The 72,089-nt window shown below is 37.2% G+C and overlaps 1 protein-coding gene across 1 annotated transcript; it reads left to right on the top strand.

Moving 5' to 3' along the window:
* Nucleotides 1-49,398: 49,398 nt before the first annotated feature.
* Nucleotides 49,399-53,807, top strand: LOC136231263 (transcription activator GLK1-like). The gene is made up of 6 exons (XM_066020588.1): nucleotides 49,399-50,179; nucleotides 51,392-51,532; nucleotides 51,643-51,987; nucleotides 52,086-52,145; nucleotides 53,222-53,329; nucleotides 53,441-53,807. The coding sequence occupies exons 1-6, from the start codon at nucleotides 49,724-49,726 to the stop codon at nucleotides 53,588-53,590; spliced, it is 1,260 nt and encodes a 419-aa protein (XP_065876660.1). The 5' UTR covers nucleotides 49,399-49,723; the 3' UTR covers nucleotides 53,591-53,807.
* The last annotated feature ends 18,282 nt before the right edge of the window (nucleotides 53,808-72,089 follow it).

Raw genomic sequence — 72,089 nt, 5'->3', positions numbered from 1 at the left:
CTTAAGGTCATCTTCTGACCACTTAGCCTCGCTTTTGACAGTTTTTACACCATCAATGATTTCATAGGGAACATAAGGGCCTTGGACTATAGCTAGCCATGCACTCATATTTGTTGCTTGAATCAAGTTTTTTATCCCGTTTTTCCAAAATGTATAATTAGATCCAAAGAACAGAGGAGACCGACTAATAGATAATCCCTCAGGGAGTATCTGAGTTGTTTGATTTCCTGGAAGGAAACAAGTGCTATTCTCAGCCATTACGGGGATCAGCTCAAGAGTTTTATCTTTGAATATCGAGCTACTGAGCTCTGATACCACTTGTTGCTCCCATGTAACATAATAGGATTAGTTCCAAAGGGGGGGTTAGGAACTAATATAACTTTTCGCTTAATAATGCTGACTTAATTGAATGTTTGATAGTTTAACTCAGTTTTGGGTCAGCAAGGCTGAGTGTGATGTGAGAAAGCTTTAATCAGATACTGACTAGAGCTGTTTCAGTTGTGAGTTGGGAAGTAACACTTAAGTCAATTTCCAACTCAGCACTCAGATTACTCAGCTTCAGCTTGTATAGATTATTTACTGAGTAATTTTAAGCAAGCAACACACACACACACACACACACACACACACACACACACACACACACACACACACACACACACATATATATATATATATATATATATATATATATATATATATATCAAGAGAAATGGTTAGAGTTTACTCAGCAGACTTATCCTGGTTCGGCCTCTCCGCCTACGTCCAGTCCCCAGAATCCTTCCGAGCTTTTTCAATCCTCTACTGAGCTCTTTAAAGGTAGAGCACTGTTGGTGTGCCCTAGTTCATAGGCATTGGTTCTTATAAAATATATTTGTGTCACATTAATAAAGACATTAATCTAGTTCATTTATATCTTGTGCTATAATATGAATAGAGAATCCATTGATTGATAATCGTAAAACCATATCCCAAGTCTATTCTATTATGGGAATGATTAGGACCACAGACTTGTATATTCGACGGCTGTATGGTAGTAATTGATACTAGCCATATCACTTGATAAGTCAGTTGTGAATATGGGTACATGTTGTATACATGTGATTGGATCGATCCGCTCGAGAAAAATACATGGTGGTTGTGTCATTAGTTTTCTTAAGTAGGTCTCTAACAGTCTTCAGACCAGATTTCATTATAATATCAATGTGGGATCCGGTTCACTTTGACATACGCCCAACAGGTCTGTAACAGGATGCCAAATACGGGTATGATTGGGTGAACAGGTGAACACATTGGTATTGATAGTGAAGTGATGGAATTACCACTCACATAACAGTGAGATGATATCACATGCCACTTGATAAGTGAGATTGATAAGTGTGTGGCCACACCCTGATAAGTAGTTTACTTATCTGATTCATTAATCTACTTAAGATCAAGAAATATCATAAACAACAAAGAGGATGACAGCCACCATGCCTCTAGTTTATCATATCGATATCAAATGGTAAAAGACGTTAAGAGATAACTACAGGGTCTCTGCATCTTTAGACTGCTGAAACTCTGTCTTAGTTAGGGGCAGTAATGGTTTGCTAGAACCCACTTACTGTCTGTGAGCCATAAGCCCACTGCTAGCTAAGGACAGTCCCATAGGATCGTGCACATCGAACATCTGAGTTAGAACTTATAGAACGGTACATAGGAGAACTAGAATTAATTAATTAATTGACAGTAAAATGTCAAGGTAATTAATTGGTGGTTAATTAATTGATTAATTGATACTTTGTATCAAGGTAATTGATTAATGGTCTTAAGTGTTGAGTATTTAATTGATTAATTAGTTTACGGGATGTAATTAATTAATTTGTAAATTAATGAAATTGCATTTGGTGAATAATTAATTAGATTAATACGTCAATTTATTAATTAGTGTTATTCATTTAATTGGGGTAATTAAATTTAATCTAATCATAATTAATTGCATAGAATAAATATTATTGATATTTATTTATGTAATTAGATTAGGATTGGATTAGTTTTGTAATTAACCAATTAATCCTAAACCAATTAGGTTTAAGAATACACTATATCTAATGAAACACTTTAAACCTAATGAAGTGATGATCATATTCGGAAAACACCATTAATATTTCGGCCACCACTTGGAGAAAGTGGAGAAATCTTTTGGCAAATATCACAATCTCTCCTGTTCTTCGTTCGTTCTTCGGCTAGCACCGGTTCTGACTCGATAGCTGTTCGTGCACCTGACTACGGAGATCTTACTACTTTGTGGATTCTTCAGCCGTCTCTAGAAGAGACAGTCCGGGTAAGTTTTTATCCTTAAACGGATCCGAAAGGTTTTATTCGATCAATGGTTAATGGACAAAGATCAAGCTATAAGGGATTAGAAATAAATTTTAAACCGCAATTCCGCTGCGCTACAGTTGATTAACTGGCTTTAATCTCTAACAGTGGTATCAGAGCCATGATTTAGTCCGTTTTGATTGATAGAAAATTAATAAGATTTGGTTTTTATTATTTTTCCAAATCAGTTTTGAGAATTCCTATTAATTCCTCGTGTAGAAATTGTTCTAGGAAGTTTTCTATTTATTATTTCTGTATGTATTTTGTATTATTTGGTTCTAAAATTAATTTTGAAATAATTGAAAATTAAATAAAAAAAATATAGCAGCAATTTTTAAACAGTAAAAGAGAAAAAAAATAGTTTCGGACACGGAACAGTAGTCACGGGACTGCTGTCCGCGAACAGCAGCCCCGTGGCTGCTGTTGGGCGGACAGCAGCAGTACTGTTGTCCACGGACAGCAGCCCCGTCACTGTCCCGGGTCCGTCGAAAATTCAGGATTAGTCTAATTTTAGATTTAACGGGACTGATTTTAATCTTTAAATTTTTCATGGGTAATTTAATAAAATCAGGGCCCTAATACCGTTTAATTTATTAAACGTGTTTTGAATGAAAATTAATTGGTATTAAAACGTTTTTGATTGGCATGCATATTTAATTTTTGATCGAATTGATAATTTGTATAAAATTGAATATGGTTAATTTGTGAAATTGGCCCAATAGACCGTGACACCGGTTTAACTTGGGAGGGCTAAATTTTAGATATGTGACGACCCTAAAATTCAGTGGGAGCAAAATTATAATTTTGTATATAAATGGATATTATATTGGCGATTTCACCCTAAGTAACTCGGCTTAACTTTATTAGATGATTTTGGAATGCCATGATCATGCATTATATTTATATGTCTTACCGTGCAACAATGTGTTATAGAGTTCTATGGGCCCTAAATTAAAGTCGGTTTGTAATTTAATTTATTTTGGGAATTATGGCCTGCGTGCCATTCTTTCATTAATGTAATTTTAGAATACGTTCTATTCATAAAATTGTAATTGGTCATGAAGAAGCCCAGATGGTCCAAGCCCATGGTGGGAGCCCAAGGAGACTTGAAGCAAGCCCGTGAAGATTAGATAGTATATCTAGTTTCACTAGATGTATTATAAGGCCCATAGAGTCTCTATGTTTATTTTGATTATACAATTGCTTAGTATAACATGAAATATAAGTAGCAACGATCACCAGATCATCACCCGCGATAATTATATATTAAAGCCGTATCACTTAATTAATCATGATAATGAAATATTGAGTCGCTTAAAAGTGCTTTCCAGATTCACACCTCTTCCTCCCATGTAGTGCTACAGTATATGACGTGCCCTAGTAGGTATGCTGTAGTAATTAGTGGGCCGTCGAGGGTTAGGATACTTCGGTATGGCTAACACATGTATGGTGGTTGGACTCAACGTGGGTAGCATTAGCTCAGAGCGGGCCCTAAGCACAGATGGGCTAAGTGTCACAAAGCCCATCAAACCAAGAGTCCTTGCGGAGGATTGGATAGTTTATCCTACCAAATCGTCAATGGTCGACGGCGGAGCCCTAGCTCGGTCGATTGTTGATGGATTGTGGATCTTGGTCAAGATAGCCAAATAAATATCACCAATAACGAATTAAAATGGATTATTAATTTGATCTTTGGCTTAAGTCCTTTATTCTAACTCTAATGTAATTTTTCCACGTAGATAAAAATCACCAAGTTACATAAAAGAAATAATGACTGCAACAAGCAACAACTCACTCAAACCACTCCTGGAAAGGAAAAAATTTCAGGGACTGATTTCCTTGACTGTTCTATGGACTTGCAAAAGGTTTATAGAAATGAGTGGAAGGAATCTGTACTGACTGCTACCTTACCAGCCAACAAAGGGAACATTCCTAAGGGAAAGTCCAAGTCCAAGGCGAACGCCCAAAAGGCCAAGTCAAATAAGGAAGGCGGCAGCTCCTAAGGGTAGGTTGGCCTCGACATATGATATCTGTCACGAGTGTAATGAGAAGGGACACGGGAAGAACGTGTGTCCAAAGCTTAGGGAGAAACAGAAGGCTAAAGCTTCTGGTTCTGGCATTTATGTTGTTGAGATAAATCTGGCTATTTCTACATCTTGGGTTTTAGACACTGGATGTGGTACTCACATTTGTTCAAATGTGCAGGGACTGAGAAATAGGAGGTTGTTAGGATCTGGTGAAGTGGATCTTCGAGTCGGCAATGGTGCTCGTGTAGAGGCCTTGGAGATCGGAGACTACACTTTAGAGATGCCTACTGGTTTAGTTTTAGAACTTAGAGATTGCTACTTTGTACCTGCAATGCGCAGGAACATTATCTCAGTTTCTATGTTGGATATTTCCGGTTTTAATTTTAATATTGGACGTGGTAGGATTTCTATACATCGTGGCAATATTGTTTATGGAACCGCATTTCTAGAAAATGGTTTGTATATCCTTAATCTAAAACGTAGTGAATCAATCTATAACATAAACGCTAAAAGGATTAAGACTAATGAACTGAATCCTACATATATCTAGCATTGTCGTCTTGGCCACATAAATGAGAAACGCATAACTAGGCTTTACTCTAGTGGAGCGCTAGGGTCATTTGACATGCAGTCTTATGGCACGTGTGAATCTTGTTTAAGAGGGAAGATGACAAAGGCGCCTTTCACCAAAACTGGTGTAAGGGCCACAGAGCTATTGGAGCTGATACACTCAGATGTATACGGTCCAATGAGCACCAGTGCTAGATCTGGTTTTCTGTACTTTGTTACCTTCACAGATGACTATAGCCGATACGGGTATGTGTATCTGATGAAACATAAATCTGAAACTCTTCTGAGATTCAAAGATTTTAAAAATGAAGTAGAAAATCAACTTGGCAAGAAAGTAAAAGCGCTCCGGTCTGATAGAGGAGGCGAATACTTGAGCCAAGTGTTTGTCTCATTCTTGAGAGAGTGTGGGATTATATCCCAACTCACTCCTCCTGGTACACCCCAATGGAATGAAGTGTCAGAAAGGAGGAATAAGACCCTGCTCGACATGGTCCGCTCAATGATGAGTCAAGCTTCTCTCCCTATCTCCTTTTGGGGATTAGCTTTGGAAACTGCTGCTCATATAATTAACAATACACCGAGCAAGGCAGTTGAAGGAACACCATATGAATTATGGACGGGCCGAAAGCCCAACGTTTCCTTCATGAAGATTTGGGGCTGTGATGCACATGTCAAGAAATTGATAAGTGGCAAACTGGAGTCCAGATCTGTTAAATGCCAGTTCGTGGGTTACCCTAAGGAAACTAAGGGTTATTACTTCTACAACCCAACCGAGAATAAAACATTCGTGGCTAGGTTTGCAGATTTTTTGGTAAAGGAATTCCTTTCCAAAGTAGATAGTGGGAGCAATATTGATCTCGCTGAGATTCAAAACTCACCGACTCCTGCAGCAGATGTTGAGGATGCTCAGGTAACTAATTTAGGTCCTCAAGAAATTGAGGAGGCTGAACCAGTTCAACATGAACCTAGAAGGTCTGATAGGACACGTCATCAGCCCGAGAGGTACGGCTTTGTCGTGACTGATGATGGGGACATAATGGTCGATCACCAGGATGAGCCCAAGACTTATCAATAGGCTATTGAAATCCCACAATCAGATCAATGGCGTAAAGCTATGGAGGCTGAAATGCAATCTATGCGTGATAACCAAGTGTGGAACTTGGTGGATCCACCTCCGGGTGTTAAAACGATTGGCTGCAAGTGGTGTTCAAATTAAAAGCCGATAACACCTTCAAGGGGCGACTGGTGGCAAAAGGTTATAGACAAATCCAAGGAATTGACTATGATGAAACCTTTTCACCAGTTGTTATGTTCAAATCCATTAGGATAGTACTGGCCATAGCTGGATGGTATAACTATGAGATATGGCAGATGGATGTTAAAACCGCTTTCCTGAATGGGAAGTTACTCGAGGATGTCTATATGACACAACTAGAGGGTTTTATCGATCCGAAGTATCCTAACCGAGTATGTAAGCTTCAAAGATCTATTTATGGATTGAAGCAAGCATCTAGGTCTTGGAATCAGATATTCAATGAAGCCATGGCCGAATATGGTTTCGTGTAGAATCCTGATGAACCCTGTGTGTATATGAAATTCAGTGGGAGCATATCCACTTTCCTAATATTGTATGTCGATGACATACTACTCATTGGAGACTATATACCAACACTGCAAGACGTGAAGTAGTGGTTGAGTAAATGCTTCGCAATGAAAGACTTAAGAGAAGCCGAAATGATCTTAGGGATCAGGATCTACAGAGATAGATCTAATCGACTTCTAGGCTTGAGTCAGGCATCGTACATAAATAAGGATCCATCATGTACTCCATGTTATGTACAAGGTCAGATGTTGCGTGTTGCACCAAACATGACTAATCGGTGCCAGTCAGATCCTAATAAGGAACACTGGAAGACAGTCAAGACAATCCTGAAGTACCTTAACCGTACCAAGGGTGTTTTTTCTTAGTACTTGATGGGTAGGAGGAATGGCAATATCATGTTACATTGATCAAAGTTTTAAGGATGATAACCAGTCACATACCGGTTATGGATTTCTCCTGAATGGCGGTGCCATTAGTTGGAGATCCTTAAAGCAGCCAACCATTACCGATTCTATGATGGAAGCTGAGTACATCATTGCATGCGATGCTGCAGAGGAAGCAGTTTGGATCAAGAAGTTCATAACTGATTTAGGAGTAGGTCAAACTCTCCTAAGATTAGTTGATGTTTTCTGTGACAATAATGGGGCCATAGCACAAGCACTGGAGTCCATGTCACACAAGAGATCCAAACGCGTACTTAGATAATAACACCTTACCCGATGACATTACATTATAGAGGGTTGACACTGAGAACAATGTCATTGATCAATTTACCAATGCACTTGGTAGTACTAGTTCTCTAGTGTTTAGGGCAATACCTGCTTGGAACTAGTTCAAGTGGGAGACTGTTGGTGTGCCCTAGTTCATAGGCATTGGTTCTTATAAAATATATTTGTGTCACATTAATAAAGACATTAATCTAGTTCATTTATATCTTGTGCTATAATATGAATAGAGAATCCATTGATTGATAATCGTAAAACCATATCCCAAGTCTATTCTATCATGGGAATGATTAGGACCACAGACTTGTATATTCGACGGCTGTATGGTAGTAATTGATACTAGCCATATCACTTGATAAGTCAGTTGTGAATATGGGTACATGTTGTATACATGTGATTGGATCGATCCGCTCGAGAAAAATACATGGTGGTTGTGTCATTAGTTTTCTTAAGTAGGTCTCTAATAGTCTTCAGACCAGATTTCATTATAATATCAATGTGGGATCCGGTTCACTTTGACATACGCCCAACAGGTCTGTAACAGGATGCCAAATACGGGTATGATTGGGTGAACAGGTGAACACATTGGTATTGATAGTGAAGTGATGGAATTACCACTCACATAACAGTGAGATGATATCACAGGCCACTTGATAAGTGAGATTGATAAGTGTGTGGCCACACCCTGATAAGTAGTTTACTTATCTGATTCATTAATCTACTTAAGATCAAGAAATATCATAAACAACAAAGAGGATGACAGCCACCATGCCTCTAGTTTATCATATCGATATCAAATGGTAAAAGACGTTAAGAGATAACTACATGGTATCTGCATCTTTAGACTGCTGAAACTCTGTCTTAGTTAGGGGCAGTAATGGTTTGCTAGAACCCAGTTACTGTCTGTGAGCCATAAGCCCACTACTAGCTAAGGACAGTCCCATAGGATCGTGCACATCGAACATCTGAGTTAGAACTTATAGAACGGTACATATGAGAGAGAGAATTAATTAATTGATTGACAGTAAAATGTCAAGGTAATTAATTGGTGGTTAATTAATTGATTAATTGATACTTTGTATCAAGGTAATTGATTAATGGTCTTAAGTGTTGAGTATTTAATTGATTAATTAGTTTACGGGATGTAATTAATTAATTTGTAAATTAATGAAATTGCATTCGGTGAATAATTAATTAGATTAATACGTCAATTTATTAATTAGTGTTATTCATTTAATTGGGGTAATTAAATTTAATCTAATCATAATTAATTGCATAGAATAAATATTATTGGTATTTATTTATGTAATTAGATTAGGATTGAATTAGTTTTGTAATTAACCAATTAACCCTAAACCAATTAGGTTTAAGAATACACTATATATATATATATATATATATATATATATATATATATAAATTAAACACTTTAAACCTAATGAAGTGATGATCATATTCGAAAAACACCATTAATATTTCGGCCACCACTTGGAGAAAGTGGAGAAATCTTTTGGCAAATATCACAATCTCTCATGTTCTTCGTTCGTTCTTCGGCTAGCACCGGTTCTGACTCGATAGCTGTTCGTGCACCTGACTACGGAGATCTTACTACTTTATGGATTCTTCAGCCGTCTTTAGAAGAGACAGTCCGGGTAAGTTTTTATCCTTAAACGGATCCGAAAGGTTTTATTCGATCAATGGTTAACGGATAAAGATCAAGCTATAAGGGATTAGAAATAAATTTTAAACCGCAATTTCGCTGCGCTACAGTTGATTAACTGGCTTTAATCTCTAACAAGCACAACCCGTTTACAATAGCAACTGAGTATGCAAGATTACCGTCCTCTATTCGTCTACTAAATCCTATCTACCACTGAATACTATAACCGAGTACTCAGCTACTCTCTACCACTGAGTACTATAACCGAGTACTCAGCTTCACTCTTCTAACTTTTACAAATGATAAGAAATTGTTCTTAATACAACAAAGAACACTTTAGATGACAGAATCAATCTAGACTTTTACACAATGATTGGAATTTGGTGTAAGAGCTTGCTTTTTCTTTTCAGACATCTTCTATTTTGGATTATCACTTAGTGAAGATTTTGCTTGTCTATATGTATATCTCTTGTATGTGTAGGTTTATCCAAGTGATGATTTGGCCTATTTATAGCAATCTTTGGGGTGCCAATGATTTGAATTCTGACATAGCTGTTGTGGGAAGAACGGTCTTCTTCGTCATCACGTGGTCAGCTTCCAGAGCTGCAGGCCAATCCTGTCTTCTGTTTTTACCAGGAGCCAGGTTTGCCAGTTTCGTCTTCTTGCGCCAGGTTTGTCTTCTTGCGCCAGGGTTGTCTTCTAGCCAAAAGTCAGATGGTCTATGAGTCTCGAAAAGGTCCTTAAAATGGATTTTCAAGACTTCTGATTTGTGTCAAACCTTGTCTGCCAAGTTGACGGATCATTGACGCTGACTTGATTATTACTCAGCTTGACTCAGCGGCTTCGCTTTCAAGCTTTTCTGAAGAAGACATTTCTTTCGTAAAGCTGAGTTGCTTTCCACTCAGCTTCTGTTGTGTCTTGCTTATGCTGACTTTGTTCTTTCTTCCTTTTATAGACTTTCAGTTCCTGTTCTCGTTAGTTAACTTACTCAACATTGAACAAACACATTAGTATAATTAAATCAAAGCACTTAAATTTAATTATTTTAATCATGGGAATAATTTTGTCAAATCAAAATCATGTGCAAAGGTATTTCAACAAACATGTATATGAGACCTTGGAATGAGGTAAAGTTGGTGTTCTTTCCCATCTGTGTCAAGGGGATCATTGGGTATTAGGGGTCCTTTCCTTGATATGACGGTTATTCATCTATATGTACACGATAGTTGTATTGAGAATGACAGTGATGCGAACCTTTCTGAATTCTTAACTCAGCACATTTACATCCTTTCTAGGACCATTGCTAAATCCAGATATTGCCAACATAAAATGATATTAGACCCATCACTTAAAGTAGGCTTGAGGATACTCCACGACAAGTGACGACCTGGAATGACTGTAGGTTATGTGTCTGACTTTTCACTCAATATTTTTCTACTAGAAAGCCATTTACATTTAGCCCAAAGGAAGGAGTGTTTTTTTTATATATCGTATTGAGCTTGAGGTGTTTCATGAAAAACTATATCCAATATAAATTTTTGAATAAACAATGTAAATTTTTCAATATATATTGTAAAGTTTGATGTTGTTTGGTTTGATCTTGTTTGTATATGCAGGTTTGATGTTGTTTGTTTGATGAAATTCACCCTATGCAAATACCAATTTGCAGTTTAAAATACTACTTCGCAGTTAGTGTAACTGCAAGCATATTATATTTCACAAACCATATAACCGTGAGGCAAATATTGATCTATGAAGTATATGGCTTCGCAAATGAATTTCCAATTCGCAATTTACTCTTAATGCGAACCCGTCGTTGCACTAACTGTGAAGGATGCATATATGGTATTCAATGAAAAAAAACACAAAATGAAATATAGTTAAATGAAATATACAAAAACAACAATCAGAACTACTATCTCAGGAATTTTATTTGGATCTTATGCAGTTTGCATAGTCATATGTATGTCAAATAATGTCGAATCAATACGTACAGAAGTGTATACTCTCTCTTGTAAAATTTTGAAGTTGATTTTTGTTAAAAGCCAAAGCAACTTCGATTCATCCCCCTGAATGTCATGGCTTTTTTCATAGTTATCCATTGGCCATTCCACATGATCACACACAAGAAATGGTCGATCGTCATACTGCTACAGTTAAAAAAAAACACATCATCAAACAATATTAAAGACAATAGCTCAAAAGAAATGTGCTTTGCAGTTACGTGGACCGCGAAGCAAATTATATAACCGCGAAGTTGTAGTGCTTCGTGGTTTATGTGAACGTGAATCTTATGTTAAGTTTGGCTTCGTGGTTTAGGTGAACCGCAAACTCTTATTTTCTAATAATAGCTTCGCAGTTTACGATTCTGCAAAGCAAAATTGTAAACCGTGAAGCGATCGGGTAATATTAAAACTCTAAATATGAATCGTTTACGATTCTGCAAAGCAAAATTGTAAACCGTGAAGCAATCGGGTAATATCAAAACTCTAAATATGAATCGATATATGTGTAAACTAACTTCAAATACACAAAACTAACCAGTCCATAGAGATTTATGTATGTAAAATCAACATAATGCTTACATGAAGAGCTTGGATCTTGGATTGATGTATAAAATTAAAGGACTGCTAATGATTAGAAGAAGAAAGAAAGAAAGAAAGAAAGAAAGAAAAAAAGAAGAAAGAGGAAGAAATGACTAAGTTTGGAAAAGTCCATACTGAAATAGTCTAGATATGTATTAGATGGTGTAATGAGTCTAAATATGTAAATGGATTTTCCAATTGAGCCAGTTTTGTAATTTATCCTATAAAATGATGAGATGTAATTACCATTACGATGTTTATATTTACTTAGTTAAATTTAATCATAAAATTTTATTTACATAATTAAAATAAAAAAATGATAACTTTAAAACGTGAAATTAGTAAATAGTTTTTCACGTTTTCATAGTTTTGTTTTTTTTTTACATTTTTCTCATTTTTTCGTTTCCATTTCATCGTTTTTTCTATTCTCACTTTCTATCTTTTTTTTCCATTTTCCGTAGTTTGCATTTTTTCTCTTTTTTTCCATTTTCACGTTTTTTGATTTTTTTTTGCGTTTTTTACAATAATGAGAGGTGTGATTTGACAAATGAGAGGTGATAACTTGCCGGATTTGATTGAATGATCCTCGTCGTAGTTACCTGCAAAACAAAACCGGAGACAGGATCTCCGGGAAAACTCTCCGACGATCAAGTCAGTTTTGTGTGGAATTTAGTAGATCGATAATCGTATTTAGGGAAAAAAAATGTGAACCTCCCTCCCTTGGCTTTCTTATTTCTTTTATAAGTCTTTCTAGGTAACCGCCGAGGGCGGTTACCCTTTCTGTGCCACGTCCTCCACGTAGTCACAAACGTGGTCCCGTTTCTCTGAGTGGGTGGTTTAGTACCTTGTTGGGATTTCGGGGCGGTTAGCCCTTTCCCTTATTAGGAGCCCATTTAATCTTGAACCATGGGCTTAAGTTTGGGATGGGCCCGTGCTTATGATTCAGCTCAGTTGGTTTCACGAATCATCACATGCCTCCCCTCTAGTTTAGCAAGAGCCCTTTAGGGTCTTTTCATATGTCTTACACAACTCTCCATCTTCATCTGGGTATTCAAAATTCGAAAGTAGTTCGTTCGTTTTCTGTCATTTCCTCTCCGGCATCAACCCTTTTGCGTTCATTCTTCTCTGCATTCTTTCTCACATGTAAGTTTCCCTTTCTGTAACTCGTAACTCGTTCAACCATTTTTTCTTTTATTTCTGTTCGTTTCCTTCACCGATATGTCGAACCCTGAACTTGATTTCGCACCCTTCGATGAAAATTACGATCGCGAGGTGTCTCACGAGGTTGATGAGATGGTTGATGAAGCTTCAACTAGCTCTCCTAGGTCCGATTCTCATCCTGCCGATTTTCTTCATCTGGCGAATACGACTGATGAGGGCCTAGGTTTCGACCCCAAGAAGTTGATTCCACCACCTGTCCCCACTCCCCGTTTATTACCGAAGAAGGATAGGTCGGGAAGCCTAGTTTGCCGCGAGACGATTGACGACTTGCGGGAGCAATATCCTTGGTTTCAAGGCCTGGAAACAAGCATTCCTGGGGAAAATAGAGGACCCGGCGACTTCCCGAAGGGGTATTTTACCATTTTTGTCGCTCAAATTATCTGCGGTTTCACGTATCCGCTGGCAGATGAGATTGCTTCCATCCTTGGAGGTTATGGAATCACACCCGGGCAACTGCATCCCAATGGATGGGCCGACTTGACTCTGGACAAGTTTTTGGCGGATTGTCTGGAGGTTCCCTTCTCGCTCAAGATTTTCTCCAAGCTTCATCATTTCAAAAGTTCGGGGGAGTATTTTACTTTCATCTGACAGAGCGGTTACTACGGCTTTGATGAGAAGTCGAACAAAATCCGCGAGTGGGACATGTCTTATTTCTTCATCAAGTTCCACGAAGGGAATCCGAACTTTCTTCGTTGCTGGGGCCGACCTAATGTAAAGAGTTTGAACTTTGGTTATCCAAGCAAGGAAGAATCCGCTATTGTAAAATTCTTGAAGAGTACTCCTCCTTTTGTATGGACATATGATCAGGCATTCCATATGCTAAGGAGCCGAGTAGCGATTGCCTACCGCGAGGAAGATCGCGTCGTTTATATCCCTTATCGCGTTTTCGTACAAGGTACTATTAGCTTATTTCCTAGTTGATGATTTTTCTTAACCCTTTGCAGGGGTGACCCTTTATCCCAACTCGTTGCAGATCGGGAAGCGAAAGCCTTAGCGAGGAGGAAGAGGCGATTGGCGGGAACAACCTCTGTTGCAGGGGCGAATTCTCCTGTGGGGGCGACTCCTTCTGTTGAGGCGGCTTCCCCCACAATTGCTTCCGTTTCACAAGGCCCTGCTTCTACTTCTGAGGACCTTCTCTTAAATAGGAAGCGGAAGAGTAATGCGGATACGGAGTCTTCTCGCCCCAGAAGAAAAATACCTTCGTATCCTTGACCGTTGGTGGTACACCCATATCCACCCCATCCAAAGAAAAGGGCAGTACTCCATTTCACGAGGTATCATGATTTACTCACTCTTTTTGTGTTGTTTATTTTCCTTTATCAGTTATTTGCTGTTCTCCTGATCCCTTTCTTTATGTATTCGTAGCCAATTCCTGACATTAGTGGGTGGTGGACTAGGACCTTTGGTAAAGCCGTGAGCTTTTCCTGTAAGGACATTGTTTCTTCCATATGCAATGTCCTTGGGCGACTCCCCTCTGCTTCTCGCGTGCGCGAACAGGTGCCGCTTCCAACTGCCATGGAGGGCATTGAGAAGCGTGCTATAGAGGTATATTGCTTTCTACTCATGTTCCATCCCTCAAATGCATGTCTCCATTCGCTCTTTCACGTATTGTCCTATATGCAAATTATCAATTTCGTGGAGGGTGCCCTCTGTAGGGATGCTGAACGAGCTAGAGAGCTGGAAAGCCTTGGCACTGAATTGGCGACTCAGAAGTCGCTTTTTCATGATGTCCAAGGCAAAGTAAAAGTCCTTGAAGGTGCTTGTCAGAAGGCCATCAGCGAGAAGGAGGAAGCTCTCAAATCCCTCCAGGCTAAGTCCGATGAGCTTCAGAAGGCCATTGATGATCTGAATTCGTCCAAGGAAGCTTTGGAGATGCAAAAGAGGAGGGCCGAGGAGATCACAGCTGAAGATGGTGCTCGCATCTATTGGTATGGAGAGCGGATTCATGCGGCTTATGAGCATGGACATCCAGATCGTGTACTTAATCGCCCCAAGGTTCCCATTCCTGAAAAGGATTTAGCTGAAAAATGGGACAAGTTGGAGGTCGAGGATGCCGATATGGATGAGGTACTTCTCCTAGATTGGCAGAGTTTTCATGACTCTCCAATTAGCTGTGAGATCCCAAATCAGAACGTAGAAGGAGGGGCACCATAAAATGTTTCTCACGTTGAACAAGTGGTACCTCGCTCTGATGCGGTTACTGATCTGATTGTTGGGGATTCGCTTGAAGCAGATCACCCCACTGGAGAAGATGAAGGAGCCACTGAAGGCGAAGGGGGAAATAGAGGCGAAGGAGAAGGAACTGTAGTATAATTTTATTTATATCTGAACTGTTGTATGTAACAAACTGCCAGTATATATATCAATCGAGCGAATTTGCTTTCTTCACCTGCCGCTTTTCATATATGTGCAATCGCTGTTTTATTCTTCGTTGCCTTAATGTCGGTTATTTTCGTATGCGACCCTTGCCTTTTGCCGACTTCATACTTGTAATTTTTTGTAGTTAGTTTTGTTTTTATTAGGGTGGCCAGACCCTTTTTGCAATTTTTGAGTACTCGTTTATTCGCTTAATTTTATGCCTTATAATTTTTCTTTCAAATAATCATAAGGTTAACCATAAGGTTTTGCGAATGATGCGTAATCATGCATCCGCCTTTCTTTTGTAGGCAACACATTTATGTGTTTAAGGTTAACCATAAGGTTTTACGAATGATGCGTAATCATGCATCCGCCTTTCTGTTGTAGACAACACATTTATGTGTTTAAGTTTATCAGTTTCAAAAGGACCTGCATTCAATTGTAACATATTGATTAATTGTAACCATTGTAATGTCTTTATTTTGCTATTGAAGAAAAAAGACTTTTCATTATATGGATACATAAACTGTGTGGGATCCAAGCCTCATTAAAACCTTTTATCAGAAAACCCAGTGGGAAAAAACTCATAAAAGGAAAAAGAGTACTCGTCATTTCCCTGAACTACTTGGCCTGTTTATATAGGCGTAGATTCTCTAGATTCCAGGTGCGCGGGAGCTTTTTGCCGCTCATTTCTTCTATTTCAAAAGTTGATGGTCCCAACTTCTTGGATACCCTGTAAGGTCCGATCCAGTTGATGCCTAATTTGCCTTTGCCTTCTCTGGACTGTATTTTATCTGCTTTTTTCAAGACCAAGTCGCGCTCATTGATTATCACCTTTCGCACCCTTCTGTCATGATACTTCTTGATTCTATTGCGATATACTGCCATTCGCATGTAAGCTTTTTCTCTTCGTTCTTCAACAGAATCTAATGCATCTCTAATGTTGATAGGATTTTGGGTGTCGCAGTAATAAATTACCCGATCTGTAGGCGAATGGATTTCAACAGGTAGGACTGCTTCGGCTCCATAAACCAGCGAGAAAGGTGTTTTGCCTGTTGCTGCCTTTACAGAAGTTCTGTATGCCCATAACATATGAGGTATCTCATCCGCCCAACCTGTTTTCTTATCACCTAGTCGCTTCTTGATTCCCTGAAGCATGGCCCTGTTGGTAACCTCTGTCATACCATTCGATTGGGGATGATTTACGGAGGAAAAATGATTCTTGATCCCCATGCTTTCGCAATATGCTTTGAATTTGACACAGTTGAACTGGGTACCGTTGTCGGTTATAAGCGTTTGTGGGATTCCAAACCGCATGATAATATTCTCTCGTAAGAACTCGATCATTCGCTCAGGTGTTTGAGCGGTTACTGCCTCTGCTTCTACCCACTTGCTGAAGTGGTCAACTGCGACTACCAAGTACTTCCTCTTCCTTGTTGTTTCTGGGAATGGCCCCACTATATCAATCCCCCATGTTGCGAATGGCCACGTCGTCATTATAGTTACTTGTTCGGCTCCTGGGACATGCTTTTCATTAGCATGGATTTGACAGCTGTGACATTCCGCTACCATTTGCTGGGAATCTTCCACCACCTTCGGCCAATAATGTCCCATCAACTTGACTTTTCTTGCCAACGCCGCGGATGCTTCATGCGCACCACAAATTCCTTCATGGAGTTCTCTCAGCACGTAATCTCCTTTATTGCGGCTAATACATTTTAACCATGGACATGTATATGACTTCCTGTATAAAGTCCCATCCCGAATTGAGTATCTCGCTGACTGCCCGATTAGCTTTCTGGCTAAACTTTTATCAACCGGCAAATCTCCATGTTCCAGATATTGGCGGATGGGCATCCGCCAATCTTCATCATCTTCTAGCTCTTCGATGACCATAATCTGAACGGCTTCGAATGCTGGCGACGACCTTATTTCCAAATTACATGCTTTTTGACTCCATGGGTCTCTACTCGCCGCTGCTTTTGCCAACTCATTAGCCTTTGTGTTCTGGCCTCTTGGAACATGCACCATCTCCCAGACGATTCCTTTATGTGTTAACTCCTGCGTCAATCTACCGACAACCTGATGGTATTTGACCAGATCTTCCTGTTTCACCAGATAATTTTTTGTGATCTGATTTATCATGAGTTTAGAGTCGCTGTAGATTACCACTCTTTCTGGCATAAGTTCATTAAGCAACTTCAATCCGCATATCATTGCTTCATATTCCGCGGCATTGTTGGTCGTTTTGAATGTTAACTTTGCCGCATAGTACAGGCGAATAACATCCGGACCCTTGATGACGACTCCCAGTCCAGCTCCATCTGTGGATAATGCCCCATCTGTGAACATACTCCATTCTTCTTTTTGTGCTTTTGGACATTCGTCTTCATCCCACGTGAACTCATTCACGAAATCGGTAAGTACTTGACTTTTTAGAGCTGGTCTTCCTTCGTAACGAATATCGAACTCTCCCAAGCGAATTGACCATTCCATCAATCGCCCGGATGCATCAGGTTTCTGCAGTACCTTTCGCATTGGAATTCCAGTTCTCACAATGATAGTATGCGCCTGGAAGTATGGCTTCAACCTAGCCACCGTGGTTATCACCGCGAGGGCCATTTTATCTAACCTCGAATATCGAAGTTCTGCATCCTTTAAGACTTTACTCACGTAGTACACCGGATATTGTTGCCCTTCTTCTTCCCGCACCATTACAGTGCATATCGCCGTGCTGGTGATGGATACATAAAGAAATAAATCTTCTCCATCCTCTGGCCTGCTCATTAAGGGCGGATAACATAGTAATCGCTTTATCCCCTCGAATGCTTCTTGACAATCTGGTCTCCATTCAAAGGACTTAGATTTTTTGATGGCATTGTAGAAAGGTAGACATCTCCTAGCTGAGCATGATATGAATCGCCCTAATGCCACCAACCGCCCATTGAGTCTCTGTACTTCTCTTATGCTCCTTGGCGTCTTCATCTCCATCACTGCTTTAACCTTCTCAGGATTCGCCTCAACTCCTTTGCCACTAACAATGAAACCCAGGAACTTCCCTGTTCTCGCTCCAAACGTGCATTTCTCCGGGTTCAATTTGAGGCCATATTTGATCAGCACTTCCAGGATTTCTTTAATATCCTGCGGATGGTCTTGCATCTTCTTGCTTTTAATGATCATGTCGTCTACATAGATCGAGAAGTTCTCGCCTGATTTGTCTGAAAATATCTTGTTCATCATCCGTTGATATGTTGCTCCCGCATTTTTCAGTCCAAATGGCATCACCTTGAAGCAATAAGTTGCCTGATGAGTTATGAATGACGTCTTGATCTCGTCCGCCTTCTCCATTGGTATCTGGTGGTAACTGGATTTTACATCGGTGAATGATAAAGCTTCAAATCTCGCAGTCCCATCTACCAATATGTCAATGTTAAGTAGCGGATACATATCCTTCGGACAAGCTTTATTCAGATCTTTGAAGTCTACGCACATTCTGTACATTCCATTCGGCTTTTTGACTAGCACCACATTGGCTAGCCATTCCGGATAAGTGACTTCTCGAATTGCATCTGATTTTAGCAAATCCGCCACTGCTTTTTCAATCGCCTTCTGGCGCTCTGGGGCATGTCCTCTCTTTTTCTGTCGCACTGGGGTTGCATTCTTGTCCACATTCAAACGATGTGTTGCTATTTCTGGACTTATCCCTTTCAGCACTTCATCTGGGGCGGCGAATGCCGACTCGTATTGGATCAACACCTCGGTAATGGCTTTCTTCGTTTCCTCTGGAAGTCCTGCCGCTATCCTTACTTTCTTGTCATTTGAAATGACGAATAGTTCTGTTTCTCCTAACGCTTCAGCCGGCAACTTCTCATCAACTATATCTTCTTCATCTGGCTTTGTTTCAAGTGACAATGTATAAGCTTGTTGAGATATAAGTTGATCACCCTCAACAATGACTCGCCCTTGGTGTGTTGGCAAATGCAATGTCAAATGCTTCATTGAAATGAGCGACTCCGTTTCCGACAGGAATGGACGCCCCAGAATTATATTATATGCCAATGGGAGATCAACAATTGCGAATTCTAGATCACCTCTCCATTTTAGATTCTTATCGCCCATTTCTGTCTCCAACACCACCTGTCCACTTGTTTGAGATGATTGACCTCCAAAACTAGTTACATCCATGAACGTATGTTCTACTCGCTCATCGTTAATTCCCAACTGGTTGAATGCAGTTCGAGTAATAACATTGCAAGAACCGCCTGTATCAATAAGGACCCGCTTGACGTCCCATCCTTCAATGGCCACCGTAATCACCAACGCATCCGCATGCGGCTCCGTGATTCGCGCAAATGAATAATTGAGGGCATCCCCCCTACTCGTGTTGCTTTTTCTCTGTTCACGGCGAGCCCTTTTTGATGGAGGCTCATAGATCCCGCCTGCTATTACGTTAATCACTCCTTTTTTCTGCTTCTTTTCTGGCCTTGCTTCTATCTCACGCGGGAGTGTTGCTTTTTCATCAATTGTTTCTTTTCTAACGAATTGACTCAGTTTTCCTCTCTCAATCAGCTTTTCAATCTCCCTCTTCAATTCGTAGCAATCATTCGTGTCATGGCCGTTCAATCTATGGAACCTGCAGTATTTGTTAGGATATCGCCCCAAACTGGTTCGACCTTTCACCTCAGGAAACTGCACATCCTTCTTCAGGGGTTTTTTTTCAATCCAAAGTAACACCTCATGGCGAGTCGTGTTCAATGGTGTTTGATATCCCCCCCTTGAGAGGAGCGATCGCCTTTCCGAACAAAATTACCCCTAGATTGGGTTTGATTTTGATGGCGCCGATTGTCCGAAGTGGATCTAGCCGCATCTCTTTCTCGCCGGGTCTGAGCTTTATGTTCCCTATTAACATCATCCACTTCCATGAATTCCTTTGCTATCTTCATGAGTTCGGCCACTGTGCGTGGCTTGTTGCGGATGATTTCCTCCCGCATGCTCCAATCCGTGGTTACATCCGCCATTATGTTGCGAATGCTTACGATATCTGGGTTCTGCAACCGCACCAGAATATCATTGAATGCTACAACAAATTCCCTTAGGGAATTATAATTTCTCTGTTTGATCTCTTTCAGCTACCTATCCGTCACATCTGCCGCTTTACAGCCCACGAACTTTGCACAGAAATCACGACTGTACTGAGTCCAGTTGTGAATAGATTCAGTAGGTAGAGACCGAAACCAATCGGATGCTGCTCCGCCCAAAGTGGTCGAGAACAATCGACAAATTATGCTTTCGCTTGCTCCTGCAACATCCATTAACTCTCTATAGTTCCTGACATGCGCCTCAGGGTCAGAATTTGGATCCCCATAGTATTTAGGTATCGCCGGCGCTTTTATTCTGTGATTTGGAATAAATTCCCGCAACGATGGGGCAAAAGGCGAATCACTCTGCACCACTGATCTCGCCCTAGGGGTGTACCCCATTCGCTCCATCATGCTTCGCAGTTGATCTTCCAATTCAGTATTGGGTTCCCGCCGAACTTCTTCCATCCGCTGCTGGTGAATTCTGGGTGATATCCACCTGCCATATTGTGCCGACACTTGTTCTCGCTGTGGGTCTAACCGATGTCCAGTCATAGGATCAAAATTCCAAGTGTGCTCCCGCCTAGACACATTCGCTCCAGATGTCATCAACTCTAAATGTCTGTGGACAAAAGGCTCCGTTTGTTGTAGCGGAAAATTCCTTGCATTCCTGACATCGGTTGGGATGTTTGCCAGATCGGATGGACCGTCATATTAGGATCTTGGTGCGAGTAGTTGCCTGGATGGCTACGTGGTGTCATGCGACTACTCGGACCCACCCGATTCGTCTCTTGAGATGACTGCGGAAGCGTAGATACGGCAGGAATAGTCGAGGGTTGTGTCGAAGTGACAACGGGTTCTTGTGGGGCAGCCGCTACAGCGGTATTGTGATCTGCGATTGCAGTTAATAAACTAATCATTCGATCTCCAGCCGCTTGGCTCATATTCGTAGCCAAGACCTGTCCTGCCATTTGCACAAACTCACTATTCGACATCTCCATCTCAGTTTGCACTTGGACCTCCAATAATGGACTCAACTGTCCTGAAGGATTCGTCGAGCTGGGTATCACAGGCTGTGTACTCGCAGGCTGCGAACTCACAGTCCGTGGACCTCTTGAGTTCATACTAGTTGATCTGGTTGTAACTCCGGTTGTTCGTGATGGCTCTGACATGTTCTTGGTGTACCTTTAACCAGATGTTGGTAAAAAAGGTCCACGCTCACCGCACCAATGATAACTTGCCGGATTTGATTGAATGATCCTCGTCGTAGTTACCTGCAAAACAAAACCGGAGACAGGATCTCCGGGAAAACTCTCCGACGATCAAGTCAGTTTTGTGTGGAATTTAGTAGATCGATAATCGTATTTAGGGAAAAAAAATGTGAACCTCCCTCCCTTGGCTTTCTTATTTCTTTTATAAGTCTTTCTAGGTAACCGCCGAGGGCGGTTACCCTTTCTGTGCCACGTCCTCCACGTAGTCACAAACGTGGTCCCGTTTCTCTGAGTGGGTGGTTTAGTACCTTGTTGGGATTTCGGGGCGGTTAGCCCTTTCCCTTATTAGGAGCCCATTTAATCTTGAACCATGGGCTTAAGTTTGGGATGGGCCCATGCTTATGATTCAGCTCAGTTGGTTTCACGAATCATCAAGAGGTTACATGAAACTTTAAAGGTAGAAATTATGATTACATATAAAGAGAATTCAAATCATCTTTTCTTTTTATATAGAAAGGGAATTATGTGAGCTGTTGAACAAAAGTTCAATCTATAGATTCTTATTCAATGACAACAAAATTTTAATATACAACTAAACATATGCTAATATGTCTTTAATATAATGGGAATTCCTTTATAATGTTATTATATCTTAGAAAACAGGCCTTAATTTTATACTTTTCTTGTTTCAAATATATATTGAGCCTTTTTTTAAGGGAAACCATCGAACATATGCATGTAATTTTTTGAGTTAAAATTGGGTGTAAAGTAGACCTGTCTACGGGCTCAGGTACCTGTCCGGTCCATTCAGGTCCGTGTCCTTTGGACCGGGCATGAACAATATAAATTAAGTTTAGATCCAGGCCGATCCAGGCTCGTTAAAATCCGTCTATTTTTTGGACGAGCTTGTGATTGATTAAAATAGCACAGGCCGGCCCAGCCCGGTCCGTCTATTAATATTAACTAATTAATTTATACATTTATATATTAAATATTTACTTTTAAATACAAACATTATTTTTTATAATTAAAAATTATGTGTATATATTTAGGTGGGTTTATATAGATTGGGTTTGGGATTTGATTTTTAAGCCCGATCCCAGCCCGATCCAACCCTGTCTAAATTTATAGTGGATTGGAGTGGGTTTAGACTGAGTACTTTTATAAAAAAAGCCCGTTAGACCCGGTCCGAGCCCGGCCCGGTCCGAGCCTATGGCGAGGTCTAGTGTAAAGGAATATGAGAGAAGACCACACATCTCAATTAGGTGGGAAATCTTGGAAAACAAACTCGAACAACCGACCCAATTATTATTAAAACACGAAAAACAAAGAATAAAGGAAAATAAGTATTTGGGATGTGACTCAAATCATTATATTTACGTGAGGTTGCAAAAAAAAACAAAAAAAAAAAACTCAGATCCAAATGTTTGAAATGGTCTAAATATTGAAGATTTGATTGCAGTTGCTTCTTTGCGGATTTGGATTTACGAGTAGTATATTTTTTTTTAATCTTTTGTTCGTGTTAGTTGTACCTTTATGAACTTTTTTTGCTCTTTGCTTTTTCCTTTATAGATCTTGTATTGGCTTGTTTGTACTTGTTTGAATTTTATTCTTTACTGTTCTTATGTAGTAATTGTATTTTTTTTCAATTAATGAAATTATATATGCATTTTTACTAAAAAAAATATAGGGTTAATTTTAAATAGATGCTCTGTTGTTTCACGTTTTTACAGATTGTTTATGTTTGGAGTTTTAATTTTTAATTTTTCAAAATCTTCATTTTTTGAGTTTTTTCTCTCTAAACATTAAGTTTCTCTCTAATAACAAAACAACACGTAAATGACTTCAAACCTAAAAATTTGAAGAATGAAAGTTGTTTAAAATATAATTTAATTCTTCAATTTTTTTATTTATTTTGAAGTGGTTATTGGTCAAATTTGGCAAAGTTAACAAATAAGTAAAATTTTGCAAACCACAAGGTTCATTTGTAATATAGAAAACTATAAATACTGATCTACAATAACGTGAAACCGTAAAAAAAAAAAAAACTTGATTTGAAATTAACCTAAAAATATAATAATATAATGTGTAAAAACATAATAATAAATTTGTATACCTTTAATTAAGCCTAATCTAAAATTTAAATATAGAAACATATTAAAGATATACAAGTAAATACATAGAATGTACTATTTAAAGGGTGCGGGACAAGTAGGGCAACAATAAATAAATATATATCGCAGATAAATTGAGAACTTCTACGGTGGATCGGGTGTAATGGACCCAACCAATGAAAAAAGAGAATCATGTCTCATTGGGAGATGATTGGCATAAGGAAAGAAAATATACAATTATCACGTTTCTATTGACAATGTCCAATAGACCGGGATCACAGTAGAATATTCTCTAATAAATTAGCCCCATACTATCATGTGAGGAGGCAAATTGCTTTTCAATTTTGAAGTTATTGATAAAGTTTATATAAACTTATAAAGGACCACTTACTTACCACCAACCAATAAGAGCACTGACCAAAAACTGTTCTTGTACATTTTCAGAAACTGTTGGTGTACGCAACTTAAAATTGCAGAAATAGATGTCTCAACATTTAATATGATTGTTTCAGTTCAAATCTTAACTATTCCTTGATAGAACACTTTCATGTTTCTTCGTACATAATCTCTCATGTTTATTTTAATATAAGAAATCTTATTATTCCACAAACTAAATCAGATATAGAGTAAAAATAAAAGCTAAAAAAATTAATATATATATTGACGAAAATCATTACAAGTGTTAATTGACTGTAAGAGTCTGATCAATTAAAGAGAGAGTTAAAGAGAGACTGTGCTGGTTTTAGAGAAAGGAATTGATTCATAGAGATGGAGATTGAGGTAGAGGGTAAAATGAGTATTCTAGGTTTTAGAAGAAGGGAAATGGAGAGACCCGGTAAAAAGGTGAGTCAAAAGTAAGAAACGTTGATGAACGGTCACAGTTGCCATCGGTGTTTAAAAATGTAAAGTTCAGTAGCCATAAAATTAAAAATTGACGTTCAGTTGAAAAAGGGTAAAAGTTTAGTGGCCATAAGTGTAATTTACCCCTTTTTAGAAAATGGAGCAATACATAAAACACAAAGTAATTTTATAATTATTATAACAAATTACAAATAATTAAAAATATTAACACAAGTATAGTTATATTTAATTGATCAAAATATATTTTAATAGAGTGAAGTTTTACCAAAATTGCTCCTAAACATTTTGTGGAAAATATTTCCTAATTTTAGGTATTTCAAACATTTTATGTAATGTTTACATAATTTTAGAATATTTAGAAAATTAAAATTAAATATTATGTCCATATAAATATTCCTACCAAAAAAAATGTCCATATAAATATTAAATAAAAATATTTAGAAAATAAAAAATATACTGTAAAAGGAATTGCAAAAAATTTGGATAAAAAAACCCATAAGAAACCACCCCCATGCGCCAACACAGGCCTCCCACGTGCTCACCACGTGGGATTTATACGCGCCAAATGGCAAACGCAGATTGAGTATTTTGCCACGTGTCGTGTTGTGGTTGATGCTTGCTCCACATGTGGCAGTGAGCTAGTGATTGTGAGCTAGTGATTGAGGGATAGATTGCATATCACACAATGACAAATCGTTGTGTGACATGTAACTTGATGTGTCGCAGGCATGACGTGCAGTCGCCTTCCAGATGTCTATGGACCTAAAACTTCTTTGCGTCTAAGCTTTTTATTAGCTCTGATCAATTGTTTATCCATACAACAAACAAAAGCTAGAGTTTGAGAGTCACAGACTTTCTTCCGCGACTAAAATTTGTTTAATTCCGAATTAGAATACCCAATCGCAAATTAATTACATTCTGTTTATGCAATTCCAATATCGTTTTCTCCGAGAAACATTCCTAAAAGCACATAATCATACCCAATAATCATAGATATAATACATGTATTAATTATAGCATGGAAAACCTACATATTTTTTCATATCTGGCTCAAATCGGCAGAATAAGCAACTAAACGGTTCCAGTACCAATGTCAATTAGAATCAGCCTCTATCACTATTTGAATAATGTCTTTGAAGAAGTTGTCCTTGTTGGGAATTCATACAAATACGGATACAAATATATAACAAGTTTTTGGGTTAGCTCATGTAGCATAAAATCTATTAAAATTGATTGGAGCGGAAGAATGAATCAAGATTGCATATTACAGGTCACAAATCAATTACACTGAGACACACCAAGAGGAGATATGATGATCCCCGAACTAAGAGCGATAGACTCAGAGGTAGAGAGAAAGGGGTGGCGGCCACACTTGGGAGAGAAAGAAAGAGCCATTTTTTTTGTCTTTGAAGTTTCACCATCATAATTATGATCTTAGGTCATTAGTTTTAGACTTACACTTATAACTATCTATTTATAGCTAGTAATTGGTTCTTAACCCTTATTACCTGCATAACTCCGATCCAACATATTTTCTTTACAAGCAGATAGTATTCGATCCATCATCAAATATTCCTAACAATGGCATAAAAGCTAGGCCTAGAGCCTCTAAAATACTGGAGTCTCCTCCGAATAATATCCCTTAAATGAAAGGATAAGATCTAACTTTGTCTTTGATAAAAAAAAAAGATTTAAATTTATTCTTATCATTTTTTAGAAATTCCATATTTCTCTTTATAAATGGTCAAATGTTACACCTAAAGTTCCCAACAAAGATCAATTTTATTTTACTTAAGAAAATTTGAACAAACTTATTTACCATTATTTGACTTGTTATTTAACTGTTAAATCGAAAAATTTAAACATTAATTATATATAACATATTATGATACTAACAAACTTACAACAACCTTCTAAAATGCCAACAAATAAGTATTCCACAGATAAAAAAGGGTCTAAATTTAGTATAGTTACAAACAAGTTGTTAAAACACATAAAATTGTTTGAAGCTATTGAATAACTGTTTGGAATCATCTAATATGAACTGTATAATAACGGTTAAAATAGTTTGTTTTTTTTTATTTAAATAGATATAAAATTGATGTTGGTTAAAAGTATTAAGAAATGAAAATAGTATGTTATTAGAAAAATATATGCCATAGTGGGAAAATAATGTTAATTATTAATATGATTTTCTAATAACATAATTCTAGTTTTTCTAATAACACTATTTTTGTAATGTAGCATATATTTTACAGCAAATAGATTCCATTTTTATGGTTTAGATGACTTTTCTAAAAAGGAGATAAAAGTTGAAAGATCTGTTACTGAAATGAATTTTGTAACATTACTAAAACTTAGTAAAAATTTATGAGGGATGATAAGCACATTTTACACAATATATTATATAGTACTGATTTTTATAATATAAGATAATTGATTAGCTGCAGTGTTAAATCTGCCTGCCTTTTTTCCCACAATAATCCAAGGAACAATCTGCAACCATTGGAACCACAAAAGTTTGAAAGACTTTTCAAATATAATAAAGAAAAGTTATATCATTTTTTTAATTATGACAAAAAATAGAATGATCAATATAAGGTCAATTTTATTTGCTTGTCTCTCACATGCTTCTATCACTTTCCATTTTTCCACTGTACAATAGATATACACATTTTTAATAATTTGGTGTTTCAATTTGTTATCTCAAAAGGACATAATAATCTTTAGGTAGTATTTAATATCCTGTTAAATACTTAAATTAAAATATTAAGTACTTATTTAGTTCAAGTGGAGTTTGATAATTATTACTTTTTTTTATAGTTTATCCGATTTTCAGTTCGAAATTCGTCGTGAATCATCTCCCAATTAAAGTTTTCTGCATACATTAGGACTCGAACTCCAGATCTAACTTAAACGGATTGAAACTTTTAACCACTCAAATTAGCTTTAATTGTTATTATAATTATTATTTTATAATCACTTAAGTTATTCAATTAAATTAAAAATGACTTATTTTAATAATTTGTTTGACCTAAAATTGTAAGTTAAACATTTTTCAACTAATATTTTTATACTTAGCACTTATTTTTAGTAGTTATTATAAAGTTATATCAATTTTCTTTTAAAAAAAGAAGTTACATTACTTAATATTTTTAGTATTTATCATATTCCACACTTAATTAATATATTAAGCACTTCTATAATTTAAGTGTGTGTTTGATAAAATAAATTATTAGTCACTTAAATTATTCAATTAAGTTAAATAATTTAACTTAAAATTTCAAGTTGAATATTATAAACTAAGGTGTTGTTTGATAAAACTGAAAATAAGTGCTGAAAAAATAAGTACTCAATTTTAAGTGCTGAAAGTATTAAATGATGTAACTTTTGTAAAAATATTAGTTAATAATGTTTAACTTAAAATGTTAAGTTAAATATTTTGACTTATCAAAATAAGTGATTTTTAACTTAATTAGCTAATTTAAGTGGTGGAGAAACAACCGATATCCAACGCACTTAAAATAAATAAGTGTTTAATATTTTAATTTAAGTGATTAAGTGGGTTATGTTGAAACACCTTTCCACATGATTTTGATTTAACAAAATTATCTAAGTAAAATTAAATATATTCTAAACACACTAAGTTTAAATGCTTTGATTTATTTAACTAATGTGTTTGTTCAATGTTGAGTTAAATTGTTTATAAGACATAAAGACTAAAAGACTTAAAGCCCAATACGGAAGTCAAAGCCCAAGTCAAACAGATCAAGACAACTCGGCCCGCGTGTGCAAAACGCTGTCGTTATGAACAAAACGCAACTCAGCGGAAGAAGGATCTAGAAGACCTTCATTAAACAACTTCGGAATGAAGCTGCTGAGTTGAATCGACAAAGAGTACAAGACAACAGCTGAGCAAGAACAACTTCCAGACAAAGTGTTTCCACTTTGGGTAAAGTTCAGAAGACACAGGATGCTGTCTAGTTGACCTTACCATAAATGAAGAGACATTCTGCCAAACTGACTAAAAGCTGACCGAGGACAGAAGATACTCAAATCTGATTGGCCGAGAGCTCTGAGCAAGTCTGAGTGACAACGACAGGAAGCCGTTTCCCTCCAACGGTTATTTCAAATTCGAAATGACTGATGTCTCAGACGTCTCTATAAGTAGTGCCCTTCAGTTGCTTCATTCAATACAAAACATTATCAAGCCATTACGCTGACCAAAATTCTACTCGAGTTCTGTGAAGAAAAGCAAAGCAAATTCTTACACCAAATTATATATCTTTCGTGTAAAAGTCTAGAGTGATTATCTAATCATCTAAGGTGTCTTAGCAATTGTTGTTTAGGACAAATCTTTATCATTTCTAGAGATTAGAAAGGAGAGGCTGAGTACTCGGTTATAGTACTCAGCGAGAGATTAGGAGTGAGTAGAGGTATAGAGGAAGGTACTCTTGTTATACTCAGCTTCTAAGTTGTAAAAGGTTTGATGCTCTACCGTTAAATAGCTCAGTAGAGAATTCGAAAGCTCGGAACGTGTTCCGAGGACAGGACGTAGGCTTAGAGGCCAAACCTGGATAAATCTGCTGAGTAACATCTTTCTAACCTTAAACTCCTTAATATATATATTGCTTGCTTAAACAAAACTGACCAAGTAAAGAGGTCACGCTGAGTTGTGTGCATTGAGTATCTGAGTTCAGGAATAGACTCAATTGCTATCTCCTGACTCAAAGAAAGAAGCTGACTTAGTCACCAGTTGACTAAGCTAGTGTCTTAATTAACTCAGCGCGCTGTGTAATCCTTTTTCAAAGAAAAAGAAGTCAGCCTTAACGTACTAAAATTTTAAATAGTTCCTATCCCCCCCTTGGAACTAACTTGTTACGTTATAAGGGACCAACAAGTGGTATCAGAGCTTAAAAGCTCACTGTGAAAGGTTTAACTACCTTGAGTTGATCCCCACTATGGCTGAAAACAGCACTCGGTTTCTCCCAGGAAACCAGACAACTCAGATCTTACCTGAGGGGCTGTCCGTTACTCGGCCTCCCCTATTCTTCGGGTCTAACTACACCTTCTGGAAGAATAGGATGAAAAACTTTATTCAGGCAACAAACATGAGTGCATGGCTTTCAATAGTCCAAGGCCCGTTTGTTCCTGTTGAAGTAGTGGCTGGCCAAATAGTTGCCAAAGCTGAGGCCAAATGGACAGAGGATGATCTCAAGAAGCTACAAAATCACGCTTCGGCTATAAATATGTTTCACTGTGCGCTTGATGCTGCAGAATATAATAAGATATCAGGTTGTGAGTCAGCGCAAGAGATCTGGAAGAAGCTGGAGGTCACCTACGAAGGAACCAACAAAGTGAAGGAGTCCAAGGTGAACCAGCAGATGAGACTATATGAGTTGTTCGAAATGAACGATGATGAAGGAATATCTGACATGAATGCAAGGTTTACAAACATCATCAATGAGCTCAAGAGACTTGGGAAGATCTTCACTGAGGAAGAACAAGTCAAGAAGATTCTTAGGAGTCTACCTAAAAACTGGCAAGCAAAGAAGACCGCTGTTGAGGAAGCTCAAGACTTAACCACCTACAAATATGATGAACTCATCGGCTCACTGCTGACCTATGAGATCTCAATGAAGAATTTCGAGGTGAAGGAAAAGTCTGAAGACAAGAAGCAAAAATCTCTTGTCATGAAAGCTGACTCCACTGATGGGAGCTCAACAGATGATGAAGAGATGGCTATGTTCACCAGGAAGATGAAAAGGCTGTTCAGAAAGAATGACAAATATTCTAAGAAGCCTTACAGAAAGTTTGATAAGTATAAAGCTGAGTCCAGCGACAGCAAATACAAGAAGGACAACTCAAAGCCCATTACATGCTTTGAATGTCATCAAACTGGCCATATCAAGTCAAGCTGCCCCATGCTGAGGAAAGAAAGGAAGAACGGCAAAAAGGCAATGGTGGCAACGTGGAGCGACAGCGATGAGTCTTCATCATCAGAAGATGATGCCACTGAGTCAGCAAAGATCTGTTTTATGGCTGACGAACTTGATGAGCCGTGCATCTCTGAGCATGCTGACCCCTCCAGCGCATCTGATGACGAGGAGCAATCTAATGAGGTAATATCACTACCCCAGCTCAGAAATGAAATGGTTAATGCCCTGAGTGATCTCTACACACTTGTCAAAAAGTGTAATAAGAAAGTTAGAGCACTCAGCAGGCGCTGTGACGAGGTTGAAGAGGTCAAGCTGAGTGACCTCAGATTCCTTCTTCAGGACAACTCAACTTTGCATGATAACATGGAGATCATACATAAGTCTGTCTCTAAAGTCCAATCAGATTCTAAGAAACTGAGAAAGGACGTCACAACTATCCAGAACCAACTAAAGGTTCCAAACAAAAGAAATATTCCTCTGAATACTCAGTACCGAGGTACTGGTCAGCAGAGATGGAATCCTCAACTGAATGTCCAGTGTGACTTCTGTGGGAAGAAAGGACACACCACAAAGGTGTGCTGGCACGCTCAGCACTAGGGTGCTAACCAGTCAGTGAGAAATCCTAAACGGAAGGTCAGCTGTGACTTCTGTGGAAAGAATGGCCATACTGTTCAAGTATGTCGCCATAAAATAAAATTCGATGCTTTACCTGTTGAACCTAACAAGCAAGGACCCAAAAAGAATTGGGTACCTAAGAGTAACTAGTTACATTGCAGGTAAGCCTGAGATGTGCTGAGAAGTCAAAGATGTGGTATATTGACAGCTGTAGACACCGATTCGGAGGACCTGTGACGAAAACCTGAAACAAGACGGTCGAAGCGATTGATTCCGGAAGTTTTGAAAAATATATAAAGAATAATAAGCTGAGGAAAATTAACGGCACGGCGCGGGCACGCAACGGCATCCCGCACGCGGACGACGATGGTCGAACGCCCGCTTGACGGCTCGAGACGTGCGCGCGGCGTCCGTCGGACGCACCGCGAGTGGCACGCTCTCGACGTCCGAGCAATGCCTGGGACCGCTGGCGGTGCGCGCCCTCGTGGGCCGTTGAGCACACGTGCCTGGCAGCGCGAGGCGCGCGTTCGGCGGCCGCGACGTGCGAGCGTCTGGCTGCGCGGAACGCGCGCTCGGCGGCCACGGAGTGCACGCGTCCGACGGCGCGGGGCACGCCCCGAGGGTCGTCGGGCGGGCACCCAACCACGTCGGGCGAACGCCCAACGCGTCGGGCGGACGGCCGACGAGGGTTGGGCGATCGCCCAACGAAAGTTGGGCGGCCGTCCAACCACAATGGGCGACGTCCAAATTTTTTTCGGCGTCGCCCATTGTTTCGGGATCTGTTTCCCTATATAAGGGCACGGATCCCAAGGTGAAGAGGGGGCCTTTTTGGGAAAACTTTCTCACTCTAAACATTTTTAGAGAGAGAGAGTGGATTTTTTTTTGAGAAAAATATTTTTTTTCTCAAAAATTCCAAATTTCCTAAGTTCAATTTTTACTAAATTTTTATTAAAATCGGGAGCTCGCGGTTCGTGGAATCAATCGGATTCGACAGTCAGATACCGAATCAAAGGTATTATCCGAGGACTAGACTCTTTATTTTATTTAATTTATTTCTCTCCTTCTATTTTTTTTATGCTATAGTTTTTATTCCTTTAGTCATTTATTTATTTTGTCACGTTTTATTTAGTTAGCGTATTTATTTAATTTTCGCTTCGTGTTAAATAAAATTCGGTTTTGTTTTAAAATGAAAACCTCGTTTCGGATATCCCCATACGAACCATGATCCGATAAAAAGGTAGTTTGGGTATCGAAAATGTTGTAATTATAAGTTTTTGATTTAAAAGAGGTTTCCAAATAACGTTTTAAAATAAAAACATCGTTTTAGGAACTTCCGTTTTCGACTATGATCCATCTTTGGTAGTTCGGAAGTCCAAAACGATTGCATTAGATTTAATTTAATGCTTTTGAATAAATCTGGAAAATGTTGGAGTGCTGCTGTAATTTGCCAATTCTGTCAGTAAAGGCTGTTTACCGACGGATTTTCCGTCGGTAAATCTGCCAAAATGTAAAAAATGTCATTTCGGTCCCTTTTTCTTAACTTTTAGACTTTTAATCCTTAGTATATATATATATAATTACGTAACATATTCTTTTCAAATTATTAAAGAATTTTAGTATATATATTTATTTTAGAATATTGGTATATCATTTTTATTTTATTTTACAATATAAGTATAAATATATATATAAGTATTTCCTTTTTATTAACTTGGGCTATGTTTAAATATTAGTTATTTGATATTTTGAGAAACAATGGATGGATATTAGTATATGTCATTTTTGGTATTTAAACTATATTAATTATGTATATATATGTATAGTTTTGGGAACATTTGGGTTATTTTGTTAATTATTGAAGGAAGTTATTTTTGGGTGAATATTATTTTCTTATCCATAAGATTTACTTATTGTTTTAGCATTTTTAAAGTATAAGTATATAGTACTTATTATTTCCATATACATAAAATCCTCTTATATTAATTTTTGGGTTTCATATCCTCCTTTTTGATTTACTTGTATATATATATGTCTAAATTATTTTCTCTATTCTTTTGGCCCATTCATGGGTCCATGTCTCAAATAGGCCTTGTTTGATTATAAGTCTTGCTTTAAATAACAATTAGAGAGTCCATTAAATAAGTGGGGAAAATAAATCACCAAAAAGAGAGTTTTCAATTGAATTGTTTAAACTAATGAGTTTTTTTTAGATTTCTAATGTAAATAAATAGAATCATTCTTGTTAATATTTCAAATCATCTTCAAAACACCACGTTTTAAAACCTTAATCCGTTCCAAAGGCGGATTAAAGGATCATTGTAATTAAAACCGCTTTCGTTGTGAATAATAGAATTTTCGAATCACTTTCTTAAAGAATTTGTACAAAGTAAAATTGACATGTATGTTTAACCATGTTTTCTCATTAAAAGGTTTTTATCTCAAACGTTTTCAAATACTCGAGTCGTTCCAACGGCGATTCGAGTGAACTTCATCAAACGGGGTTTTAAAACGCACCTAAATCGTTCCAATGGCGATTAAGGTGCGAACCATGTAAATAAATCCGTTTTGGGGAAATAAGTTAGTGTAGAATAAACACACGACATAATATTTAATACAGTTGTAAATAAATCACTTCTTTCTTCCCCCTCTCTGTGTATGTATAAACATAAATGGGTGATTCTTTACTGATGTGGCTTTTCAATATCATATGCTCAAAACGGTTTCTAAAAAAGAGAAAGAAAAGGGTTTCAAATGAATTTTAAACTTAAAGAAGTATACGATTAGTCCGTTATCGCCTAACATGCTGAGTAGGAGGCCGGTGGTTCATAACCGGGCGATGTCGGGGTGCCTAGTAGCCTTTCTCCGGAAAGGAGCTAGCCTTCTCGGCTCGTACCTAAGTTTCCCAAACCCACACCGGTCTCCCGCAAGGGATCGGTGTTCATTTTCCCATTCGTGGGTGGCGACTCTTCCATATCTCCGAGCTCCGGTCCTGCCGAGCAGCTTGATTCCACGATTGGTTGCTTTCGGCACCAATCACCGCTTACGTCGCCATGAGGTTGTCCACCCCCCGGTCCGCCCGGGAGATTAGGCCGCGGCACCTCGTCTAACAACAGCGCATGCTCGAGGCATATGAATGGTGATGAAACTCAGTTCATCACATTTGAGCGTAAACGAGGAGGAAGCGTAAGTTTTGGAGACAACAAGAAGGGTAAGATAGTAGGGTCAAGAACCGTTGGAGGTAATCCTAATATTGAGTCAGTCTCCCTAGTCAACGGACTCAAATATAACTTACTCAGTGTAGCTCAGTTATGTGATAATGGGAGAAAAATTATATTTGATGACACTGGATGTAAAATATACGAGGGTAAAACTAATGAGTTAATTTTAACTGCCCCTCGCATTGATAATGTCTTCATGCTGAACTTGGAGAAAAAGTTTTCAAAAACTGTATGCTTAGTTTCAAAGGAAGAAAATTCCTGGCTATGGCACAGGAGACTTGGTCATGTAAGCATGGACCTCCTGGCCAAATTAGCAAGAAAGCAATTGGTTGAGGGACTGCCAAAACTTAAATTTGAAAAAGATCAACTATGCCACGCTTGCCAAGCTGGAAAACAAAACAAACAATCTTTTCATAGTAAAAATATTGTCTCAACTAAGCGTCCGTTAGAGTTACTACACTTGGATCTCTTTGGTCCAGTCCAGCCGCTGAGTCTGGGTGGAAGAAGATTTTCCTTGGTCATTGTAGATGACTTCTCTCAGTACACGTGGATCATCTTGCTGAGTAGCAAGGATGAGACCTTTGAGACATTTTCAAATTTGGTTAGAAAACTTGAAAATGATAAAGACCTAAAACTAGCTCACATCCGAAGTGATAATGGTGGAGAATTCAAAAACCAACAGTTTGTTGAATTCTGTGAAGCCAGTGGCATTGACCATAATTTTTCTGCTCCTAGGACGCCTCAACAAAATGGGGTTGTTGAAAGGAAGAACAGAACCTTAGTTGAAATAGCCAGGACAATGCTGAGTGAGCATAGGCTTCCAAAGTACTTTTGGGGAGAAGCTGTTAACACAGCGTGCTATATTCTTAATAGGGCTCTTGTTAGACCCATACTAAAGAAAACCCCCTATGAACTTTGGAAAGGATGAAAGCCCAACATTGGATACTTTCGTGCCTTTGGCTGTAAATGTTTTATTTAAAACACCAAAGATAGCCTAGCTAAGTTTGACTCAAAAGCTGATGAAGCTATCTTTTTAGGCTACTCAACAAACAGCAAAGCATACAGAGTTTTCAATAAACGAACTCAAATTTTAGAAGAGTCAGTACATGTTGAGTTCGACAAAACTAACCCTGTAGGAAGATATTTGCCGCTGACCGAGGATGATCCACACTCAGTACCCGCTGATCAAGATACAGCCGCTGAGTCATTCCCTCAAGGGCTGACCAAAGGTAAAAGTGAACCTCAAATTGTTTTCACTGACCAATCTATACCTGCAGAGACTGTTGAAACACAGATAGCATAAGACATCAATCTACCAAAGGAGATAAGGATACCAAGAGGACACTCAGAGAGTGCCATTCTTGATGCCGCTGAGAATACCCTGATGACAAGAAATCAACTCAGGAGATACCTCAGCAACGTAGCCTTCGTCTCAGTTCAGGAACCTAAGAACTTCGCTGATGCTGAGGAAGATGAATTCTGGATGAACGCAATGCAAGAGGAACTTGACCAATTCAGAAGAAACGATGTATGGGAGTTAGTGCCACATCCAAGGAGTCAGAAGACCATTGGAACAAGATGGGTCTTCCGCAACAAGCTGGATGAGCAAGGAAATGTAGTCAGGAACAAAGCAAGGCTTGTAGCTCAGGGCTACAGTCAGCAAGAAGGTATTGACTACGGTGAGACCTTTGCCCCAGTGGCAAGGCTAGAGGCTATTAGAATTTTATGCGCTTATGCAAGTTATATGAACTTTAAACTATTTCAAATGGATGTTAAGAGTGCATTCCTTAATGGAGTTATAAACGAGGAAGTTTATGTTAATCAACCTCGAGGGTTTGAGGATCCTAAGTTCCCAAACCACGTTTATAAACTCAAAAAGGCTCTGTATGGCCTCAAGCAAGCACCACGTGCCTGGTATGAGAGGCTGACCAGTTTCCTGCTGACTAGAAACTATGTCAGAGGCAAAGCTGATACAACCTTATTCATTAAGAGAAAGGGTAAAGACACCCTGCTGGCTCAAATATATGTTGATGATATTATTTTCGGTGCTACTAATGAGTCAATGTGCAAGGAATTTAGCAAGCAAATGCAGACTGAGTTTGAAATGTCAATGATGGGAGAACTCAACTTCTTCTTTGGACTTCAAACCAAACAAGGGAAAAATGACATCGTCATCAGTCAAGCTAAATATGCCAAGGAGATATTGAAGAAATATGATCTTGAAAATTGCAAACCAATATCTACTCCTATGGGCACTGACACTTGTTGGTCCCTGGTAATTAGTTCCAAAGGGGGGGTTAGGAACTAATATAACTTTTTCGCGTTTTAATTAAGCTGACTGTAAGTTATTTTGTGAATTTATTAACTTAGCCTTTGGTCAGCTTGGTGAGATATATCTCAGGACAGCTTTAGTCAGATGTTGACCAAAGTTGTTTTCTTGAGAGTTAAGAAGTGACACTCTTGGAGGTCAGCTTCTAACTTAGCACCACTTACTCAAGATTAGCTTAGGCAATTTATATGCTGAGTAAATAAAGCAAACAACACATGCAATTATAAGAGAGAGTTTAGAGATTACTCAGTATCACTTATCCTGGTTCGGCCTCTCTGCCTACGTCCAGTCCCTAGAGTCCTCCGGGCTTTTTGAATCCAATACTGAGCTCTTTAAAGGTAGAGCACAAACCAATTACAAGGCAGTTGAATATGCAAGAGTACCTTCCTCTATTCGTCTACTCAACTCCTACTAAGTGCTACAACCCAGCACCTAGATTTCTCTACCACTGAAATGCTTACAACCAAGCACTCAGCTTTACACTCTCAATATTCCTATTGATAACAGACTTGTTCTTTTTGAACTAAAGAACACTTTAGATGATTACAAATCAATCTAGCATTTACACATAGAATAGAAAAGTTGGTGTAAGATCCCTTTTTGTATTTGAGTGCTTTTGAAACTTTCTCTCTTGTATTTTTCTACAGGGTCAGTTTCATCGAACTCAACATGTACAGACTCTTCTACAACCTGAGTTCTTTTATTAAATACTCTATATGCTTTACTGTTTGTTGAGTACCCTAAAAAGATCGCCTCGTCAGCTTTAGCATCAAATTTAGCAAGGTTGTCTTTTGTATTGAGTATAAAGCATTTACACCCAAAGGCACGAAAGTATCCAATGTTGGGCTTTCGTCCTTTCCAAAGCTCATATGGGGTTTTCTTAAGTATATGTCTAACTAGAGCCCTATTCAGTATGTAACATGCCGTGTGAACAACTTCACCCCAGAAGTACTTTGGAAGCCTATTTTCACTCAGCATTGTCCTAGCTATTTCGACAATGGTTCTATTTTTCCTTTCAACGACCCCATTTTGTTGAGGTGTTCTAGGAGCAGAGAAGTTGTGGTCAATACCGCTGGTTTCACAGAATTCATCAAACTGTTGGTTTTTGAATTCTCCACCATTGTCGCTTCTAATGTGAGCTACTCTTAGGTCTTTGTCATTTTCAAGCTTTTTGATTAATATGGTAAACATCTCAAAGGTTTCATCCTTGCTACTTAGCAAGATGATCCAAGTGTACCGAGAGAAATCATCTATAATAACCAAGGAAAATTTCTTACCTCCCAAGCTGAGTGGCTGGATAGGTCCGAAAAGATCCAAGTGTAGTAATTCCAATGGTCTTTTGGTTGAGACAATATTTTTGCTATGAAATGACTTTTTAGTTTGTTTGCCTTGCTGACAGGCTTTACACAGTTGATCTTTTTCAAATTTTAACTTGGGTAATCCCTCAACTAATTGCTTTCTAGCTAATTTGGCAAGAAGGTCTATGCTGACATGCCCAAGTCTTCTATGCCATAGCCAGGAGTTGTCCTCTTTAGACACTAAGCATATGTTTTTAGAAAACTATTTTTCTAAGTTTAACATGTATACATTTTCTACACGAGGGGCAGTTAAAATTAATTCATTTGTATTTCCCTCGAGTATTTGACACTTAGTATCATCAAATACAACCCTTCTGCCGCTCTTGCAAAGCTGAGCTACACTCAGCAGATTGTATTTGAGACCTTTAACTAAGGAGGCAGACTCAATAGTTGGGTTACCTCCGATAGTACCTGAGCCGACTATCTTACCCTTCTTGTTGTCTCCAAAGCTTACACTTCCACCTCGTTTAAGCTCTAGTGTGATGAACTGAGTTTCATCACCTGTCATATGCCTTGAGCATGCGCTGTCTATATACCATAGTTTTGACTTCTCCACGCATGTCAAGCTGACCTGCAATTTAAACTATTCATTTTTAGGTACCCAATTCTTTTTGGGTCCTTTCTTGTTAGTATAAATAGGTGCAAAATCATATTTTAACTTGTGACGGCATACTTTTGTGGTGTGGCCTGGCTTACCACAGAAATCACAAAAAGGTACCCTTTGTGGGTTGAACTGAGTATGGTCAGCATTATTGTGTTGGGCATGCCAACATACTTTCGTGGTATGCCCTTTTCTTCCGCAGAAGTCACATTGGACAATCCGCTTGTTATGCCGACACACATCCTTTGTGTGTCCCCTTTTTCCACAACACTCACATTGAGTAAATTGCTTATGCTGACTGGTATTTGCGTACCCAGCATGGGGTTTATTTCTTTTTGAGCCCTTCCCTTGACTCTGTAATGTTGTGATATCCTTTCTAAGTTTCTTTGACTCAGATTGAACCTCCGTGATAAACTTATGTAAGATTTGCATGTTGGTATGCAAGTCAGAGTTGTCCTGGAGAAGATATCGGAGGTCACTTAGCTTGACCTCTTCAATCTCATCACATCGCCTGCTGAGTGCCTTAATCTTTTTATTACACTTCTTAGTTAGTGTATATAAGTCACTCAGGGCATTTACCATTTCGTTTCTAGCAAAAGTAAGGATGTTACCTCATTGTTGTGATTCTCCTGGTCAGTTTCATCAGAAAGGTCAGCTTGCTCAGATTGGGATTGGTCAGCTCCATCATCTGCCATAAAACATATGTTTGCTGTTTCATTTTGCTCAGCTTCAGATGATGTTGACTCATCACTGTCACTCTATATGGCTACCATAGCCTTTTTTCTTCCCTTCTTCTCTTTCTTGAGGTTGGGACAGCTTGACTTGATGTGCCCGGTTTGATGACACTCAAAGCATGTGACGGACTTCGAGCTGTCCTTCTTGTACTTGTCACTTGACTTAGCTTTATACTTATCATTTCTTCTAAATGACCTTCTGCCGTTTCTATCATTTCTCCTGAACAGCTTTTTCATCTTTCTGGTGAACATGGCCAATTCCTCATCATCAGTTGACTCCGCTTCAGTTGAGTCAGCTTTCATGACAAGGGACTTTTGTTTCTTATCTTCTGATTTTTCTTTCTCTTTGGCTTCAAAGTTTTTCATAGAGATTTCATGGGTCAGCAGGGATCCGATCAGCTCATCGTATTTGTAGGTAGTCAAGTCTTGGGCTTCTTCTACAACTGTTTTCTTTGCTTGCCAGCTCTTGGGCAGACTTCTCAGAATTTTCTTCACTTGTTCTTCTTCAGTGAAGTTCTTTCCAAGCCTTTTTAGCTCATTTATAATGTTTGTGAACCTTGCGTTCATTTCTGAGATGTCTTCATTCTCCTTCATCTCAAACAGCTCGTAGAGTCTCATATGTTGATTGACCTTAGACTCCTTAACGTTGCTTATGCCTTCATAGGTTACTTCAAGCTTCTTCCAAATCTCCTGTGCTGACTCACAACCTGAAATCTTATTGTATTCTGCAGCATCTAACGCACAGTGAAGCATATTGATAGCCGAAGCATTATTTTGTAATTTTCTGAGGTCATCCTCTGTCCACTCAGTTTCACTTTTGATAACTTTCTCATTATCAACAGTTTTATAAGGTATATGTGGACCTTGAACTATTGCAAGCCATGCACTCATGTTTGTGGCTTGAATAAAGTTCTTCATCCTATTCTTCCAGAAAGTATAGTTTGATCCAAAGAATAGGGGAGGTCTAGTGATTGATAATCCCTCAGGGAGTATCTGTGTTGTTTGGTTTCCAGGAAGGAAACGAGTGCTGTTCTCACCCATTTTTAGGGATCAGCTCAAGATTGTTAAATCTTTGAGTAGTGAGCTTAGGCTCTGATACCACTTGTTGGTCCCTGGTAATTAGTTCCAAAGGGGGGGTTAGGAACTAATATAACTTTTTCGCGTTTTAATTAAGCTAACTGTAATTTATTTTGTGAATTTATTAACTTAGCCTTTGGTCAGCTTGGTGAGATATATCTCAGGACAGCTTTAGTCAGATGTTGACTAAAGTTGTTTTCTTGAGAGTTAAGAAGTGACACTCTTGGAGGTCAGCTTCTAACTCAGCACCACTTACTTACTCAAGATTAGCTTAGGCAATTTATATGCTGAGTAAATAAAGCAAACAACACATGCAATTATAAGAGAGAGTTTAGAGATTACTCAGTATCACTTATCCTGGTTCGGCCTCTCTGCCTACGTCCAGTCCCTAGAGTCCTCCGGGCTTTTTGAATCCAATACTGAGCTCTTTAAAGGTAGAGCACAAACCAATTACAAGGCAGTTGAATATGCAAGAGTACCTTCCTCTATTCGTCTACTCAACTCCTACTAAGTGCTACAACCCAGCACCTAGATTTCTCTGCCACTGAAATGCTTACAACCAAGCACTCAGCTTTACACTCTCAATATTCCTATTGATAACAGACTTGTTCTTTTTGAACTAAAGAACACTTTAGATGATTACAAATCAATCTAGCATTTACACATAGAATAGAAAAGTTGGTGTAAGATCCCTTTTTGTATTTGAGTGCTTTTGAAACTTTCTCTCTTGTATTTTTCTTTTGATACTTCGGTGTCTATCCAAGTTTTTCGATTGTCCTTTTATAGAAGGAAATCTATAGATTTGATCGTTTTGAAATGTCTTAACCGTTAACACCAAAACGGCTCTTTTGGGGAACAATTTCTGGACAGCTTCAGACTGCACCGCCATTCCCTTTCTCTGTTTTCTTCAGGCGTCAGGTTTGTCTTCTTGCGTCTGGTTTGTCTTTTTGTAGGTGTCTTCGAGGTTCCAATTATTGGTGCAGAAGATTGGCAGACTTTGTCCTTTAGTGAACGGATCCTTCATGTTGTCCTGACTATCACTCAGCTTCGTTTATTCTCTTCGAATGTTCAACGTTCATGCTGAGTTCCTTCTAGGTCAGCTCCGTTCTATTTAACCACTCCTGAAGAAATCTTCAACTTTAGTCAGCTTCGTTTTGCTTCTGAGTTTTACTCCACTCAGCTTCCATTCTGTCATATTGAGTTCCGTTCTACTCAGCTTTGCTTGTGCTGACTTTTGTCCTGTCTTTAGTTTATATATTTTTGCACTCAATATTGAACAAACATATTAGTAAAATTAAATCAAAGCATCTAAATTTAATTGCCTCTTAATCATGGATGATTTTGTCAAATCAAAATCTTATGGAAAGGTGTTTCAACAACACTGTCCTTTGCGCCGACGAGAATGGTAAGTCAGTAGATAGCAAATTGTATCGAGGTATGATAGGCTCTCTACTTTACTTAACAGCAAGTAGACCGGACATTCAGTTCTCAGTATGCTACTGTGCTAGATATCAATCTAACCCTAAGGAATCTCATTACATAGCTGTAAAAAAAATCCTTAGATATTTGCAAAGCTTAGTGAACGCAGGTTTATGGTATCCCAACACTCATGGTTTTACACTCGTTGGATACACTGACGCTGACTATGGACGAGACAAGCTAGAATGGAAAAGCACATCTGGAGGATGTCATTTCTTAGGAAGCTGTCTTGTATCCTGGTTCAGCAAGAAGCAGGCGTCAGTAGCCTTATCTACCACTGAAGCTGAGTACATTGCTGCTGGACACTGTGTTGCTCAAGTCCTATGGATTAAGCAACAGCTTGAAGACTATGGTGTTCAAACAAAGACAATTGAGGTCAAATGTGACAACAAAAGTGCAATTGATCTATCCAAAAACCCAATTCAACACAGTAGGATGAAGCATGTCAGCATAAGACATCACTTCATTAGAGACCATGTACTCAAGGGTGAGATAAAGCTGACCTACGTCCCAACGGATGAACAGCTTGCGGATATCTTCACAAAGCCACTGGCTCATGAGCAGTTCAGCATACTGAGAGAAGCCATTGGTATGTTTAATCCTCTTCAGTAAATTCCAGCTCTTAATATATATTCATGCTGAGTGAATTAACATGTTGGGTGATCTATTATTTGCTGAGTGAATAGATGTATGCTGAGTGATTAATGCTGAGTGAATAGATGTATGCTGAGTGATTAATGCTGAATGAATGAATATCACATACTGAGCAAACATTGGCACCGAGTAGTTATCTCAAGCTAAGAAATCATCTGTTTGCATAAAACTGACCACTCAGAATATAAAACGCCTAGTATTCTAAACGCTGAATATAAGATCCGTTGCATTTAATGCTAGAGCACGCGAATAGCCACCTAGGATGATGTATGCGCCGAATGTGTCATAAAAGCTAGGATCATTGTCGGTTGACAATCCCAAGGCAAAACTGACACATGGATTCGATAAGATCCACTTTTCACTGCTATAAAATAATGGGTAAATCCCCATTGTTATCTCTTTACGCTTACCGAATTTTCTAGCATAAGCATTCTCTCTCTAAAAACTCTCAAAACTTCCCAATCTTTCTCTGAAACTATGACTAAGGTTTCTGTTAACATCTCTGGTGCCGGTCATCCTAAGACCAGTTCCGATGAAGCTTCCAGGCAAACTACTTCGCCTGAAGCTACAAAGGTCACTACGCCGAACAAAGGCAAAGCTGGCCAAGCCACCTCCTCTAAGGGAAAGCCGACCAAGGTCAGAACCTACACCAAAGTCTTCGCAGACGTTAGAGAGTGGAAAATAGACTTCTCACGATGGTTCTCTGAGGCCTTCGTAACAACCGAGCAACCATTCTGTGAATGGATATCGAAGAATGGCTGGACCGAGCTGTTCTCCATTAGAGATCCCACTTACCCTGACCTAGTAAGGGAATTCTACCACAACTTACGGGTTGCTAACGATAACCAGGACTACCTAGTAACCGTGGTAAAGGAGAAAACAATCTTCATCAACCCTACCTACCTTGCCAATTTGCTTAAATTGAAAAATGAGGGAACAAAGATGAGGAGAACTGGTGATCATGAAGGAACTGGGTATGTAGCCACCTTCTGCAAACCCCCTGGCCATTCTGGAGAAATCTCAAGTTCATCAATGGGCCAGCACCAAAAGATGGCACACTATCTGCTGACCAATTACATCTACCCCAAGATTAATTGCACTAGCTCAGCGACAAATTTTGAGCAATGCTTCATATGGCATATGCTGACCTACAAGCCCATCAATATGCCAGTTTTCCTAATCGCTGGCTTCCAGAGGAGCACAGGAACTCTTAGGCTGGGCTCACTTTTAACCAGAATCCTCAAAGACCATCAGGTTGACCTATTCGAGGAAACTTAGGCCCAAGGATCTAATATCACAACTGCTGCGCTGCGTGCCTTGAAATATGACCAACCGATTAAGAAAGGCAAAAATGTTGATGAGGCTGATGAGGAGACAACTGTCTCAAAGAAGGGGAAAAGGACAAAGGCTCCAGCTGCCCAAAAAAGGAAAGCTGTTGGGACGCCTTCAAAGAAGGCTGAGCCTCAGGCCAAGAAGCCTTAGTCAGCTGCTCAAAAAGGTCAGGAGAGACCTAAGTCAGCTGAGAAGAGAAGCAGGCAAGATGAGCCTGATACAGAGGAAAGACTGGAAGCTGAGCAACCTCTGAAGAAGAAGAAGTCTTCAGAGCTGACCCCAATTGATGCTGTCCCCATTGACATCATTGTTCCTGGTGATTCTCACTTCACACAATGTCAAGGAACTGAAGCTGAGCATCAAGAAGATGATGTGGAACTGGATGATCACTTCATCACTCAGGTGGAAGAAGAACTAGATAACTCAGATCAGGATGATGAGGAAGAAGAAGAAGAAGAAGAAGACAACGATCAGGATGACGCTGAGGAGACAGCAAGTGAAGAGGAAGCTGCTGACCCAACTAACAGTGAGTTGGATGCAAATAAAGTACAAGTACAAGCTAATCAGCCCAATGCTGATCAAGAAGAGACTTATCCTTCTCACTCAGGAGAATCTATCCAAGCTGATCCCACTCCTCCTCGCAGAAGAAGATTAGTAAAGGCAAGTCAGAAAACGGTCATTGACCTCCCTGTTCAAAAGCCGACTAAAGATCCTTCTTCTCTGAAGTTGAAGTTTTTCAGTAAGCAAGCCCCTTCTTCTCAATAAGCTTCTCTTAAAAAGCAAGCCTCTGTTTCTTCACAAAAGGAACAAGCCGACTTGAATGCTTCCGCCAACTCTACAAGCCAAATCGAGCAAGTTCTCGTCAATGTTGCTGCTCCAAGCACTGTGCTGACTCAGAACATTCCTGCTCCCGTCAGCACTGAATCCATTAGGGTCACTACTTCCCCAACCATAATTCCTGCCGATCAACCATCTCTTCCAGAACACCAAGTGCAGACTGAAAACTCACTTCCAGTCACTGACCCTGTCATAACTCTGACTCCTCCACAAACTGGTCATACTGAGGAAACCAGGCAACACGATAAAGGATCCCTAAGCTATCTGCATGCCATCGAGTCTGGCAGAAAACTCATCACCTCGGTGCAGTCATTAATTAAGGACATTCATCAAACTGCTGAACCTACTGCTGGGTCAAGTGGAAATACATCAACTCAGCTGTCCCAAGTCTCTCAGCTCTTAACTGAGGTTAAAGGACTGAAGGATTTTCTAAGTGATATGATCTCAATTCAATCACAACAGCCCAAGCAGGACTCAATAACGAAGCTGGCTGAGCTTCAACTGACAACGGTTCAACATCTTAACACTCTTCAAGGCCAAGTCCAGACCTTGTCAGCTGCGAATACTCAGTATGAAACTTCTGATGAAGTTAAAATGCTCTTTGCCCTGCTTCACACTGAGCAAACCAAGACCAACAATCAGCTGGCCTCCTACTCTCAATGCTCGGTGGAGCAAATTAGCGAAGCAGTTCGTCTGCGGAACTTGAATAAGCAAGAGATGGACACTGACCAGATGAAGCAAAATGAGATATTGGTCAACTCTCAAAGGATCTTCACCCATGTGCGTCATAACAATATCTAGCGTCAATATTATGACTCAGCACTGCTGAAGACCTTTCATCAAGTTTTTGCTGCGCAGTCAGATACAATTACTTGGGTAGGTAAGTCTCAAGCCTACATCCTGAGCTTACTCAGCGCCGCTGAACTAGGTATACCTAAAGATGTCTTGGATGAAGGCGTTATTGTTTTCGACGGTATCAATGAGAGTGCCGATAAACTTAAGGAGCTGTCCGGCGTGCTGACCACTGTAGTCTTGACCGACTCCTTTAGGATTCCTCCTCCACCCGATGCTGACAAAACGGGGGAGAAAGAACAAGCTAGAACTCAGCAAGAGGCTCCTAGAAGCAGTCAGTCTAAGCAAAAGAAAAAGAAGTAGAAATGGGCTAGCTTAGTTTTTGTAGTCTGTAGTCTCTATGTTCTTTTATGCTCATCTTTTGCTATGTATGCTGACTACTTTACTTCAATACAATACTTGCATCTTTTATCCTAACTTGAGTTATTTCATACGATGCTGAGTATTATGTTATTATGTATCTTCAAATACATCAACTGTGTTTACTGACTATAATACTTGTTGATTGTATCTTATGCTGATTAAATGTTTGACATTGTCTTGTATGATTATAAAACACTGTCTCATAAGACCCATTGAACAAAATGATTACTCAGTGCACTCTGAATGTTAAACCTTCCGTTTAATACTGAGTAAAATAGAATATGTTCCATGAGTTGACCTATATCTGAAAACTGACCTTAGACTTACTCGATTAAACCTTGAGTAAACTAAGTCAGCAGCTCAACCCTGATGGGGGAGTTTGCAAAGCAATAATAGGTCAACTATCATGGGGGAGCTCAACACTGAGTTCCTCGCTGAATAGTTTTGCCAACATCAAAATGGGGGAGTTTGTTGAAACACCTTTCCACATGATTTTGATTTGACAAAATTATCTAAGTAAAATTAAATATATTCTAAACACACTAAGTTTAAATGCTTTGATTTATTTAACTAATGTGTTTGTTCAATGTTGAGTTAAATTGTTTATAAGACATAAAGACTAAAAGACTTAAAGCCCAATACGGAAGTCAAAGCCCAAGTCAAACAGATCAAGACAACTCGGCCCGCGTGTGCAAAACGTTGTCGTTATGAACAAAACGCAACTCAGCGGAAGAAGGATCTAGAAGACCTTTGTTAAACAACTTCGGAATGAAGCTGCTAAGTTGAATCGACAAAGAGTACAAGATAGCAGCTGAGCAAGAACAACTTCCAGACAAAGTGTTTCCACTTTGGGTAAAGTTCAGAAGACACAGGACGCTGTGTAGTTGACCTTACCATAAATGAAGAGACATTCTGCCAAACTGACTAAAAGCTGACCAAGGACAGAAGATACTCAAATCTGATTGGCCGAGAGCTCTGAGCAAGACTGAGTGACAACGACAGGAAGCCGTTTCCCTCCAACGGTTATTTCGAAATTCGAAATGACTGATGTCTCAGACGTCTCTATAAGTAGTGCCCTTCAGTTGCTTCATTCAATACAGAACATTATCAAGCCATTACACTGACCAAAATTCTACTCAAGTTCTGTGAAGAAAAGCAAAGCAAATTCTTACACCAAATTATATATCTTTCGTGTAAAAGTCTAGAGTGATTATCTAATCATCTAAGGTGTCTTAGCAATTGTTGTTTAGGACAAATCTTTATCATTTCTAGAGATTAGAAAGGAGAGGCTGAGTACTCGGTTATAGTACTCAGCGAGAGATTAGGAGTGAGTAGAGGTATAGAGGAAGGTACTCTTATTATACTCAGCTTCTAAGTTGTAAAAGGTTTGATGCTCTACCGTTAAAGGAGAATTCGAAAGCTCGGAACGTGTTCCGAGTATAGGACGTAGGCTTAGAGGCCGAACCTGGATAAATCTGCTGAGTAACATCTTTCTAACCTTAAACTCCTTAATATATATATTGCTTGCTTAAACAAAACTGACCAAGTAAAGAGGTCACGCTGAGTTGTGTGCATTGAGTATCTGAGTTCAGGAATAGACTCAATTGCTATCTCCTGACTCAAAGAAAGAAGCTGACTTAGTCATCAGTTGACTAAGCTAGTGTCTTAATTAACTCAGCGCGCTGTGTAATCCTTTTTCAAAGAAAAAGAAGTCTGCCTTAACGTACTAAAATTTTAAATAGTTCCTATCCCCCCCCCCTTGGAACTAACTTGTTACGTTATAAGGGACCAACAGGTTATCAAACAAGGTCCAATCTGTTCAAATCCATTGCTTATTTTCAATATTTATAAATCAGTTACAAGTGGACATTTCTCTTAGATACGCTTGAAATTCCTTGATGTTGGTAGTGTACTTCGTGAATCTATTGTGGGTGATGCTGAGATAGGTAGATATTGTTTTTTTATTTATAATTATTATTAACATTAAGGATTATGAGTCTGAGTCTCTATCCTTATAAATTTACAGGGATATTAACAATGCTTACATATATGAGAAGATTGATTGAAGAGTATGACATGTAAAGATTTCTTTAACTTATTGAGTATGTGTAATTTAGATTGTTATCTTATTTGAGAAAAAGTGCATTAGGGGGTTGTGACTATATGTATGAATATAAATGCTACGTCAACCTGCTGCAACATGAGTTATATTGTTTGATGCGTGTTAGGTGTATGGTTTTGGCTTAAATAGGTATGAACTGATTAGCATGCTCTTACATTTTAGCCATTGCTGATGAATCTGCCAGGAAACCTCAGCAGACCTTCGTTGAAGCAGACACACGGCATATGTAGAATAAAATTCAATCCAGAGTTTCAACCAACCCGCTCCTATGCCACATCCATCACGAATATGACTGCGTGTAATTCGGAAATGTGAGCAGAAGCCTAGGCGACGGAGAAGGAAAACATCCTCGAGCAAAACCTCTATCCGATCTGAAGATTCCGTCAGCTCCCGCTGCACTTAGTGATCCCAATGTCGACCCATCCGTGTTAAATTTAAGCCACCGTCGGGGAGGGGAAATCCACTAAACACAGATACTGTTTGGAGCAGGAGGAGGTCTCTGCAATATTGGGAGTTGATGTATAGGGTTCGTCTGTCATAAATGTTGTTGCAGCATCCTTTGCCTAAATTGTCAGATTCAGAATAAGTGCTCGTAGCTTGGTAACGAAAATTTGGATTGAAGGAAGATCGGAATAAAAAATGCCACCAGATGAGCCACATCCAGCTAATGACTACAAACTGCCAGAGAGAATGAACTTGTTTGCCAAATCGAAAACCAATTAGTCTGCTAAAAAATTCAGTGACATTACCTGAGAAATCGATGATTACTCCAAATGTATAGCTGAGGTGCCGCCAAAGAGCTTTAGCAAACGAATAGAAAATAAAAAAGATGAGGAGCATATTCCGAGAATGACTTATAAAGTATATAACGTGATGTCATGATGATGATACCGCGGCTCTCAAGACCAACACTATATAAAGACATACAAACTCGTAGAAAAGCTCTCCAAACTCTCTATCTATCTATTACTCGTTTTCTCATAAATAATTTTCCAAAGACGTCATTAACTTAGACATTGGAGTACAGACACATATTATCGATCCTCATGACTTTTTTTTATTCCACAAATTACTCTCTCTATTTGTCTAATTTAATTGACTCCTATATTTTCTAGCAAAAATATATTAATAACTTTAATTTTGTGTTTGCTAAATGGTCTTCTTAAGGCTATTAAAACCTTTTTTTTTTTCGGGTAACCCATACACATATTTATGAGCTAGTTAAAGCATTTAATGTTTGGACAAATCATAGACTAGGTTAAAGCATTTAATATGTGACTCAAACATAATAAATATTATTCTCTTTTTTTTTTTTACAGTAAATACTATTCTAATTATTAACTTACAACTTTTGGATATATATCAATATTATATAATATTATAAAGTTGACGAACCCTTTTCCAGATTTCAAAATCTAAAAGGAAAAAGGTCATCCACAAACACTATATAAAATTAAAATAATAATGCAATAATTACATCAATAATGAATTATAAAGCTCTCACTCAAACAAAACAAAAACATATATTAAAAAACAAAACTCTGAGATCTCTTTTCTAAGTTGTGGTTCAGATCCAAACCTCTCCACACTCTTCAAATTCTGCCAAAATCCTTCATTTCCATCATACCCTCCATTCTTTGTCTCCACCCTCCACCTCCATCTCCGTCGTCATTCGCCGGAAAATCAAGAACTCCAAACGAAAAACAAGTTTATATACCCTTTATCCCTTATATGACCATGCAATTATTTTCTACTGTAATTGCACCATAAATAGTATAAAGTTTGTATCTTTGTATATATATATATAGAAAGAGATATTCTTGAAAATTAGTATTGATGCTAGCTGTTTCATCCTTCACAACTCCGTCCATCATCAAAGAAGATGAGAGGCAAGAACAGATGGGGAGTTTCTGTGGCGGCGGAAATGAAGAATTCTCAGTTGACTTGCTGGAAAGTATCAATTTTGATGATCTTTTTATGGGGATCAATGATGGGGATGTGTTACCGGATTTGGAGATGGACCCTGAGATCTTTGCTGATTTCTCTATTAGTACAGGGAGTGGTGGTGGATGTGGCGGCGGCAGTGGTGGCGAGGAGTCGGAGATGAACTCTTCCGGGTCTAGTGAGAAATTAGTAGTGGAGGAGGATAATTCAAGAAAAGAAGAACAAGAAGAAGAAGATAAGGGTTTGGGATTGGATTCAAGAAAGAGAGATGTTAATTTGAAAGCTAGTGATAAGGGGAGAAAATCATCAACACATGCTAAGAATAATCAAGGGAAGAGAAAAGTGAAGGTAATACTAACAATAATATATCCTATGTTGCACGGAACTCCTCTTCAGTAGCGTTTCCACCTAGTGTCTATTCTCGATTCAGCTTGGTTCCCGTTTTCTACTGAGTCTGTTTCTCTTTCCGTGCAACATAGATTATATCATAAAAACAAATCAGGGTTTTTAGATGTGAAGAGAAAAGTGAAGTTAGTACTAACAATAATATATCCTATGTTGTTGTACGAAACTCCTCTTCAGTAGCGTTTCCACCTAGTGTTCATTTCCGATTCAGCTTAGTTCGGTTTTCTACTGTGTCTGCTTCTGTTTTCATGCAACATAGATTATATCATAAAAACAATTCAGGTTTTTAGATGTGAAGAGAAAAGTGAAGGTAATACTAACAATAGTATATCCACTGTGTTGCACGAAAACTCTTCTTCAGTAGGGTTTCATGAAGGGTCTGTTTCTCTTTCCATTTCCATTTCCGAGCTAGGTTTCTTAGAAATAAGGTTCCCGTATGTCCTTTTGGGTTTCCAGTTTCGGTTTTTCAGATAAGACTAAAATGAAAAATCATACCCTAACAATTTTGTTGTACTTCTCAAATGGGAGCCAAAGAATTCAAGAAACATGGAAGTTCTTGGATGAAAGAGATCTAGAACTTTTCCATCTAGTTCTTTACAAATCATGAAAATCAGATTCGAGTCAGAAAAGTCTCTTGTCGGTGCAAAGTTTGTTAAACAATTGTTTTAAAACTCGAACTTGAGACATTGTTTAACTAGAAATTCCAAACTGTTCAATCAGATTCGAGCCAGACAAGTCTCTCCTAATAAGTAAAGTTTGTTAAACAACTGTTTTAAAACTCGAACTTAAAACATTATTTAACTAGAAATCCCAAACTGCTCAATCAGTTTCGAGCCTGAAAAATCTCTCCTAAAGGGTAAAGTTTGTTAAACAACTGTTTCAAATCTCGAACTTAAAACATTGTTTAACTAGAAATTCCAAACTGCTCAATCAAATTCGAGTCAAAAAAGTCTCTTACGAGATAAAGTTTGTTAAACAACTCTATTAAAACTCGAACTTGAGACATTCAGACATTCTTTAACTAGGAAATATTAATTTCTCCAACCTTACTGGGTTTTTGAAAAAAAATTATTTTAGCTTCAAAACTTGTGAAAAAGACAGTTTTTTTTTTTTTTTAAAACTTTTTTCATTTGATTTATCTTGAATTGTGTGTAGGTGGATTGGACTCCAGATTTGCACAGGAGGTTTGTGCAAGCAGTGGAACAGCTTGGGGTGGATAAGGCAGTGCCTTCTAGGATTTTAGAACTTATGGGTATTGATTGTCTCACTCGCCACAATATTGCCAGTCATCTTCAAGTACGTTACGTTACATAATGTTATGTTATCTATATATTTTATACGATTATCGACTAAATTTAGGTTAACCAACAAGAAGTAATAACCTAATTGGCTTTTTATTATTGCAGAAATACAGATCTCACCGCAAACATTTGCTAGCTCGTGAAGCGGAGGCCGCAACATGGAGCCATAGACGGCAAATGTATGGGGCGGCAGGCGGCGGAGGGAAAAGAGACATGACACCTTGGCATGCTCCGACTATGGGGTTTCCTCCTGTCGCGCCACCCATTCATCACCACCCGCATTTTAGACCCTTACATGTATGGGGTCATCCACCAATGGAACAACCTATAATGCATATGTGGCCTAAACATTTAGCTCATAATTCACCACCTGCACCACCACCGCCAATATGGCCTCTACCACCACCAGACGCTTCGTATTGGCACCACCAACAGCAACAACAACAACGGGTAATTAAATAAGTTTGTTTTAAAGTTTCTATAGATGAATAACTATAAATTTATGTATTTATTGGTCGAGAGTATTACAGTAAAATTTTATTTTGTAGGTACCAAATGGAATAATCCCAGCAGGCACACATTGCTTTCCACAGCCAATGGCACATACGGTAAAAAACAATACAAATAATTTACTTACTTTTTTTGGACACTACAATGCTGTTGTTTTCTTCAGTTTTGGATTCTTATACATGGATTTGCTATTTCGTTGGATTCTCTTTTCAGTAATAATTTGGAATAACCATAAAAAATAAATCTTATATTTTTTAGTATAGGCAAAATACTCTTTATAATTTAAAAAAGGAAATTTAAAAAAAAAAATCATGGATTTGAGATTTTCTCCATTTACAAAAAAAAAAAAAACAAAATATTATATTTTAGGCAAAATACTCTTTATATGAAAAATAGTCTGCATGGTGAAGAAAGATTATAAATATAGATTTGAGAGTTTCTCAATTTACAAAAAAAAATATAGGTTTTTTCAATAAAAGCATAAATAAATAAAAGACATTTCTGTGTCTGTTCAGGAAGAGTGGACATGTCCACCGCCATTTCTTAGCAATATTCTTTCATCTGATTTAAGTTAATAAAATTTGGCATTATTTAAAAAAATAAAAAATAAACGACATGTGAATCATTTTATTAAAAAATTATTTTAAATGTTTTTATATATCCGAAGGAGTACAATTAATAGGATGGAAAAACTACTGATTTTTTTTGAATATTTTCCACGCATATTAAATTTAAATAGTTTTAATAAAATATTTTATCTTTGCAAATAGATGAAACCTCAAACTCATATATGCAAATTTTAAACCACGAAAACATCTAAAAATACATAAAATCACAAGGTTTATTTTGTATTTTGTTATATTAATTTTTACTTTATATGTATATATATAAGAAAGGGAATTTTTACCATACTCTTGGAGTAATATACTCGAAAGCAAAGCAAAAGAAAAATGAATATTATTTCATGGGAGATGATTATTATTAAGAAAACGACTTATCTTTAATTCTTTGAGCCTGAGTTGAACTTTCTATTTTTATTTTCATTTTTTAAAAAACTTATATATTTGAAAGATGTATGCTTAACTGGATAAGATAGACATGTCATATCTACATATATATATTTGCATTATAAACTAAATATTAATTTTATTAATGTATTTTCCAAATTTGGCAGAGATATTCGGCTCCTGTTCCCGGCATTCCGCCCCATGGGATGTACAAAGTAGATGCAGCAGCAGCAAGACATACAGGGCCTCATCCTCCCCCATGCGACTTTCATCCGGTGAGCCCCTCTCTTATTAAATATATGACCTGACATTAAATTATCGACTCGACATACAATATAATTTCTCTTTTAATTTCATTAATCGGATCTATTGCACCGGATTTACAGTCGAAGGAGATCATAGATGCAGCCATTGGAGACGTTTTATCAAAGCCATGGCTGCCACTTCCACTTGGCCTGAAAGCGCCATCTTTAGATGGTGTTTTAGGGGAGCTGCAACGCCAAGGTGTTGCCAAGATACCTCCTACTTGTGCTTGATTTCGACGCATCAATTCAATGGTGTCTGTTTTTTTTCAGCACAATCAATCAAATCTGACGACATTTCCTCGTGTAAATCTTCTAATCTCTGCGACTTTTTCTTACTCTGAGTTTCTCTTTTTTCTTGTTCTTGTTGTTATTTACAAGGACAGGTTTTCTTGTACTACCTTAATAATGTGCAATAATAATAATAAATATCTATCAGTTTTTCTTTTTCCTTTCTTCTTTTCTTCTTTATATTTTTGCATTTTCCAATATATATATATATATAAATCAAGAGAAATAAACTAAAAAACTGTCTACAAAAGGCAAGGAAAAGCATAAAAGGTAAACCTAAAAAAATGAAACATATACAATAGTAATAATTCCGATAAATCCACAGTAAGATGTAAACGAGACTTGGTAGTTCGCAAATTATTCAAGCTCGGCTCGGTGAAAGCTCGATCAAAACTCGGCTTGATAGGGCTCGACTCGAGTTTGGGATCGGCTCGAGCACTAACGAACTGAGTCCGAGTTTCCTCAGGAAAAGCTGGAAAGCTCGCGAGCAGGCTTAATTATTTTTAATTACTATATATATTTCATTATATACATATATATTTAGGCCCTGTTTGGGAATTAGTTGTTAGCTGTTAGCTGATTACATTAGCTGTTAGCTGATTACATTAGCTGTTAGCTGATTACATTAGCTGATTTGACTAGCTGTTTGTGTAGACCTGTTTGGTAAAAATTAGCTGATTGATAATAGCGGTTTGTGTAAAAAAAGACGAATAAGGGCATTAATTTTGGCGCAGGAGAAGAGGGAGTCTATCTATTAGGGTTAAAGAAGTCCATTAATTTTAATATTCCAAAACGCTAATTGAAAAAGCTCATTTTAAGAGCTTTTTCTAAATTAGCGTTTTCATCCCAAAACTCTCTCCCAAACCTCTCTCCACCAAACACTCTAATCAGCGGTTTCAGTGGTCAAACCTCTAAAATTGGTCAAAACCGCTCTTTTTATCCCAAAACGCTCTTTACCAAACAGGGCCTTAGTATATATTTCATTGGTTTTTATTAGTTTTTATCAAAATTTACAACTCAAATAAGATTTAACCAATTAAAAAATGACACGAAAAAGCTTAGACATTTGAATCTTTAGCCATACAATTAGGTTTTGATAAAGAACAAAATACATTACAAACTTTAATATATATTTCATTGTTTGAAAAAAAATTCCGAGTTTGTGTTTTCCGACCATATGTACCATCTACTATTCTGGAATTTCGATAATAATGATTGTTTTTCTTTATAAATATTTTAAACCCATATGGAATATGTCATAAGGCTTTTTTGTTTTCTACACTACTTATTCTATATATGTATGATAAATTTGGTTAAAGCTCGTTAGAAGCTCGGCTCGGTCGAAGCTCGGTCAGATTCGGTCAAAGCTCGACTCGATGAAAGCTCGTCAAACCTCAGTTCGAGAGGGCTCGGCTCGAGATATTAACGAGCCAATACCGAATCTACCTAGGGTTCGACTCGGCTCAGCTCATTTACATCCCTAATCGAGATCCTTGCAGATAAATTAATATGTATTGATCTTACCGCATTCATACACATCTAATAATTTAAGTTGCTGTGACTATGAGTTATCTAGATAAATAAGTGGCTCATGATGACTTCGAAAACGAAAACAAATTATGGACGATGCTTCAAAAATCAAGTTAACAAGAGATATGGAAAATGTATGACAATATGGTTAAAAACAGCAGTTAGTGTTTCCCTTAGAAAAGAGGTGGAAGTCGGGTCCCTTCACGGCATTAAGGCAAGTAGAACTGGTCCCTGCATCTCCCATCTGTTTTTCGCGGATGATTCATTGATTTTTGGGCGTGCAAACGAGACTGAAATCGCTAAAGTGAAAGTGCTGCTCCAGAATTATGAAAAGGCTTCAGGGCAGATGGTAAATTATGCAAAGTCGGAGGTATTTTTTAGTGCAGGGGTCCCGCATGAAAAACGAAATGCTATATGTCAATCCCTCAGGGTGGGAGAAACGGGAGCCTTCCCTAAGTATCTCGGGTTACCCACCCTTATCGGTAGATCGAAAAAAGAGATTTTGTCAAATATCAAGGACCGAGTGATAAAAAGGGTGCAGGGCTGGAAGGAGAAATTTTTGTCTATCGAGGGAAGGGAGGTGCTTATCAAAGCAGTTGTCCAGGCTATACCGCAGTATGGTATGTCGTGTTTCCTCCTCCCCGAGACCTTATGCAATGAAATTCAACAACTGATTAGCAAGTTTTGGTGGGGTGGAAAAGAAGGGAAGAGGGCCATGCATTGGCTGACATGGGAAGCTGTCTGTCATCCGAAGGAGAGAGGTGGGTTAGGTTTCAGGTGGATTCAGTACTTCAACCTAGCACTGATAGCTAAACAATGTTGGCGAATCATGACACGACCTGATTCCTTATGTTCACGGGTCCTCCATTCTAAATACCTTGGTGGCTCTGACATCCTGGACGTGGTAATCCGACCGAATCCGAGCTACTTCTGGAGAGGTGTCGTTAAAGCCAAAGAAATTATCCGTGAAGGGCTGATGTGGCGAATCGGTAATGGGGAGTCGGTGCAATCTGGAATGACTACTGGCTACCGACAACTAATGCTAAACGACCACTCATTAGCCTTAGTAGTCCAAAGCCGATTATGGTACATGAACTTATTAACCCCGAAACAAAACAGTGGGACGATGGACTGCTGAATCTGCACTTTGCACCGGATGAAGCAGCTGATATTCGCAGAATCAGAATCAACTTCCGCCAGCCGAAGGATGAACGGTACTGGGGTACGGAGAAATCTGGCGAATTCTCTGTGAAAAGCGCCTATCACATTGCTGAAGCTCTGCGAAGAAGAGCAGCGGATATCCCTGAGCAATCATCAGTTAACACATCAGCACAGAAAAGGATATGGAAGCTGAAAGTTCCGCTGAAAATCATGCACTTCCCGTGGAGGATGGCTAAAAATATTTTACCATGCTTCGGGAACCTTGCAACTCGCGGGATTCAGGTTCCGCGAGCATGCCCGATGTGCTTCTCCTCTAATGAATCTATCTGTCATGTTTTTTTTGCAGTGCAGGTGGGCTCGTAATTTCTGGAAATCGGCAGGCCTTGCGAAACGGGTGGACAAATTTGCTGCACCAGATATACTGTCATGGGTAAGCTGCTGCATCGAGAGTCTCACGGAGGCGGACCTAAGTCTATGGGCAGTCCTTTGATGGAAATTATGGTATAGACGAAATAAAGTGGTGCACGACGCGACATGGCTCCCGGACGAAGAACTTCACAATCAAGCGCGGGTTCTGCTGGCTGATTATCGAATGCCGACGAAGCAACCTTCCTCTCCGGTTAATTCTGTGGTGCCAGGCCGTGAATCTACAAAAGCTTGGTCGTTTCCCCCAACCGGCATGGTTAAAATCAATAGCGACGCCAAATATGGGGGCCAAGGCCAAGTGTGTAGGGCAGACATGGTGGCACGTAATTCCGAAGGGTTGGTTATGGCATCGGCTGGTATCCCAATCCAAACCTGCAGCACCGTGGAGGAGGCTGAGTTACAAGCCATTCTGGAAGTAGTATACTTTGCGAGGGACTGTGGTTTTAATAATATCATTGCGGAATCGGACGCGAAAACGGTCGTGGAAGCTCTTAACACGGGAATTTTACCACAATCTCGTTTACTTTTCTTATATCAGGATGTTTTGGCCTGGAGCTCGATATTTGTATCGCTTTCTCGTTTGTTCACATGGAGGGTAACCGTGCTGCACACGCGCTTGCCGAATGGGCAACGCCTCTATCATCTCCCCTGTTTTTTTATCGAGGATGTGCCGGATCCTATTTGGTCTTGTATTCATTCTGATGTAAACTCTCCTATTTAATTAATCTTAAGAATCTTTCATCAAAAAAAAGAAAAGAAAGAAGAAATAGAGAAATTTTGAGAGATTGAAATGTTATCTTAAGACGTTTTATATAACTTTGGTATTGCATGTTGTTTGTGTGAAGATGTCTCATTTTTATTTCAATATATATATATATATATATATATATATATATATAGGAGGGCTCTTGTGAGAACCCTTTCTTAGGTGAGGACACTTGCTTAGGTGAGAACCACCTAAAACTACGTAGTTTAAAGTCTAAAAATTAAAAAAAAATGCTGCTACTATGGGGGTTTGAACATTGGACCCTTTGTTTACACTCCTTATTACTTACCACTAAGCTAATTACTTTTCTTGTGTGTTATGTCGCGCGCTGATTAATATACCACTGCACTTCTAGCTTCTATTGTTTAATATTTGACGCATGCACTTATTAATATCGATTTAAATGTGCATTATAATGAATTATTAATAGAAAAAAAAGAAACGTGCATAATAATTAATTATTAATAGAAAAAAATCCAAGAACATGCTCTAATTTCTTATTTATTTAATTTCTCCATATTTTTGTAATTTATGTTTTAAAATGTTAAGGACGATGTTCTAAATATTGTTTAATATTTGACGCATGCACTTATTAATATCGATTAAATATGCATAATAATGAATTATTAATAGAAAAAAAAAGAAATATGCATAATAATGAATTATTAATAGAAAAAAATACAAGAACATGCTCTAATTTTTTATTTAATTCCTCTATATTTTTGTAATTTATGTTATATAAGAAAATATACGTTATGTTTTTTCGAACATGAGTTATAAATTATATTATAGAACAAACACGAACTATAAAGTTTAGAACGTACGATATATTTTTTAGAACATACGTCATGTTTTTTTAGAACATGTGTTATGTTTTTACGAACATGAGTTATAAATTATATTATAGAACAAATGAAAAAACGATCCAGATATCTACTGATTTTTTTAAAACATTATACTTAATTTTTGGAACATAAACTATAAACTTTAGAACATGTGTTATGTTTTTTAGAACATGCGTTACGCTTTTTCGAACATGAGTTATAAATTATATTATAGAACAAATGCAAAAATGATCGAGATATTTACTGATTTTTTTTAACATTATACTTAATTTGGAGAACATAAATTATAAAGTTTAGAATTATGTAACATTATTTAGAATTCCGTCCTTAACATTTAAAAACATAAATTACAAAAAATATAGAGGAATTAAATAAATAAAAAATTGGAGCATGTTTTTGGATTTTTTTGTTCTATTAATAATTCGTTATTATGCACATTTTTTTTCTATTAATAATTTATTATTATGCACATTTAATCGATATTTAATAAGTGCATATGTCTAATATTAAACAATAGAAGCTGCATGGATAATGGTATATTAATCAGCGCGCTCCATAATAGATAAGGAAAACAATTGTTGTTTAATAAAACAGTAAATATATGGACCATTTTTGCATTTGTTCTATAATATAATTTATAACTCATATTCTAAATAACATAACGTATGTTCTAAAGTTTATAGTTTGTGCTCCAAAAATTAAGTATAATGTTCTAAAAAAATCAGTAGATATCTGGATTGTTTTTTCATTTGTTCCAAAAATATAATTTATAACTCATGTTCGAAAAAACATAACACATGTTCTAAAAAACATAACGTATGTTCTAAAGTTTGTAGTTTGTGTTCCAAAAATTAAGTATAATGTTCTAAAAAAATCAGTAGATATTTGGATCGTTTTTTCATTTTTTCCAAAAATATAATTTATAACTCATGTTCGAAAAAACATAACACATGTTCTAAAAAACATAACGTATGTTCTAAAAAATATGTCGTACGTTCTAAACTTCATAGTTCGCGTTTTAAAAGTTAAAATATATGTTGTTTCAAAAAAAAAAGTTAAATTATATGTTATAACGTATGTTTAAAAAAATATATTTTCTTATATAACATAAATTACAAAATATAAAGGAATTAAATAAATAAGAAATTGGAGCATGTTCTTGAATTTTTTCTATTAATAATTCATTATTATGCACATTTTTTTCTATTAATAATTCATTATTATGCACATTTCTTTTTTTTTTCTATTAATAATTCATTATTATGCATATTTAATCAATATTAATAAGTGCATGTGTCAAATATTAAACAATGAAAGCTACAGTGCGATGGTATATTAATCAACGCGGCACATATTACACAAGGAAAGTAATTGGTTCAGTGGTAAGTAATTTGGAGTGTAAACAAGTGGTCCAAGGTTTGAACCCCCATGACAGTAGCGTTTTTTGTTTAATTTTTAGACTCAAAACTACGTAGTTTTAGTGGTTCTCACCTAAGAAAGTGTCCTCACCTAAGAGGAGGTTCTCACTTGATCCCTCCCCTATATATATATATATATATATATATAGGCAACTATGGGCGAATGATGGGAATTGTACCCGCGCTATTTTTCGAAACTACTTTTTATCTTTTAATTTTAAATAGAAAATAAAAAGTGTTTAATATTTACTACTTAACCGTAACAACAAGTAGCAAACAGGAATATAAAAAATAAACTGCCTTAAATCCCAGAGAGAAATATGTCAATTGTGATGCCTATGATTTACAAAGAAAAAAAAATGATTAACCTTTAAAATTTACTTTTAACTATACATATATATATATATACATACGGGTAAATTACACCAATAGTCAAGATTAACCAATTATTTACAAATGTTTCAAACTATTAAATAAATTTATTTAAATGTCAAATTTGGTAGTTATTTTTAAATCTGTATTTTTTTTACAACTGATTAACTGAAAATTTGACAAAAAAAAATGATATTATGATATTTTAAGATTTAAAATCATATAATGATAAAATACATAAAAACGATTTTCATAATTGTAAATAAAAATTAAAATCTGATTTTATATGTAATTTTCTCTATACATATATAATTTGTCAAACACCACAATAATATGAGAAAACAATTTTTCAAAAAAGATAAAATAAATAAGTAGATCAAAATTTAATTAATAAATTGATGTAAGTTTATATTCCAACTCTAAACCCCTTAAATCTAGACGAATAACAAACAAAAATTATAAGGTGAGAATACAAATTAGCCGTTTTGACTTTTTAGGCAAGAATGTACTGTTTCTATTAAATTAGTATTTGCTTTTTTTTATCCAAACCGTAATTGAAGTTTTCGTTTGCGATAAAAAAAATTTCTAAAGTTTTTTTATGTGTTACTAAAAATAATAACCTCAAAATTAAAATGAGCATTAATAATCTCAAATTTGAAAAATTCAAAGATTTGATGATGTTTTAAAAAACTTTAATTCTTAAACTTTTTAATTTTATTTAGGTGTTGTTTGGTGAAGAGAAAGAAAATAAATGAATTTGAGAGTAAACTCCGAAAATGATGATTTTGAAAAGTAAAATATTTGGTTTTATAGTAATGTAGTACTAACCAACTTTAATTCTTTAAATTTTCCATTTTAAGATCATTAACGGTCATTTTTATAGTATCAAACTAAAAGATCATCGTTTTTAGCAAAACGAAAAAACTCCACAAGTTTTTATATGGATTTTACCCTGAAATTAATAATTGAGATTCAGTTAACAAACTACTCTTCGGTTTATTTCTACTCGACTTTATCTAGAAATGTCAATGGATAGAGTATCTCCTCTAGTATCTAACCATGATTTTTGGTTAAGGAAGGAGGAGCCTTTACTATTCCACCACAACTACTTGTGGTTCATGAGCTGTTAATTCTGAATAACCTTATATGTAATAAAGATATATTGAAAATAAATTGTTATATAATAACATAAAGTATTTGGAGTTTAAATTTCCTTGGTGGAGCTTATTTCTTTTTTATTTTTTATTTCTTTTTTCACTTGTTGAAAGGTGCTTGTATCTTGTTTTTTTATTGACACTCAAGTTTTGGATCTTCTATTGTTTTTTTATATATATATTAAAGAAAATTAAATGTCTAATCTTTAATTTTACTGATATTCACATTAAGTTTCCATTAATTATTTTCATTTAATAACATAACTCTTAATTTAAATATTAAATTAATAGATAATACAAACTTTTTTATATAAAAGATAAATGCAAACTTAATAGTGGATTTTAAAAATATTTGAGGTCCCTTAACTTTTAGAGAGCATAGATGCAGGTTTTAGTAGATTACTTCTAACTCTTGCCATTATAGGTATGTAAAAAAAAAACCACTATTTAACCTAAGATGGATTTAAAAAAACACATAGTGGGATGAGCTTGTGTTATAATAATAATGGGTCAGATCCATCTAAAGATATGGAGGATTAGGGTTAGGCTTTGCCCTAATATATAAACTTTAAATAGAAACCTAAGCCACCTAAAATCCTAATTTCATATCAATCTAAGAGATGAAAAATTCTACTGTGGATCGGGACCAGTAGCGGTTTTTCCATTCAGACTAGGGTTGTGCATTATGCGGTTTGAAACCGCAAAACCGAACCGAACCGACACTGTTCGGTTTTTCGGTTCGGTTTTATTATTACACGGTTCGGATTCGGTGTGTTATTTTGGTGAATATCGGTTTTCGGTGCGCTTCGGTTCGGTTTCTAATAAAAATCGAAATAACCGAACCGCACTGATTAGTTGCTAGTATGTCGTTTTATTTGGAAAAAAATTTTAATCCTTCCTAAATTTATACACAGCACCTATCTAATGATAACACAACCTGCTAATTTTTTAATTTATGATTCTACAAAAAAAAAAAAAACATTTAATATAACCATTAAATTCTAATTTAACATCTATTTACTTTAACTTTGAATTTAATATAACCATTAAATTCTAATCTAACATCGATTTACCTTAAAAAAACATTTAATATAACCATTGATTTATGCTCTTACTTAGTATATGAATTAAAACTTGGGTTTTTCTATCATGTGCCCAAAGGGCACATGATAGTAAAAGATTTTGCACACATTAAGCCTTTATTAGTCTTTCTATTTTCAAGATCCTACTTAATTAGTGAGATTATCAATAAATGTTTAATTAAAGAATATATATTCTCTCTCCTCTCTTTTCTCCTTACCAAAATACTATCAAACTCCTAAAAATTCTACGCCCACAACGATAAATAATACATCCAACAACGCAGAAAGTTTGAGAGATACGATAATCATGTAACGAGAAGTGAAGGAATATATACCTTTCATGGGAGTCTTTTTGTGCACTTGAAAAAATTATATCACCTTCCATTAATTTTCAGAAAATAAGAGATTCGTCTTCAAGAGTTCCCCAGAATTTCAGATAGAATAGCAAACAGATTGAACGAGAATGAGAAACGTTAGGAGTTTGATAGTATTTTGGTAAGGAGAAAAGAGAGGAGAGAGAATATATATTCTTTAATTAAACATTTATTGATAATCTCACTAATTAAGTAGGATCTTGAAAATAGGAAGGCTAATAAAGGCTTAATTTGTGCAAAATCTTTTACTATCATGTGCCCACATGATAGAAAAACCCTTAAAACTTTGTGCTTTTTAGATTATTTGTAAAGTTTTATATTAATTCGGTTAATTCGGGAAAAACCGAACCGAACCGAAAAGAAATCGGTTCGGTTTATGTTCTTACGTCGGTTCAGTTCGGTACAAGATTTTTAGATATTTCGGTATTCGGTAAATTCGGTTCGGTTCGGTTTTAAACCGATGCACAACCCTAATTTCAGACGATGTCACATCAGCAGTTGGTATGACGTGGCATCATCTAAGTGGAGGGATCGTTATTGGTCTCAGTCCACAGTAAAAAATATTCTTATGTCAGACAAATCAATTACCTTTTTCTGACTCACTCTTTGCACCACCCCTCTCTCTATCTCAATTGTCCTCTCTTAGTTCATGGACTATTGTTTTCATCTCCCCGTTAATCTCGGCACGAGTAATTCGTGACCGGTAATACGAGCTCATGGTAATTCTAATGTCTAGAATCCTCTTAAGTTCTAACTTCCCATGTTTACTAACAAAAATTGAGTGAGGGAAAAAGTTGAATTGTAAAAGAAAAAAGAAATAATAAATAAAGATAATTTGATATATCTAGCTAGTTGTGTTGAAGTGTTTATTGGTTGGGTTCCCCACATGATAAAATTGGATGAATTGATTATGACAAAGTTTGATATGTCTGAATTCAAATTATTAAAGTACATCACACACACAGCAAGATTTTCGAGAGACATGTTATTATAAAACTAATTTTGGCTTTATTTGAATTCTTCACAACAAACACACTGCTCCACCACACAATTTGATATTTCTATATTTACATCTTTCATTTGTCAACACTTATATATATATATATATAAAATCTCTCAATTACAAAAACAAAATTCTACCAATTATAATTCAGTCACAACATAAATATAATTTATAGTTATTTTAATAAACATGTCATATAATTTATATTTTTAAATATTCTTTTGTTAATTTATTTTACCTAAATATACAAGTATAATACTCTCATTTTATTTGGATCACAATGATTATGGGTTTCGGAAGTATCTCGTATTACCTTATTTTGATAAGATTGTCCGAACCCTATAAAAAACGTTTTGGGTGGGAATAGGATTAAAAAAAATACTTATAACAAGTAAGGGACGAGAATATAAATACCTCGATGATGCGGACACCTCCAACACGAGATCCGTAGTAGGATAAACCAAGGGCACTGGGTTGCCTCAGAAGAGGGACGAAGCGAAGTTCATGACCTACTGGAAGAACTGAGGTGACATGTCGTGCCACCACGGGTGGGGCAGAATCTAAGTGGCACGCCAAGCCACATGTCACTCAACGTGCCACCAATGGAGCTAAGAGAATGAGTGGAGCAGAACCAGTGTGGCACGCCGAGCCAGATGCCACATTGCGTGCCACTAATGAAGCCGAGAGGGTGAAGGGAGCAGGATCAGCATGGCACGCCGAGTCATCCTCCGCACGACATGTCACTCGATGTGCCCTGCAGCTCGTCATGCCGACGAAGAATGAAGAACTTGAAGATCCAGCTAAGGACTCGCACGTAGTACGAGTCATATGACATGACGTATGGAGTCACTTATGATGCCTTTTCTGCCAAATTGGTCCCATGGGAGACAAATGCTACCACCTGATATTTACTATCTTGCCACTCTACTATTTACCAGTTTTTCATTCAACCTATTTACTTCCTTATCCTTCTAGATGCTTATTCCTATCTTACCCCTAGAGTTTATTACTTGCTTGAAGCCATAATGAGGCATTTTAGTACTTTTGCTTGAATTAGAAAAGGGGTATATATACTCCTTATTTTGTAATGAAGCCCAACTTTATTATATTCAAACAATTAGCCTTTTTGAGAGCTTTGGCTTATCCAAATTTGGGATTACTCATCCTTCTAGTTTGGCTAGAAAAGATTACTCTCTTTGTTGGTTTAAGATTAAAACCTTCGTTTTGATTTTATCTACATCACACGGGATACACTTTCTGTTGGAGATTTTGGGTAGCTATTTAGCCCTCGCTTTTGTATTGTAGCTTTATGTATCCCATATGGGAAACTTATGAGTTGGTTGAAGGGTTTATATTGGGTTGGGCCAAATGGGTTATTAAATTGTGCTTAGTGGGTTTTACAAAATAAACCACACGCGCGCGCTCATTCGTTCGTGCGACGCCCGCCCGTCCCGACTGGACTGGACCCGATTATTATTTTGGCCATTAAATATTTTAAACCCTTTTGACTATTTCTTAAGAAGTTAAAAGCTTATCTCCACTATCCTTAATTTTACTCAACCATTACGTTTTTCTCTCCACAAACGTTGTCCACTACAACGTTCGTTTTTCAATCTAAATAAAAAGCATCTCTTATCAGTTCTGTACCTACAGTTTTCCTCAATTACGAATTTCATCTCAAATACAATTTTTCTCTGGGCATTAGAATTCTTGTTGTTCCAAAGCTTCGCCCTAGAGTGCACTAGGACGCCGCTTGTTGTGTAAACCTTGGTTGATGATCGGACTTCCAGATTGCATCAGAGTCTGCCGTAATCGTTTTTAACGCAGTGGTTCTGTCCATGACACATCGTTTACACTCCGATAAGTTATTATGTTCCTTCTTTTGTACTTACAATTTGAAAACGATTAATTCTGTCCGTCATCATGTCTGCTCTAATCTCAAAAAATATTCCCGATCTCTCTAAATTACAGCCCTTAGACGGTCTCAACTACAAAATATGGTCTCAGAAAATGCTTATATTTTTTGAACAATTAGACCTTGATTATGTCATTCTGTCTGATCCCCTGTCGACCCAAATGGTCCTGCTATGTCGCTTATCATTCAATAATACGATAACCAGTCTGCTAAATATGAAAACGATAACAAAACAGTCAGAGGGAATATCCTTAATTATATGTCGAACCCACTGTTCGATATATTTGTGAACAAAAAGTCTGCGAAAGAAATTTGGATCTTATTAAAAGATAAGTATGGGTCTGATGATGCTGGAAAAAGAAAATATGTTGTTGGCAGGTGGCTACATTATCAGATGGTTGATCAGAAACCGATCATTGATCAGATTCACGAATATGAGAACCTTGTTGCTGAAGTTCTCAGTGAGGGGATGAATATGTGCGATATGCTTCAAGCCAATGTTCTACTGGAGAAGTTCCCTCCTTCCTAGAGTGACTTCAGAAACCACCTGAAGCACAAAAAGAAAGATTTCAGTCTGCAGGAGCTTATTAGTCATATGCGAATTGAAGAAGCAAACAGAATGAAAGATAAACAACTTTCCTCTATTTCTGTTTCTATTAATGCTAATGTGGTTGAATCTGCTGTGATTCCAAAAGACGGACCAAAAGGATATTCAAACAAGTCCCAGAAAGGCTTCAAACAGAATAAGTCTTTCAAGCATGGAAAGGTCCAAAAGCAAAAGGTTGAATGCTTTGTGTGTGGAAAACCCGGGCACAGAGCATTTCAATCCAAAGGAAACCAACAGAATTCAAATCAAAATGCTAACACAAAGCCTACCGGACAATCCAATTTGGTGGAGAACGATGAAATTATTGCTGCTGTGGTGGTAGAGTCGAACTTGGTGGAAAACAAAACTGATTGGGTGTTGGATACTGGAGCTACCAGACACTTATGTTCAAACAGGGAGTTGTTTCATCATTTTGAGGATGCTGCTGATGGAGAGTGCGTCTACATGGGTAACACCGCAACTGCTGGTGTTGTTGGTAAAGGAACAGTCTTACTCAAATTAACTTCTAGAAAAAGTTTATCATTGAATAATGTTCTGTATGTGCCTTCACTTCGTAGGAATCTTATTTCTGGTAGTTTATTGAATAAGGCTGGTTTAAAAATTACTTTTGAGGCTGATAAGGTGATTCTTACTAAGAATGAGACCTTTATAGGGAAAGGGTATCTAGGTGATGAGATTTTTATCATGAACACTGTTTATGTTAACTCTGTTGGAAATAATGCAAGTTCTTCTGGTTCTGCTTATTTATGTGAGTCTTTGGATGTTTGGCATGGTAGATTAGGACATGTGAATTATGCTTCTATAAAAAGGTTGAAAAATATGCATGTTATTGATATTGTTAATTCTGAGCATGAAAGAAAATGTTCTATTTGTGTAGAAGCTAAATTTGCCAAGAAGCCTTTTCCATCTGTTACTAAGAGAAGTACTGAATTGCTTGAATTAATTCATTCTAATCTAGCTGACTTTAAGAACTCCATTAGTAAAGGTGGTAAAAGTTGGTATATTACCTTTGTTGATGACTTTTCTAGATACACCAAAGTATACCTTTTAAGATCAAAGGATGAGGCTGAAAGAATGTTTTTAAAATATAAAATGGAAGTAGAAAATCAGCTAGATAGAAAAATAAAAAGGCTTAGATCTGATAGAGGTGGAGAATACGGAACCAATTTCCTTAAAACGTTTTGTGAGGAAAATGGCATTATACATGAAACTAGTGCGCCATATACACCACAACAAAACGGTATAGCTGAAAGGAAAAATAGAACGCTTAAGTAAATGATGAATGCCATGTTGATTAGTTCTGGTATGTCTGATAATATGTGGGGGGAGGCTGTTTTGTCTGCATGCTATATTTTAAATAGAGTTCCTCATAAAAAATTAGACAAAACTCCTTATGACCTTTGGAAGGGGTATTCGCCTAATTTAAATTTCTTGAGGGTCTGGGGTTGTCTTGCTAAAGTTGCTTTTTCATCTTTTAGAAAACCCAACATAGGGCCAAAAACCTTTGTGTTTTTATTGGATATGCTTCTAATAGTGTTGTCTTTAGATTTATGGCACTAAATGACTATACTATATGTGAATCTAGAGATGCAGAATTCTTTGAAAATATTTTTCCTTTAAAGAAAAATCTTGTGTGTGATGATGTTGTTCCTTCTAATTTTGTATCTGCTAGTGATTCTCTTGCTTCTAGTTCTTTAGAAAAACATGATGAATTTGAACATGAACCTAGAAGAAGTAAAAGAAGGAAAATAGCTAATAGTTTTAGACCCGACTTTGTTTCCTCTTTTCTGTTAGAAAATTCAGATAGAATAGATGATGTTTTTATGTCTGCCTATCTAATAGAAGAAGATCCTAAGACATATAAGGAGGCTATGACCTCTGTAGATGCTAACTTTTGGAAAGAGACAATAAAAAATGAATTAGACTCTATTATGGTAAATCACACTTGGGATCTAGTCTCTTTGCCTAAAGGGTCCAAAACTATAAAACTTAAATGGATCTTCAAAAGGAAAAGAAGACCTGATGGATCCATTGAAAAGTTCAAAGCTAGATTAGTTGTCGTAGGCTATAGTCAAAAGAAAGGAATTGACTATTTTGATACTTATTCTCCTGTCACTAAAATTTCTACTATTAGAATCTTAATTGCAATTGCAGCAATACATAATTTGGTGGTACATCAGATGGATGTAAAAACTGCTTTTCTAAATGGTGATTTAGAAGAAGAAATCTATGTGCAATAGCCTGAGGGAAATATTGTAACCGATCAGGAAGATAAGGTATGCAAACTGAGGAAGTCACTGTATGGCCTGAAACAGGCACCCAAACAATGCTATGAAAAGTTTAACTCCACTTTACTTTCTGATGGGTACGTAGTTAATGGATCAGATACATGCGTTTATTCTAAATCATTTGGATCAAATTATGTGATTGTATGTCTTTTTGTGGATGATATGCTTATCTTAGGCACTAATTTAGAAGTAGTGAATAACACCAAAGCCTTCTTATCATCACAATTTGACATGAAAGACATGGAAAAAGTTGATGTAATTCTTGGTGTCAAAATTACAAAAACTGAAAATGGCTTTTCTTTAGGACAATCACATTATGTTGAGAAATTATTGAAAAAGTTTGATAGCTTTAATGTAGTGCCAGCTAGAACACCCTATGATCCTAGCATATGTCTTACTAAAAATAAAGGATATGGTGTTTCACAAGAAGAATATGTTAAGATTATTGGGAGTGTTATGTTCTTAATGACTCATACTAGACCTGACATTGCATATGCTGTAAATAGATTGAGTAGATATACTCACAATCCAAATGATGAACATTGGAATGCACTCCGTCGTTTACTTCAATACTTGAGAGGTACCATGAACTTTAATTTGCATTTTAATAAATTTCATGCTGTTTTAGAAGGATATTGTGATGCAAACTGGTCATCCAAAAATGATTTGGTGTGTTCCACTAATGGTTATGTTTTCGTTTTGGGTGGTGGTGCCGTCTCTTGGAGATCATGTAAACAAACTTGTATTGCACGCTCAACCATGGAATCAGAATTTATAGCACTAGAACTAGCTAATCAAGAAGCGGATTGGTTGAGAAGTTTATTGGCAGATGTCCCATTGTGGGGGAGATCTAATGCACCTATCTCACTTCATTGTGATTCACAAGCACCCATAGGTACTGCAAAAAATAGTGTCTATAACGGAAAGAAAAGACACATTCGCATTAGACATAATGCAATAAGACAACTCTTAAAACATGGGATGATTGCCTTAGATTTTGTAAGATCAGAGAAGAATCTAGCTGATCCGTTCACCAAAGGGTTACCTAGAAGAATTGTTCTAGAAACGTCGAGGGGAATGGGTCTAAAGCCCTCTGATTAAAGAAAATATGGCGAATACTATACGTGGTCAAACGAAACCATACTATCTTTTTATACACTATATTTTACCCATTCCTATGACTTTTGATAGTGTGTGTATAATCCATAGCCCGTGGTGTGGTGGTTCATTTATATGAACTTGATGGATGCTCCTTTTGAGGTTGAGTTATGAGAAACTCTTAATGGTCTCTTATAGAGATCACCTACATGTGTGAAGGTGGGCCGCCTTCTATGAAAGACTTTGGACTGTCTTTCTAGAGCACTCATGAGATCCAAGGTGTGCGCATGGCCATTAAAAGCGTTATTTTTTTTATCGCGGAACAGCAAAATTTTGTTTAAAGGTTTTCTTTACGTGTTGTGAGGGTCTCAGTTACAGTTGTAGAAGTTCAAGAGCAATTCACTTCTAAAACTATAACATGTTGCCTCACAACACTATGTATCAATTCAATCGAAAGATATTGATGCTTAAGTTTTTAAAATCTGTAACTTATTGTCCAGAAAAGATTTATTTTTTAAAACTGTTTTGCTATAAAGCCATTTGTGGGGGATTGTTGGAGATTTTAGGTAAATGGCTATTTAGCCCTTGCTTTTGTATTGTAGCTTTATGTATCCCACATGGGAAACTTATGAGTTGGTTGAAGGGTTTATATTGGGTTGGGTCAAATGAGTTATTAAATTGTGCTTAGTGGGTTTTACAAAATAAACCCGACGGGACTGGGCCCGATTTTTATTTTGGCCATTAAATATTTTAAACCCTTTTGACTATTTCTTAAGAAGTTAAAAGCTTATCTCCACTATCCCTAATTTTACTCAACCATTATGTTTTTCTCTCCACAAACATTGTCCACTACAACGTTCGTTTTTCAATCTAAATAAAAAGCATCTTTTATCAGTTCTGTACATACAATTTTCCTCAATTACGAATTTCATCTCAAATACAATTTTTCTCTGGGCATGAAAATTCTTGCTGTTCCAAAGCTTCGCCCTAGAGTGCACTAGGACGCCGCTTGCTGTGTAAACCTTGGTTGACGATCGGACTTCTAGATTGCACCAGAGTCTGCCGTAATCGTTTTCAACGCAGTGGTTCTGTCCACGACACAATGTTTACACTCCGATAAGTTATTTTGTTCCTTCTTTTGTACTTACACTTTCCAGGTCATGTTTTATTTCAAGATGAACTATTTATTTTAAATGTCTTTTATTTTCTTACTAATTTGATTTTTAAAAAACTTTTAAGTGTTTGAATTTTGAATTTTTTTATGTTTTGCTAAATTTATAACTTAACTTATTTTTTTTATGCTTAACGGGTATGGTAACCATGAGTATGTATTCCTGGATTCTAGGGGACGAGAAATGTGATTCTAAATATATATTTATTAGGCTAATAGGACGAGAAAAGATAGGTAGTTCTAATAATAAACCTATAAAAATACGGGAATGACATTAATTAATAGTATCCTAATCTTCTCTCTTTCTCGTTTTCTTCTTTAGTTTCTCTCTCCTTCTACCTCTCTCTCCTATCTCTCACTAAAAAAAATAGAGATGGATAAATGCATCATGTTATATCTTGGACTATCTTGCACATATTTCTTCACGATCTGTCAATAGGGACGAAGGGGATTAACAAGATTTGAGATTGGATAACGAAATGAAAATATTAAATCAATTGAGTGGATAGCAATTGGATACAACTTAAAAATATAAACGGTAACTTACTAAGCAAGCATACATAGTTAACCGGATGAATATTGAATGAGGTAAGAAATTAAATATTCTGATATTTCTCATTAAAAGATCATAACCCAATCTTTATATTTATATATTGGTACTAGGTTTGTTGAGCAAGAAAAATGACTATGCCAAGTAATCAAGGACATAAAACAAGTGTTATGATCTCAACCATTGATCACAACTGGTTATGATGAATGGTGGAGATGGACTTGGTGAATGATAGAGTGCATTGGGGTGCATCTTAATTAAGTGGATTGCTTCTAGAATATACCAAATGGTAAAAAGTTTAAAAATTCTAGGTAGTTGAAGGATTGGCCGGTAAGACTTAAAGTCTTGTGCCTCATTCGTTTCCATGTACTTTGTGTTTATTGTGACTTTAACTATACTCTTTTGTAAAAGAGACTCTTCATCTCTTCTAAACTTCATCTTCCTTCTTCATTTTTGTGTTGTAAGCAAAGTAAAAGTTTTGCCTTTTTATTTTCTTTCTGTAATATCCTTTCTCAAACTAGACTTGGTAAGGATTCCTCAAGCCTAGTTTGCCCAAAAGAAATTGGAGATGTGGAGAGTGCTATGCTTTGGTGAATAAGTCAGCTAGCTATAGTGCAGACGAAATCAACATCAATCTTATAGGTGCAGCTTGAACTCTTTGGCATATCACATGACAGTCAAT

Source organism: Euphorbia lathyris, chromosome 5 (genome assembly GCF_963576675.1).
Source record: "Euphorbia lathyris chromosome 5, ddEupLath1.1, whole genome shotgun sequence".
In the NCBI taxonomy this organism is placed as follows: domain Eukaryota; kingdom Viridiplantae; phylum Streptophyta; class Magnoliopsida; order Malpighiales; family Euphorbiaceae; genus Euphorbia; species Euphorbia lathyris.
This window is presented reverse-complemented; position numbering and strand designations above follow the sequence as displayed.

Excerpts from the sequence above, each read along its gene's own strand:
- LOC136231263 (XM_066020588.1), top strand. The coding sequence starts at position 49,724 with ATGCTAGCTGTTTCATCCTTCACAACTCCGTCCATCATCAAAGAAGAT. Across the intron at positions 51,533-51,642 it reads ATATTGCCAGTCATCTTCAA|AAATACAGATCTCACCGCAA; the intron begins GTACGTTACGTT and ends TTATTATTGCAG. Across the intron at positions 51,988-52,085 it reads AACAGCAACAACAACAACGG|GTACCAAATGGAATAATCCC; the intron begins GTAATTAAATAA and ends TTTATTTTGTAG.